We start from the raw sequence: 61,876 nt of genomic DNA, 5'->3' as shown, positions 1-61,876 counted from the left end.
CATATGGGATGCTGAGATCGAACCCAGGTCGGCTGCACTCAAGGTAAAGTCCCTACTTGCTGTGCTACTTGCTGTGCTATCACTCCAGTCCCTGATACTTTTTTTTTTTTTAAAGCTTTAGTTCTTTTTTTCGGGGTGGGGGCGTCACACCTGGCAATGCACAGGGGTTACTCCTGGCTCTGCACTCAGGAATTACTCCTGGCGGTGCTCAGGGGACCATATGGGACACTGGGAATCCAACCCGGGTCGACCGCATGCAAGGAAAACACCCTACCTGCTGTGCTGTCGCTCCAGCTCCCTCCTGATACTTTCTTGAAAGAAAAATTGGTCTGCCTCATCATTTCCACTGATGAAATTGTGCATTCATCTACTTTTACCTGACAATACTGTTTAATACCCTAAACCTGGGGATCACTCAAATAGTTGAAAGGCTTTGAGGGGCCACCTGAGGCTTGTCATGTATTCTTTCCCTTTAAAAAAACTCTTTAGAAACTTAAAAACCATTGTCAGCATCAGGGTCCTATACTCAGGTTTATCAGGATGCCTTAGTTCACTTCAGGGCAGTTACCCTGATCTCAGCTCTTATTTTTGGCTTGTTGGGTCACATCTGGCGATGCTCATAGGTTGCTCTGCCCTCAGGAATTACCCGTTGGGGTGCTTGGGTGACCATATGGGATGCCGGAGATCAAACCTGGGTTGCTCACGTGTGCAAGGCAAACAAATGCCCTCCCTGCCGTACTATTGCTCTGGCCCCTCAACTCTACTTTAAATGGGCCCTAACTAGTCCTTTTGGAATTGACTGGAACAACCTGACTCACCCAGACTTTTCTACACCTCAGGGTATGAGGAACAACTTGACTCACCCAGACCTCTGCACACCTAAGGGTGTGAGCAAGAACCTGACTCACCCAGACCTCTGCACCCCACAGGGCATGAAGGCAGCAACGTGCTACCCCAGACAGGTGGGAAAGGCAAGTCCTGGCAACCCTCCCCTGGGGCTGGAGCTGCTCTTTGTTTTGGTTGTCACACCCAACCCTGATCAAGGCCTTACTCCTGGCTCTGTGCTCAGGTCACTCCAGCGGTGCTCAGGAGACCAACTGGGATGCTGGGGATCGAACTCAGGTTGGCCTCGTTCAAAGGCAAGTACCTTTACCCACTGTACCACCCTCACAAGCTGTGGGGAGTCTGTTGGCTTTTGCCTTCAGAAGCTTCCGCAGAGAGCGGCTGGCCGGCAGTGACCAGAGGCAAACACTAAGCAACACCAGGCGAGTCTCTTTAGCGGGTAGGCTGGTGACTAGCGCCCCTCTGGGCACAGTCCATCAGCCTGTATGTGTGTGCTCAGAGCTCGAAGCGCGTAGGAATCGTGCCAGGCCGGGGAGAATGCGGCCGGGGGAAGGGGCTCTCCCAGACAGCAGCCTCCCATCATCACAAAACGGCGCAGCAGATTCAGAGAAAAGCAAAATTTATTTGAATGAAAAGTCCTCTTGGCAGCTGGCTGCCCGCTCACTTCGCCGCATTCTTCTTCTGCAGCTGGAGCCTTTTCCACCGGCGCAGCACCACCCGGAACTTGTCGCTCTGCGTCTTCTCCTCGAACACCTTTTTCAGGAGAATCCGCATCACAGTCTCCGTCTCTGCGTCTTTATTCTCCTCGAGGACGAGGTCCAGTGCATCTCCCACTTTCACCTAGGAAAGGAGACGATACAAAGCCGATGGGCGGCAGGTTAGATCCAGCGAAACCTGAGCTGCATGTTTCTGAGGAACAGGGCAAGGAAAGAGGCTGCCCTGTCCAGCACTGGCCCGTGGCCACTGCGCCACCCAGAGAACTCGGCCCCCGAAGGGGCAGCATCACTGACAGAGGGTCCTGCTGGGTGCTATTGCTGCAGTGGACTGCAGGGGCCAAGGCCAAATCCACTGGGCAGCTCTGGAATAAGGGACGGCCACCCCAGGGGCCTGGCCAGCAACCTGGGAAGAAGGGCAAGTGACTGCAGGGCCATGCACTGGCTTCCATGAGAGCACGGGGCACATCTCACACTACCCAGCACTGCTTAGGCCTGCTCAGGATGGACAGTAAGCATCCTCCCCCATCCCCGCCCTGCTCCAAAATGTGAGCTACAGGCTCTTCTGGAGGTGCTAGGAGTCCACTGTGTGATGCCGGGATGGAAATGGGGCCGGCCAGGTGCAAGGCAAACATTCCAGCCCCTACAGGCCCGAGGGCCCTGACAGGAAGCGGTAACTAGCTTGGCTCTGGGCTGAGGAGCGGCACACAGCAGCAGCAGCAGGAAGAGGCTGCTCCCCTGTGTGTGTCTGCAGGGTGGACTCGCCCACATATGTGGGGTGGGCTGTAGTGCAGTGAGTATCAAGTCTACTTCCTTAGCTTTGTTGCTGCTGCTGTGGGTCCCGCCCAGCGGTGCTCAGGCATCACTCCTGGCGGGGCTGGGGGAACCATACACAATGCTGAGGACAGAAGCGTGGTCGGCCAAACGCAAGTGCCCGACCAGCTGTACCATTGCCCTGGCCCTTCGCCTTAGCTCTTAGCTGCGAGGGGGAGATGGCACAAAGGGCTGGGCTCCTGCACGGGCCAGAGCAGCACCAGGAACGACCCAAAATACAAAAGCATACCAACGCCGAGCAAGGCGAGGCTTGGGGGGCTCTGCCTGACCTTTCCTGGCATAACTTTATTAAAAATCTTTAACATTCACATTTTTAGCAAATACACACAGTACGCAGAGTGAAAAGCTACAAACAGCTGTACAGAGAAAAACAACTTATCTAATCGACACTGACACCCTGTGCTTGATGTTGGCCCCATAAGACCAGCATGATGGGGAGTGGGTCCCTTTGGGCCTATTTCTAGGCCAGAGGGTGGAGACAGGGGACTATATTCTCTCTCCCAGAAAGCCCCCTGCAGACTGGGTTTAGGAGGGCCCCATCCCCTGGTGACTCCACACCCACTCTGGGGAGGCCGTGATTAATGCCGAGTACCCCCAGTCCTGGCCAGGACCCCCTCCCCAATGAGCTGCGCTTAGATTAAGAGGCACAGCTCCCACAAGGCACCTGCTTCACCCCCCAGACCCCCCTCAACAGCCAGACCCTGGCCCCACGGGAGGGGAGGGGGGCTTTGTTCTCCCACAAGGCCTGTGGATTCTCATGTGGGGGGCAGCGCCAGACACAAAGCCACACTGGCTGGGATTAAGGGCGCTTCCAATTATCTCCATTTCAAATCTCCCCTCAGCTGTGGTTACCATGGTGACCAGGCCGCCAGTAACAGGGCCTCAAGTGTTCTGCAGGGGGCGGGGGCGCCTTTCCTCCTCCTTAGGAGAAATCTAGAAGCCACAGCTGAACATTGGGGCAGGAGGCGGCTACAAAACCAAGGCTGCAGTGACCAGTGTCTGAAAGCTGAGGGGGAGAGGAAGGGGCGCCCATGTCTGTGAGGGCAGCGGAGAGGGGGCTGGGCAAGGGCTCGGGGGATGCAAGGAAGAGAAGGCGCGGTCGGTCGGCTCTGCTCCGTCTCTGCACTCCCTGAGCGACCCACAGCGGGAAGCTCTCCAGGGGTGCTGGCACAGCACGGGGAGCCCCTGCCTGGTGCTTGCTAGGCTGCAAGGAGCAGCCCCACCCGGGGGAGTCAGGCCTCTGGCGCCAGGCCCGGTGCTCGCGTCGGGGAGCAACGGGCACTCAGCCACCCGCTCTCACCTTTGGGGGCAGCGGGGCCTCCAGTCACAGGGGCTAGTCCAGTTTGTCTGCTGAATTTGTGTGTGTGTGAAGATATCAAGCAAGTTTTATTGTATATTGCTTGGTGGGGGTCTCCCAAGCTGTGTGTGTATAAGAACCAAGCCTTGTTTTATATTTTTTTAATGGGGGTCTCCCACGCTGTGCTGAGGAGGTCCTGGGGCCCCATCCTGAGATTCAGCTAACCGGGACTCATCAGGGGTTCACTGTGAGAGCAGACAGGTGGCAGAAGTTGCTTGGGCCCTGGGGTGCCGGGGACTACCCAGGTCCCCCTGGCAGTGCCTCAGGGGCCTCCATCCTCCGGTGATGCCAGGGACCATGGCGTGCTAGAGGCTGAACCTGGGCAAAGCATGTACCGTAACCTCAGAGTCATCTCCCCGACCGCCGAACCCAGGTCTGCAACATATGTAGAAGGTGTGACCTCCACGACTGAGCCACATCCCTCCCCCAGTTGTGCTCTGAAGCAGGAAAGCGGCTTGACCAGACTATGTGGTCAAGCATATATCCTTAGGATAATTACGAGGACTCCATGCCTTGGTGGTCCCACACCCACACTGGGGAGGCCACCCTTGATGCCCAGGACCTACAGTTGGGCAGGGCTAGGGAGGGGGTACCAACCAAGGCCAGCGGGGACTGGGGGTGCCAGGCATTAAGAGCAGCCTCCCTGGGGTGGGGTGGGGTCACCAGGGGATGGATGGAGCCCTCCTAAGGATAATTTCCTTAGGATGTTTGCTCCTTAGCCACCCAGAGTTAATCATGCCTGTCAATGCCTTCTGAGTCTTCCGAACTTTTTTTTTTTTTTCTGGTTTTTGGATCACACCCGGCGATACACAGGGGTTACTCCTGGCTCTTCACTCAGGAATTACCCCTGGCGGTGCTCAGGGGACCATATGGGATGCTGGGATTAGTACCTGGGTCGGCCACGTGCAAGGCAAACGCCCTACCCGCTGTGCTATTGCGCCAGCCCCCTTCCGAACTTTTTAAAGGATCTTTGTTTTTTATCGTCTCATGTTAATTTTTACCATTATTAGGTCTTTTCCAATGATGAAAGTGATGCACTCATAAAAATTCAGGGCTGGAGATTTGGTTCAACTCTTCACTTCTGAATTAAATTTTCTTGTATGTGTGATGCTCTGGGTTCAAGTCCAGCCCTGGGTTGGATACCCAGCAAAACATTTGCATTAAAAAAAAATGAAGGGGCTGGAGTGATAGTACAGCGAGCAGGACATTTGCCTCATGCAGATAACCGGGGTTCAATTCCTGGCATCCCATATGGTCCCTTGAGCACTGAGCAGAGAGCCAGGAGTGACCTCTGAGCATTGCTGGGTGTTACCCCCCTCTAAAACCCAGAACAAAACAAAACAAAAAAATAAATAAACTGGGCCAGGGGTAGCACAGCAGCTAAGGCACTTGCCTAGCACATGGCCAACCTGGGTTTGATTCCTGGCACTCCAGATGGTTCCTGCATTCCAGGCGTGATTCCTGAGTGCGGAACCAGGAATATGTTCAGAGCACAGCTGGATGTGGTCCCCAAAACAAAAATAGGAAGCATGATCCCTATTATATTCATGTGATCCATTAAAAAAATTTAAAAAAAAAAGAATTCTTTTCTCCAACCCTCGGAACTGACCCACCGCCTCATGCATATAAGGTATGTATTCTACAACTAAGCCACATCCTGCCCCCCAAGAGTTGGTGTGTGTATATATATTCATACACACATATATATACATATATGTATGTGTATATGTGACTTTTTACAACAACACTGGATTCTAGACTATACTGCTTTGAAGTGGCTTCCTTCATTTAAGAACAGCAGGGCCATGGAGCTGATAGGGGTAAGAGAGGCTGGGCTGGAGAGAGCTCAACAGTGAACACACACTGCAGGTCCCATCCCTGGCACCACGGTCCCCTAAGCACTGCCGGTGGCGACCTCTGAACACGCTGGCCCTGACCCAAAGTAACATATAAGGTGACTTGTGACAGCTCTCCTCCATGAAGCTGTGCACCTGGGCACTGCAGGAGGGGTCAACTGAAGGGGCAGTACTGCTGGGTGTGGACCCCGGGTCCCCTGACCATTGCTGAGGAGCCCCCACCCCCAAAATTTGTTTTTTGGAGGGCCAAACTTGGTAGTACTCAGGCAGGGATCACTCCTGGCAGGGTTTGGGGAAATGCACACGGTGCCAACTCGCCACGTGGAAGGCAAGTACCCTGTCAGTTTAGGTTTCTGGCACTCCACCCCCAAATTTTTTAAGAACATGCGCGCAGCTGACCGGGTTCAATTCCTGGCACCACATATGAGCCCCTTGAGCACCGCTGGGTGTGAGAAAATGGCATGTGGTAAAACTGGCTGGCTCTTAGGGAAGTTTCTCTCTCTCTCTCTCTCTCTCTCTCAGACACACACACACACACACACACACACACACACACACACACACACACACACACACACACACACACACACACACACACACACACACACACACACACACACACGCCGAGAGGACGCTGGTGGCACAGGAGCCGAATTCGGGTGGGGCAGCATCTCTCTCGGCACAGGGTTCACATCTTACCGTTCTGCTCTTCTTCCATAACTTTTCTCCATTCAGCCTGAGATCACCTTTGTAGAAAGCATCTTCCACTTTGCTTTAAAAAAAAAAAAGCAGCATGTTTTAGAAAAAATATTCACAAAACCATTTTATAAATCTGAGGAAACACTTGTCTTCACCGCTTATTTCTCTGCCAGTGCCCACGCTTTCCGCAGCATCTCCACAGCGGCTGCGGGGACAGAAAGAGACCCCTGGCTCCAGGGCCCAGCTTCTCTCCTCTGCTCCTCTGCAGCTGCAGTGCTGAGGACTCTGAGGCAGGGCTCCTGAACCCTTCCCACTAGCAACCCTTTTTGCCCAAGAACTTTTTGGGCGCACCAGAGCACATGAAATAAAGAGTACAAATCTTATTCTTTCCAAACTTTGTAGTACCAACATCCCAGTAGGCGCACACCAGATCGGATGAGAATGTGATGTAGAAGCCGACTCATCATCGCAAGTAACAAAAACATTAACATAGAAGGCTTAACTTGCAACAGCTTAGTAAACCCTCGGACAAGGACTTACTGTCCCCATGGTGCGATGAAGCAATTTTTACAAATTTTCTTCTACCGAAATATTTTTCTATCATTCTGTTAGTCATTTAGTGGTAACAAGCAGTATCAAATAAGTTACTGTGGGCCTGGTATGGGGGGAAGCTTGGGTGGTTGGGAAAATGAGACAATGGTGGAGGGAAGGTGACAGTGGTGTTGAGATGGGTGTTGGAATACTGAATGCCTGTAACGAATCATGAACAATAAACCATGATGTTTAAATAAAGGTGTGTGTACGTGTGTGAAATGAATACAAATCAAACATTCAGTAGACCATAAATTTCAGACCAATTTTTGGTGGTCCCCCACTCCCACCTTTAGTTATGTGACCTCATAAGGGATCACAGACTGTGGCTTAAGCACTGAGGGTCCAGGGGCAGACCTACCTCTAGCATTCCTTGAACCCCGCATGGAGCTTTCGGGAGGGGGTTAGCACAAATCCCATTCAGAGGAGCCTGGAAGGGACTTCAAGACCCGACTCCCCCAGGCAGCAACTTCCCACAACAGTTTTAAGTATTTTTGTTTTGTCTTGGGGTCTCACCTGGCTATACTCAGGTGTTACTCCTGGCTCTGCACTCAGGAGTTACTCCTGGCGGTGCTCGGGGGAACATATGGGATGCCAGGGATGGAACCTGGGTCAGTCGCATAAAAGACAAATGCCCTTTCTGCTGTGCTATCGATCCAGCCTCAACAAAGTAAAGACACTGCCTGCCTCACCCCAGCCTGTCAGCCACTGAACCAGCACCGGGGGTGGCCAGGGAGAAACCCTCTGCTGGTCATATATATTCGTTGGAGAAGGTACCAGTCCAGCAGAAGAGGTAAACACAATATGTGCTCAATCTGATGCCAGGTGACTCACATCCGGAATGAGATGGAGGCTGACGAATGGTAGCAGGGCTAGAGCACAGCTTTGTATGCGGGAGGTCTCAGTTCCACGCCCCAAGCCAGTAGTATGACGACAATACCATCATCAGCTACTACACTGGGAGAGGGAGAAGACATGGGAGCTTACCAGATTTTAAAGAACATTAAACAAATCCTAACCAGGTGCCTGTGGACTTGGAGTGATCTTTATGAATGTATAGGATTGAATTAGGGGACAAAGGCACACCACATAAGGAAATCTTTCTGAATTTATTAATTGTAACACAACTTTTACTTTGCATGCAGTTTATCACACTATGAGTACTAGAGGAATGAACTATGGGGTAATTATCACTTCCCCTCTATTTTTGGTATCTGATTTCTATCTGGCAGTGGCCAGGGGACCATAAAGGTGCCGGGGATCAAAGCACATGCACTAACGTTTTGAGCTTTTCCTTGCCTGAGGGCCACCATTTTTTTGGTTTTTGGGCCATATCCGACAGTGCTCAGGTATCACTTCTGACAGGCTCAGGAGACCAGATGGGGAACCAAAGATCAAATCCAGGCTGGGGGCATACAAGGCCAATGTCCTACATGATGTATTATATAACTCCGAGCTCTGAAGACCACTAAAACCACTATTACAGAATTAATCCAGCAGAAAGTAAAGAATGTTACAGAGATCTTGAAACATTAGACTTTATCTCCATGAACTATATATATATGAATAGTTATTTCTAGTATTGAGTTAGGCACTTTGTGTGTGTTTTGGGAACATCACTGTCACTGTCATCCCACTGCTCATTGATTTGCTTGAGTGGGCACCAGTAACGTCTTCATTTGAGACTCGTTGTTACTGTTTTTTGGCATATCAAATACGCCACGGGTAGCTTGCCAGGCTCTGCTGTGCGGGCAAGATACTCTTGGTAGCTTGCCAGGCTCTCCGAGAGGGGCGGAGGAATCGAACCCGGGCTGGCTGCGTGCAAGGCAAATGCCATACCCACTGTGCTATCATTTTGGGAACATACCCAGCAATTTCAGGAGTTACTCCTGGACATTGAGGGACCAACTAGGTGATGTTGGGGATAGTACCTGGGCTGGCCATATGCAAGGTAAGCACCCTACCCACTGTACCATCTCTCTGGCTCTTGAGTCAGGAACTTTTTTTTTTCTTTTTGGGATACACCCGGCAATGCTCAGGTAATATTCCTGGCTCTTCATTCATGAATTACTCCTGGCAGTGCTCAGGGGACCATATGGGATGCTGGAGATTAAACCCGGGCCGGCCGCATGCAGGGCAAAAGCCCTACCCATCTTTAATGGCTGTGCAATGTCTCCAGCCCTGAGATAGGCACTTAAATAAAAAAAAAATTATTGCCAATCATTGTTATTTGGGGGGCAGGGGGGTGATACACGTGGCAGTGCTTTAGGTTAATGCTGTGCTAGATGGGTCCATGTGGTCAACTGGGCCTCCTGTATACAAAGTTTAGCCCACTGAACCACCTCTCTGGCCCATTAAAACTTGTATAGAAAGTCAGGATAGTGGAGTCTTAGAAACCATCTTCAGAGCACGTGCTCACAAATGAAGAACTAAGGCAGCACTGATGTTAACTTGCTCAAGGATCCACAGAAGTCCCTGCAGCTTATTCTCAACCATGTTCTTTTGCTTCTTCTCTTTCTAAAGGGAACCATTTCACACTGTAGGACCCTAGTAAACCCTTGTGCACTTTATTAATTGGCTTTGGGGCCGTACCTGGCACTGCTCAGGGTATACTCCTGGCTCTGTGGCTCAGGGATTCCTGTGGCCCAGGAACCTTTGGTGAGGTTCAGGAGACCACATAGGGTTGGCCATATGCAAGGCAAGTGCTCTACCCACTGTACTATCTGCCCCCGTCACGTGCTTTATATTTGCCACATCCAGATCAAACATGGCAAATTCCTTTTCTTCCCAATTCCCTAAATCAATGGTCTGGGTAAGACTCAAGCATGTCTTCAAATCAAAGGGGCAGGGCACATGGGGTCTGAAGGCTGTCACTTCTGCGGGTTTTCTCACGGACTGGCAGATTTCTGGGACACCCCTATGGTTCTTCCAGTATCTGCGGGTTGCCCTTTACCACAAAAGGGCCTGAGTGACTGCAAATGCTACCCAGAGATAACCTAGCAAGTGACCCACTCACTGCAAGGTGGGTTAGTTTATTCCACAACACACATCACACTTACTTTCTCCCGACATCCAGGCCTGTCTTCAGGATCACGTCGTACCGGAAGGACTGCACGGTCTTCTCCAGGTCTTTGTAGTCTCTGGGCATGCTGGGGTCATCCTCCAACTCCTCTCCCGGCACACTCAGCTCACGGTCAACCTCCTCATCGGAGTCCTCTTCCTCTTCGACTTTTTGCTGAGTCTTTTTAGCGGACTTTTTAGAACTAACACTGCTTTTGAGTCTTAGGGAGAGTGGAAAGATACTTTGTGGAGAAACGAAAAGTCCCGGCAGTCTCAGTGAGAAAATATTCTGAAGAAATGTCTTATGATTTGAGGCCGTGGACTTGGTACTAGAGAAGTAGAAGTATCGCTTCCAGGAGGTGTGGGGCGTGTGTGCGCAAGGTGTCCCCCGAAGTGTCGCCCAGAGTCTGAGCCAGGCATCTGGTTTTCTTAAAAGACTTGCAGGCAACCTGACACTTGGCACGGCCATGGCGCCTATAACCTGTAAGAGAGAAGAATTCAGTTTTACTTCACCAGTCCAGAGGACTGGGTCCTTGCAGCTTAAACCACATACCCCAGGAACTTTTTTTCTTTTCTTTTTTTTTTTTTTTGCTTTTGGCTCACACCAAGTGATGCTCAGGGGTTACTCCTGGCTCTGCACTCAGAAATTACCCCTGGTGGTGAGATGGCAGGGATCGAACCCAGGCTAGCTGCGTGCAGGGCAAACGCCCTCCCTGCTGTATTATCACTCAGGCCCTCCAGGAATATTTCCTATCTAGGACAGTAAATCCTCACTGAATACGCTCTTGAAAACTCCAACTTCAAAGGACAAAGGTCCAACCAAGGCAGGTTCTTGAACAGCTGATCATACTTTTTTCACTCTTATAATGATAAAGTGATGCTTCCAAAGACATGGTTCCATATCAGTGCTCCAGGAAAGACCAGATCCATCTGTCTGTATCAAGGGCCACGAACTGTGGCCTGGTGAGTCATCCTGGTGAGATTATGTACGATGAAATCCGTGTGCTTCCCTCGTGGCGGCAACAAGGGCAGACCTGGATACTTGTGCAGTACAAAAGCATTACTTCTCTTCTTCCCCAAATAAACCAGGGAACCGTGCGCTACTGAAAAAAGATGAACAACAGTTCCAACGATTTACTTTATTTCAGTTTGTTTTTTTGAGTCACACTCAGCGGTGCTCAGAAGCTGCTCCTGACATGTTGCTTGGGGTGGGTGGGGGACAGGCATGTGGGGCTGAGAATGGAACCTGGGGCTCCAGAATGCAAAGCATGTGCGTCAGCCCCTTTAACTATCTCTCTCCTTGGCCTATTGACTTATTTCACTCTTCCAATTTTCTGCTAGCCAAAGTCTGATGCAAGGTGTGCTTACACTCTACCACTATACCACACCCCTCTCAATGACTTATTTTTGCTTGAGGGCCACACCTGCCAGTGCCGCGTGTGCCCAAGAGTACAAGCATCCACCAGGGCCATGCCAGTGGTGCAGGGGTCTGGAAGAGACCTGGGGCTTCCCGTGCCAGGCATGCAGAGTAGCCCTCAGAACTATCTCCCTGGGCCTCCTGGAAGTGGCTTTGGAGACTAGGACTTGGTGATTCCAGGAGATGCCATATGTCCGGTCAACTTGCACTTCAAGTCTGTGAATGACTGACTTCGGGCCAAAGTTGTACTTGGGAACTGATTTCTTTTGATGAAAATGATTTTCATGGTTTTCCCTTCTTCCTAGTTTTCATTCACTACAAGGATGACAAGAGCAATTATCTTTTGTTTGTTTGTTTGGTTTCGTGGTGGTGCCAGAAGTAGCAAGGCAAGTGCTCCTGGATAGGCACAACCCCAGCCAAGAACAATTAATGTCTGCTCAAAAACAGATGGGGCTGGAGAGAGAGTGCAGGAGTTAAGGTGCTGGCCTTGTCTGTGGTGGCCGATCCCGGTTCTATCCCTGGCATCATGAGGGTTAAGCTGCAGCGCATCTTCAGGCGGCCAGGACTGAGCAGACTTGGGAGATGCAAACAGTTACTTCCAATTGATACCTGCTGACACTTTCTTGACTTTGCTTCTTTTTAAAGCCATGGTGCTTGCCGGGGCTGCGCATCAGGCTGCAGTATAGACACACTCCAAAGGTGCTCACAAGGGTCTGGAATCCTGTGGCTCTTCTGAGGTGCACATACTAGGGATGGTGGGGGCCAGGGGTGGTGGAAGGGCTCCAACACTGCTCAGGCATCTTTTTAATTTTTATTTAATTTTTTTGTTTTCGGGGTCACACCCAGTGATGCTCAGGGGTTACTCCTGGCTCTGCATTCAGGAATTACTCCCAGATGGTGCTTGGGGGACCATATGGAATGCTGGGGATTGAACCTGGGTTGGCTATGTGCAAGGGAAACCCCCTACCCACTGTACTATCCCTAGACCCCTTTAATTTTACTTTCTTAGTTTTGGGGCCACATCTGGCGGTGCTCAGGGGACCACATGAGGTTCAGGCATCTTTTTAGTTATGGTGCTAGAACAAAAAGTTGTGAGCTTTTCCCTGGTGGGCTTTTTTTTTTTCTTTTGGTGGCACCAGGGACTGAACCCAGATCCTCCAGGTACAAGACTTGTCCTCTGCCCTTTTCTGTGGAGTTTGCACACACACACACACACACACACACACACACACACACACACACACACACACATACACACACCCATGCGCACCTGGCTGCAGTGTGGCTGGAAATGGTGTCAGGGATCGAAGACCGCTGAGACACTGGGCTCAGGTGCCAGGATCAAGCTCGGGGCATGGGGGGCCCTGGGGGACTTTCACTTGTGACCCTGTGCTTGTTAAGGTCGACCCTTTAGCCACAGCATTGTTCCTCCAGAACCCACGGACTGATTCTCAACGCAACTACAATTTGAAATGAAACGCTACGCTGCCACAGGATACTCAAAGACACTGACGAGAAGCCAGGAGTAGCTCAGTGGCTGAAGTCCCATGGATTAGAGAAAGCACCAACAGGCTGAGTACAGACCCAGGTTCAGTCCCCAGCACCGCTGGTTCCTCTGGCAACGCCAGGAACAACTCCCCTGGCACCTGCTGGGGAGAAGTAATCCCTACCCACCAAGGACTGCCATGTGTGGCCCAATAAACAAATACAAAGCCCCCGGTGGGTGCTGCCCACATAAGCACAATCCTGAGCTTCTCAGCTGCCTGTAACCCCTGACATGGGAACAATGTCTGTGCAGTCCCCACAACTGAAGAGCCAAGTGGGCAGGAATGCAAGCTCCCCGCGGCACAGCCCAGACGCCAGACGCACGCCGCCTCCAGGGAGGTCCACGGTGGAGCCCCACCTACAGGGAGCAGAAGGCTTACTAGAAATGCCACAAGGGCTGGGCCATGTGGCTCAGCAGGGGAGTTCGAGCCTAGTTTGGAGAGGCCTGGAGTCCCAGTCCCAGCACCCACGGGTGGGGCCCAACAGTGTCCCCCTCCCCACAAATAGCAAGAAATCATTTTAACACCTGTCCTGTGTAATTTAAAAGCGTCATTGAATTCTCATTTATACAAAGAAATATACATTTTATGTAAGTGGAGATCGGGCTGGAGCGATAGCACAGCAGGTAGGGCGTTTTGCCTTGCACGTGGCTGTGGCAGCCCCGGGTTCAATTCCTTCGCCCCCTCTCAGAGAGCCGGAGCCGGGCAAGCTACCAAGAGTATCCCGCCCGCACGGCAGAGCCTGGCAAGCTCCCTGTGGCGTATTCAATATGCCAAATACAGTAACAAGTCTCACAGTGGAGATGTTACTGGTGCCCGCTCGAGCAAATCAATGAGCAGCAGGATGACAGTGAAAGTGATGTAAGTGGGGATTAAGGAAGAAAAACGACATCCTTCAGTAGTTTCCAGATTTCAGAGATCACTACAATAAAATAAATAAATAAAAGTTTAATTTTGTTCTGGGGCCACCTGGTGGTGCTCCAGGGCTATTCCTGGTTTAGTGTTTGGGGGATCATGCAGTACTGGAGATCAGACCAGGACAAAGTTATCCAATGGAGGCTGCTTTTTATTTTGCCAAGATACTCCTTTATTTTGCAAAGTAAGACTTTTTCTATTAGTAACTTTTTTTTTAAGTTTTCATGATTATATACACATATAACATACGTTATATATATGTATATATATATATACATATATGAAATAAAACAAAATAATCCACATTTCCTACCACTACACTATTTCTTGGGCCAAATATTTCATGGTAGAAAATTTTTTAAAAAAAGGAAATGCAAATCACCCATATTTGACCTTTTGCGTTTTGGTTTTAGGTCATACCCAGTAGTGCTAGGGACAGGGGGAGGATCTAATCCCAGCCTCCCTCATGTAAAGCATGTGCTCCGGCCCTTTGAACCATCTCCTCTCCAACCCACGTCTTTTTAATGTTCACCTTTTACTCTGGGCTCATCACCGTCTCACATGTTAATCTACTTATTCCATCTGATAAGCCAATCTCAGCTACACCCAGACACAAAACATTCAAACCCAGGCTCCCTAGTGATTAAGTCCAGGCACTATGCAGAAGTGTCTATCCATCCGTGGCACAGTACCAGCATTTCCTCCTGGATCCACAACGGGCACCTTAAACTTAACTGGTCCCCAAACAACAACAGCTATATCTCCACCCCTAGCTCTATGGCACCACACTGGGAAGAACGCCTCTTCCCATCTCAGTTAATACAAACCTCATTGAGAAAGAAAACCACTTACTGTGCACCCTTGAGCTTCTCGTTCCTCACTCCCACATCCACTATGCCAGGAAACCACTTTGGCTTTCAATTCACAACTTGTCTCACCCACAGATTCCCACAGGCTTAGACGCCTATCACTGAGCACCTGAGCTGCAAAAGACTGTCTACATCTGCTCTCTGTAGTACTGAAAAATGATTTTGTTCACAAAAGAAAAATTATAGCAGTACCCTGCCTCTCAGTTCTCCTATGCGATCTCTCTCTCTCTCTCTCTCTCTCTCTCTCTCTCTCTCTCTCTCTCTCTCTCTCTCTCCTCTCTCTCTCACAAGTGGGGTCCACCTGCAGCCTCATGACTATTCTTTTCGATGGGACAAGTTGTCCCTATACCACATCAGGCACATTCCTGGGTAGGGCGCCTCCTGCCACCTGCACCTAAGGACACTTAGCCGACACCTCCATGAACAGGGCATTTTCTTCAGCTCCCGGCTCCAATGTCACCTCCACAAGCCCTGCCCCACCCATAATCCCACAATAAGCTGTTTATCACCCATCACTCTAGTTGATTAGGATTATCTTTTCCACCTGCTAGGGAGAATAAAGATGCTGCAAGGGTAGGGACTGTCCCTGGAGTCCCAAGTGCCCAGAACAGTGCTTTATAAAGCCATTTTATAAAATGCTTAATTAAACAGAAGGCAATGAACATAAGATTCGGACAACTGAAGCGTTTTTCGCATGGATCCGAAAAAGCACACGCGCACACACGCCCACGCGCCGGGTGGGCAAGAGCCTAGTAGAGAGTGCTCCCAAACCCTCGTGCCTCCAAGCTAGCTAGACCCAAAGAGCAAGGGAGTGGTGGTGGTGGGGGGGGTGGTCCAAAGAAAGCCTGACCTAAGGTCGGGAAAGTGGCCCAGGAGCAGTGTCCTTCGCCCAGATCTCCTCTTGGCTCTTGGGCCAAGGCAGGCAGTGTGGACAGGAGGGGGAATGAGCACGGCAGGGAGTTTCAGGCCAAGTCTTCGGGACGGCGGTATCATCTCTGAACTCACCGACAGCAGTTAGGAAAACACATACACAAACACAAACACACACACCCACACCCACACACACCCCAAATAATTCCGGGGTACAGAGGCCAAAGCCGTCCGTCCTTGACCTGCCGGGGATGTGCGCTCCCCACGTTATCGATTCCGTTCACACGGTGGCCGCCAGCCCGGCAAGAGCTTTTAGGTGGATCCCAACGAAAAAAAAAGTCTTCTCCCGTTCTCCCGACGGTCCTCGAGGATGGGGGTTCGGGTCCCCACTGCCCCCTCCCCGTCAGCGGCGCAGCCCTCCCGCCGCGGGCGGCGCACCTTCCCGGGTCTCCAAGGTCAGGCGAGGCTGGACAGCACAGGGGTGCTCCGGCCCCCGGGCGGCGTTCGGAGCCGGGACCTGAGTGGCGGGTGCGCGGGCTGGGTCCCCGCACGGTGCCCCGCAGCGCCCCCGGGTCCACCCCCGAGTCCACCCTCGAGGCTAACCGGGGCCTGCCCCGGCCTGGGTGACTCACGCAGAGACGCGACCGGGCAGAAGGGCATCGCCGCGCTCCTTAGCGCATAAACGCGCTTACGCTTCCTCCCCGCCCCACCCCAGCAACAGAGGGGCCGCGCGGCCTGCCCGGGGGGCGCTCTGAGCCCGGCGAGGCTGCAATTACCTGCACGTCGGGGCCGCTCCTCCCTTAGTCCTCCCGCCACCCTGTCGCCGCGCCTCCGCCCCGCCGCAGCCGCCGCCGCCGCCGGCCCCCCGGCGTCCGGAGCCCCGCCCCTTCCGGGGGCTGGCCTCCCGAGAGTGGGTTGTGAGGGCGCAGCAGCAGCGCAGCGGCCCCTGCTGGTCGGGGCGGCTCGGAGGACTCCGCGGGAGGACCGAGGGGCCGCAGGCGACCCCTGAACACGCCGCTGAACCCAGAAGTGAGCGCCCTGTGATACCCACTCAAGCGCTCGTAGACCAGTGGACGTTGGACTGCCTTGAGGTCATCCAGCCTTGTGCATTGCGTTCCCAGTTGTGAAAGTCTGCAGAAAACACCCGCCAGAATTTACTAAAAATTTAACTAAAATTTACTAGTTAATTTAACTAAAATTTACTAAAAAATTAAATAAAGAGTTCTCAACATCTTTTCCAGACTTACCTGATATAAAGATCAATTGAGTTCTGTCTTGAAGTTAGGTCACTTTTATAAGATTATACTATAATATTACTACTATTATACTATTATAGTTCTATTATTATATACACTACATTATATATGTTACTATATGTACTAAGGACTGGAGCTATAGCACAGCGGGTAGGGCGTTTGCCTTGCACGTGGCTGATCCCGGTTCGGTTCCTCCATCCCCCTCGGAGAGCCCGGCAAGCCACAGAGACTATCCCACTTGTAGAGCAAAGCTTGGCAAGCTACCCGTGGCGTATTCGATATGCCAAAAACAGTAACAAGTCTCATAATTGATTTTCATTATGACTCAAATTTGTGAACCTTACATTGTTATCACCATTATAACCCTCTTAAAAAAATAAAGGTGATAAGATAATGACAATAGTAAGCAATGAAGCAAGTGGCCCCAAATATCAAACAGCAAAAGAAAAGTTTTGGTCCTAAAATATGTACTTAAGTATCAAAGATTATATTGGAGGATACAGAAGTTCTTTAAAAGAGTGATTTTTGTTTATTTTTTTCCTCACCTGAGCTAAAGGGATAAACCAAAATGATAGCATGCTAGTAAAATGAAGAGGAATCATTTGGCCAGAAGTACATGGTTTGAAATATTCTGAAAGGTAACTTTTCATGTTTTCTGTAATTATGTTCAAGTTCTGAATCTGCAATTTGTTCTTAGCATTCATGAATACCTCTTTCCCCTTCCTTCCTTCCTTCCTTCCTTCCTTCCTTCCTTCCTTCCTTCCTTCCTTCCTTCCTTCCTTCCTTCCTTCCTTCCTTCCTTCCTTCCTTTCCTCCTTCTTTCCTTCCTCCCCCTTCTTTCCATCCATCCTTCCTTTTTTTTTTTTTTCATTTTGGAGCACACCCAGCGATACTCAGGGATTACTCCTTGCTCTGTACTCAGGAATTACTCCTGTTGATGCTTGGGGGACCATATGAGATAACGAGACCCAACTTGGACTGGCTGTGTGCAAGATTAATGCCCCTCCTGATGTTCTATTGCTCTGACCCTTCCACCATTTTTGCTATCAATAATTTCTAAGATGCCAATTGAAGTGCATACCATGTAGTACGTCAGAATCTTTAGGGAAATTGTTATTGCAACAAAAAGGAAAAAAACAAAAAAGGATTAGATTGACTTATGTGTTATATTATTGGGGAGGGGCTTTCAAACAGTGTTTAGGGAATCCTAGAGACCACTCCCAGTGATGGTTGGTCAACCATTTCAGTTGTTGAACCGTTGGCTCAGCGACATAATGATGCTTAGATCCAGTAGTTCGGGGGCCAGCAGGGCCAATCCAGAGGTGCTGAGCAGGTCAAGAGGTACCAGGGATCAAATTCAAGTCCTTGCCCAGGCCAGCCTAACCCCCTGATCCCTGGGCTGTGTCCCAGCCTATGTATATATAAATGTTTTCACTTATTTTGACATAAAAATTGTTTATGCTCCCTTTCCGGCCCCGTGCGAGATCGACCCCGGAGGCAACTGAACCACTTTGGACACGAGCGGCGCCCCCAAAATGCCTCCAAACTGTGTGCTCAGAGATTCTGGCCCAGGCGCTGCCAGTGGGGTATGGTCTTTTCTCTCTCAACTCTTTCTTTTTGAACGCAGCGAGGCAATAGCCGGTTTTTAGACTATGCAGGAAGCCCGGGAAAGCCGATGGGGCGGGACTTCCGGATCCGCCCTGTGCCGGCCGACATTTAAGCACAGAGCCATGTGGGGACGCTCCTTTCCAGCCCCACGCGAGATCGACCCCGGAGGCAACTGAACCACTTTGGACACGAGCGGCGCCCCCAAAATGCCTCCAAACTGTGTGCTCGGAGCTTCTGGCCCAGGCGCTGCCAGCGACTGATGCAATTACCAAAAGAATTTTCCCTGGACTTCATATAGAAATCCAAAACCGCGCAGCTGCAATCAAGAGACCTAATATCTCTTGATTGTCAGCAACGTATAAATGTTCCTTTTTGGCAGGGCTTACCGTGGGGGGAAACTCCAAACAATAGTACTGAGTTTTTTGTTGAAGGGTAAAAGATTGTAGCGATAGAATTTTAGGCAGAATTTTCCCTGGACTTTATATAGAAACCCAAAACCACGCGGCCGTGGCAGCCTAATATCATCTAATCATCAGCAATATGAAATCGTTCCTTTGTAATGGGTTGGACTTTGGGGGGACCATAATAGGGTTAAAGTTTGTAGCGATGTGTAATTTCTGGCTGTACTTTCCCTGGACTTTATACAGAAATTCAAAGCCGCGAGGCCGCTGCTATGGCCGCGCAACCTATTGTCATTTAATCATCACCAATATGAAATGGTTCCTTTTTAACGGGTCGGACTTTGGTGGGAAATTCTAACAAGAATAGTAAGTCTTTTGCTGAAATATTGAAGGCTACCAAAGTGGTAGCCATCTCTATAGACTGAACTAAGCCATATCCCCATGCCGGCTGAGAAGAAATATCCTTCTTTCTCGGGAAGAAACGTGGCGTGGCGTTAACCATAGTATGATGTCCATTAAGCTGACACGGACCTGGTGGCGTGGGAATGGGATACAAGGGAATAAATTATTATGTACTTGGAACAGCGGGACGCTGGTGGAATCTCGAGCCGGGGCCGATACCAGCACACTTCTTTTGGTTCCAGAAACTGCTTGCAGACATTCTACCAGACTATCAACTAAGCCAGAGCCCCACGCCGGCTGATGACGGGAAATAACCATCTTTTTTGGTTTGTTTTCCCTTTGTCAGGCAGCGTGGTGATTACTAAACAGGCGTGAACTCGGTGGCGCGGGACGAGGGGGGAAAAAATAGAAAAGTTATGTAACAAACAGCGGGACTTAATATCTCTGCATTCTCAGCAATGGAGAGCCATCAAAGGCTTCCTTGACAGTGGGACTGTCTTTTCTTTTTTGGGGGGAAACCCTAGCAACAATAGTGAATTATGTGTTGAAACATGGAATGTAACCAAGATAAAGCATAAACGAAGTGAAACTTATCATTTACAAGGGCGGGGACTAGGGGGCGGGAGGGGGCAGGAGGTATAATGGGGTGGTTGGTGATGGAATATGGGCACGGGTGAAGGGAAGGGTGCTTGAGTATTGTATAACTGACATACTCCTGAGAACTATGTAACCCTCCACATGGTGATTCAATAAAATTTATTTTATTTATTTATTTTTAAAAGTTTTAATTTTAAAAGTTTTATATAATTAAAAAGAAAATTTTCACAGTTGCAAAAAAATTGTTTATGCTGTAAGGTATGCATAATTGATCTAAAATGAAAGGATTACTGTAGTCCAGCTTATTTAAATGTCATCTTTTTTTTTTTTTTTTTTTTTTTTTGCTTATTGTGTCACACCTGACGATGCACAGGGGTTACTCCTGGCTCTGCACTCAGGAATTACTCCTGGTGGTGCCCGGGGGACCATATAGGATGCTGGGAATCACTCTGGCTGCGTGCAAGGCCAACAACTACCCTCTGTGCTATCACTCCAGCCGCTAAGTGTTATCTTTTATAGTAACTGTTTTCTGTTTGTGGTGAGAGCATCTGAAATCTACTCTATTTCTCAATTTCCAGCATTCCCACAGTGTTCCTGGGGCTAGGGATGGCTCCACCACAGTTGTGCCTGCCATGCAAGCAGGAGGCAGAGAATTTGCTTCCTGCTGCTGCCTGCATGTGCTGAGCACAATCTTGGAGACTCTTCTACCTGGAACCCCAGACAGGGGCTGGCATACGGACAGCTGTGTGCAAAAGCTCCACAACTCAGAGTGTATGGCTTGCAGTGTGTGAACCCCGCAACCAGAGACACAGTCCTTTGAGAGCACCATGACCAAGCCTGTCTGTGAGCACAGTATAACTGGGTCAGGGGGTGTGATTCAGCAATAGAGCAGTTGTTTTTTTTGTGTATGAGACCCTGGGTTCAATCCCTGGGACTGCAAAAAAGGAAAAGGAAAAAGTACAGTGCTCTGAACTGTATACACTGGAAAAATAGTGTTGTGTGCTGCCATTATATCTCTGACTTATTCATCCCAGATAACTACAGCTTTGGTCTTTGACCAACATCTCCCAAACACTCCCTCCCTGCCCCCTCACCCCTTTCCTGCCATAAAAAAAAAACCCAAAATCACAACAACAACCAAAACACCCCACAACTCCACTCTAGTTGTCCGTTTCTATGAATCACTTTTTAACATTCCTCATGTAAGTGAGAATGCAGTTGTTTTCCCCCCTTGTGTCTGTTTTACTTCACTTACATGATGCCTTCCAAATTTATCCTGGAGGTTACTGTTGAAAATAGTAGATACATCCTGTGCGTATGTTCAGTTGAATAACGTGAAATTTCTGGGTTTTGATCTTTTTGTTGTTTTAGGGAGTGGCAGATCAGACCCAGAGCAGAAACCCTGGAAGCAAGTGCTCTGCTATTGAGTCCCATCCCCAGCCTTTCATTCTGGACCATTTTTAACCTACAAAAGTAGCAGTTTTATAGGGATCTGCCATGTATTATTAGAGTTTGAGTCTAAGCAAATCATCTGGCCCAGATCATGAAGTTCCCTTTTCTGGTAAGGGAAAAAAAATACGAAGAAAGCTAAAAAGCCTCTCTAAGTAGTTGTGTTAGAGGTTGGCCATCCTTAATATTAATACTACTAACATAATGTTGAACTTTTTGTATGGGGGCACAGCCAGCAGTTTTCAGAGGCTACTCCTGGCATGGTGCTCAGGAGTCATCCCTGTACTCAGAGGATCATGTGGGGCCTGGGGCTGAACTGGGGTGAGCTGCATCAAGGTAAGTCCTTTTACCTCTGTACTATTTCTTCAGCCCCATAACACTGTACTTTAGTGAATCACTGCAGTATAATGAAGAGATATGCCTTTTTTTTTTTTACTCTGCTTTTAAAGGCATAGGTTGGCAGTGTTTCAAATGTTTGGCACTATTTAAAATATACTTTGTCTTTCCAGCAGGGTAAATGATGATATAGGGATGGGAGAGAGTCCAGAAAGATTCAGTATTACGGAGAGCCAAATTCAATACATACATTCACTCTACACCAGTTCTGATGGTCATTTGAGAAATGGAATACTGCTGTTTGAAATATTTCAAACTCAGATGTTCCAGAGTGCAAACTAATAATGCGGACGGCAGCCATCTGTCCCCCAACCAGCTTTATTGTCTCACCACAGTTCTCGTCCCCTGGCATCATGGGGTGCAGCATCTGGCCTTTCCGTGCTTCCCTTTCATATGTGCGCTGCAACTGAGCAGGCATTATGGGGAATTGCAGATCTGATTTTTCCTATAATGAGTAAATGCTTTCCCTATCTTCCATTTACATAATGCCTGAATTCTGCCCCCCCCCTTTTTTTGTGCAGTGCCTCAGGGAACAACTACTGGTTCTGTGGTAGGGGTGGCTTCCAGCAGTGTGGGGGTCCAACCCAGGCCTCCTGCATGCAAATCATATGCTTCACCCCTTTGAACTGCCAATCCTGGCTCTTTAATTTCTTTTTATACTCTGGGAATCAAGGCCCAGAATATTTGTTTGGTTGGCTGTTTTTCTTTTTTTTTTTTGCTTTTTGGGTCACACCCGGCGATGCACAGGGGTTACTCCTGGCTCTGCACTCAGGAATCACCCCTGGAGGTGCTCAGGGGACCATATGGGATGCTGGGAATCGAACCCGGGTCGGCCGTGTGCAAGGCAAACGCCCTACCCGCTGTGCTATTGCTCCAGCCCCTGGTTGGCTGGTTTTTGGTCCACACTGAGTTGTGCTCAGGTCTTCCTCCTGGCTCTGTGCTCAGGGACCACTCCCGGCAAGACTCTGAGGACTATATGAGATGCTAGAAATGGAATCTGGGTTGGCCATGTGCAAGGCAAACACCTTATCTACTGTATTTCAGCTGTAATCTAGAATTTTTGTTGGTTGGTTTTGGGGTCATACATGGCTGAACCTAGGGCTCATTCCCGACTGCACTCAGGCATCACTTTTGGTGGGCTCAAGGGACCATAACGGGGTGCTGGAGAGCAAACCTGGGTTGGCCATGTGTAAGGTGAGCACCCTACTGTACACCCACTGTACTATTGCTTGGGCATGAAAACCCAGGATTTTAGTTTGTTTGTTTGTTTTGGAGCCTTATTTGGTGATGCTCAGGTTACTTCTGACTCTGTGCTCAGGAATTACTCTTAGAAGTGCTCTGGGAACCATATGGGATGCCAGGTATTGAACTAGAGTCAACCACATACAAGTTAAGGACCCTATCTGCTATACTCTTTCTGGCCCAGACCCAGAATTTTGTTATTGTTTTGTTATGTTTGCTTTTTGGGTCACACTCAGCCTTGCACAGGGGTTACTCCTGGCTCTGCACTAAGGAATTACTCCTGGCGGTGTTCAGGGGACCATATGGGATGCTGGGAATCAACCTGGGTCGGCCACGTGCAAGGCAAACGCCCTACCCTCAGTGCTATCACTCCAGCCTCAAGACCCAGAATTTTGAATATTGATTAAAAAGTGGGATATACTCCAATACTTTGAGGACAGTCAGAAAACAGGGCTTAGAAAGACTGATGATCAACATAACATTCACAAATTTGGCCACTGGTGGAAACAAAGCAATGAACAATTTGGTTTCTAAGTGTGTGTTATCTCATAAATATATCACATTGAATAAGTTTCTTAAGCCATACCTCAGTTTTTGAATCTGTGAAATGGTTACAATAATAGTGCCTACCTCAAGGAATTGTTAGGATAAAAAGTAAGGACAAAAAGTACATACCAAAATAATTTAAAAAATGAGAATTATTAGGATAAACATGCTCTGTGTATAGGATCAACATATTTAGAAAATAAAATTATAGAATGCTCACTTAAACTTCAATTCCAGAGGGACCCAAAACACCGTTTTTTTGGGGGGTATTCTTTTTTTTTTTTTTTTTTTTTTGCTTTTTGGGTCACACCCGGCAGTACACAAGGGTTATTCCTGGCTCGCTCTACACTCAGGAATTACTCCTGGCGATGCTCGGGGGACCATATGGGATGCTGGGAATTGAACCCAGGTCGGCCACATGCAAGGCAAATGCCCTACTTGCTGTGCTATCACTTCAGCCCCTTGGGGGGGGGGGTATTTTTTAATTTATTAGGGAGAGAGTGGGTCATACCCACTCAAGGGCTATTTTTTTGTTTGTTTTTGGGCCACACCTGGTGATGCTCAGAGTTATTCCTGGCTCTGCACTCAAGAATCACTCCTAGCAGCGCTCAGTGGACCATTTGGGATGCCGGGGATCAAACCCAGGTCTGCGCCAGGCAAGGCAAGCACTCCGCCTATTGTACTATCACTCTGGCCCCAGGGCTATTCTTGGCTCTGTGTTCAGGATGACTCCTGGCAATGTTATCATGGTGTTCACCAGGAATCACTCCTGGTGGTGCTCGGGGAACCATATGGGATGGAACCTGTGTTGGCCACATGCAAGGCAAATGCCCTACCTGCTGTCCTGTCTCTCTGGCTCTGCTTTTTCTTTATGTTAGGCCACACACCCAGAAGTGCTCAAGGACTGCTCACTGCTCAGGGGCCACTCATGGTGGTGCTCGGGGGACCATGCAGTGCTGGGGATCCAACCTAGGACTCCCACTTGCCAACCACATGCTTTGAGCTATCTCTCCAGCCCCTGTCTAGCTGGGAAATGTCTGAACTGAAAGCAGCTGAACTGTGAGACTGATGGCCAGTATTGAAGGTAGATAGCTCGGGGGTCAGGGGATGGGCAGTAATATACTTTGGGGAAATAATAAAACTTCAGAAGAGATTGATAGATCGCTGACCTTAGGGGACAAAGACAAAGAGACAGAGACAAGGAAACAGGAGAAGTTTATTGGGGTGTGATCCTGGACAGAACTCCCTGAACTTTGGGTGAGGCGGGGTAGAGCCACGCCCTGGGAGAGACTAAGGGGGCTTTTACGTTGTCTGGCGGGGGGAGGGGGAAGGGAGAGAGGAACAAAGACCAGTGGAACTGGTATGCTTGGTCTGACCTGTTATCTGGAGGGGATGCACATGAGGAAGCATGGAATGCAATCTGGTGGCTTCCTGTCGCCATGTGGGCCATAAATCCTGTCTTGTGCACTGGGGGCAGGGTGATCTTTGATTCTGGGAATGTCACTATTTCATACGCTGGCAACTGTTGCATAACATTGGTTTGTCCTTGCTCCTCCGCAGGACTCCCATCACAGTGCTCCTGAAGCACACTCAATTCCATCAGGCACTCCTAATCCTATATTGCTTTTCTCTTTCTTTTATGTCCTTTGCATGGTTTAGCAATGTCCTTTTTGTATAAACACAGGAAGATAGTTGATGCTATGCTTTTGTAACATAGAAGTTAATTGACTCCAAATAATATTTACTCCGGGCACCCATCATTTTTACATGACTTAAACCTCAGTTGCCCATACTTTCTAACACCCCCAAAAGGAGAGTCCCAGCAAGGGACTTGGAGGGACCCAGGGCAAGCTGTAAGCTACCCAGGCATCGAAAAGGGACAAGCTTAGAATAATTTTAAGAGTGTGGTCATGGAACAAACTCCGTCATGACCCAAAAAGAAGTAACTGAATAAGGACCCTGTTGGGGTTAGGAAAAACTAACCTGGCCTGTGGACTGTAGTCTGGTATATATAGCGAGATGTCCCTAGGAAGAGCCTCCTTTCAGCTTAACGTATCTCTTACTGTGTTCATACAAAATGACTAGAAATATTAGTATTCAACATTGTTTAAGGGCTGGAGCAATAGCACAGCAGGTAGGGCGTTTGCCTTGCACCCAGGCGACCCGGGTTCAATTCCTCTGTCCCTCTCAGAGAGCCAGCAAGCTACCGAGAGTATCCCGCCTGCACGGCAGAGCCTGGCAAGTTCCCTGTGGCATATTCAATATGCCAAAAACAGTAACAACAAGTCTCACAATGGAGACGTTACTGGTGCCCGCTCGAGCAAATAAATGAGCAATGGGATGACAGTGATACAGTGATACAGTGATTCTTGTTTAAATGGATTACTAGCTAAGGAAAGGAAAAAGCAAATATGCCTTTAGATGGGATCCCACTTTTGAGCAGATCTCCTAGTAATCTAGAGTGCTGAGCCCCCAGATGAGATTTTGTCCCTGAGTTAATCTCCTAGAAGAACTTCCCCTGAAGAAGGAGCTTTACATCTGTTTATTGTTATGATCATGTTTAACCCCACCTATGTGTACTCCCACCCTTCATGATTTCTATATAACTGCTGTAAGAGAGATGTGGGGGGAGAGGGAGTATGAAATACATGCTCACTAATTATCAACCAGCTTGGGGCCCTGTTTGTTCCTTCGTCCCCATTCCTTCATTTGTCTGTCACCACCCACTGGCCTGGGAAGGCAGTTCTTGGCCACGGAATGCTTGCATCTCGTGCCTACGCTCCTTGAATTCACAGGCCACCATTCAGTCCCTAGCAAACCTTACAGAGATTTCCTAGGCCAAAAGGCATGAAGAACATATCACTTTGACATACAAAGTCTAAACTCTATGGGGAGAAGGAATGGAGGCCACACGTAAGGGAAGTGCCTTAACCCTCTGTACTATCTCCCTGGCCCTAGCAAGTGTTTATCTTTATCAAAATCTGAATCCAGGTTCTTATTTGCACCAATCACATCCCAGGTGCTCAGTAACTGCCTGGGTCAGTGATAGTGCAAATAGACACTGTTCCCATCACTGTCTATTGGATGTGATGATCTAAAGTGATCTCCTTGCGTGTCAAAAGTAGACTATAGATAAAACATGATGGCCATTTAATATTTGCATTGCAGACCACAACACCCTAAAGGAGAGAGAGAGTAAAAGGGAATGTGCCTGCCACAGAGGCGGAGGGTGGGGTGGGGGAGAGGGGATTGGTGGGGGGTGGGAGGGATACTGGGAACATTGGTAGTAGAGAATGGGCACTGGTGGAGGGATGGGTACTTGATCATTGTATGACTGAAATGTAAGAATGAAAGTTTGTAAGTCTGTAACTGTATCTCACGGTGATTCATTAAAAAATAAAAAATTTAAAAAAAAGTGATCTCTTGTTGGGTTTTAATAGCTCCAGGACAGACTACAGCAATCTTCATACACTTTCCTCTTCTGTTGGTGGGAAGGTGCATGGTGGTGGGATTGGTGTTTGAATATTATCTGTAATGAACTATTGTGAACAACTATAAAAATAGAATTATTATTTTTTTTTTTTAAAAAAAAGGACTCCAAGAGGGACTGGAGTGATAGAATAGTGGGTAGGGCGTTTGCCTTACATGCGGCCGACCCGGGTTGGATTCCCAGCATCCCATATGGTCCCCTGAGCACCGCCAGGAGTAACTCCTGAGTGCAAAGCCAGAAGTAACCCCTGAGCATCGCCGGGTGTGACCCAAAAGACAAAAAAATAAAAAAAAAAATAAAATAAAATAAAGGACTCTGAGAAAGCATTGAATTCCTGAAGGAAAGCCCAGATTGTCAGATACCCCACAAGCCCCAAGCCCCTGCCAGGTGTGTCCCCTGCTGTCTCAGCTGGCACTTGCTCAGGCACTTCTAGGACTCCTCAGTGACAAAACTGGCACCCTAAACCAAGCCGAGGCTTCTCAGACCCCCAGCTCCTAGCCTGCGCCTCCTTCTTCTTCTTGGGGGTTGTTCCAGGGACAGACCAGAAATATAAAACGTAAAATTAAGTGATCTCTTGTCATCACATAATGCATTACACATGCCCTAGGCCCTTTAGATGGTTCACTTGCTTCCGGTGTCCCAAAGATATTGCCCACAATGACACTGAGTTAAGGGGAAAGTAAGAGGGTCTCGAGTGATAGCACATTGAGTAGGGTATTTGCCTTGTATACAGATGACCCAGGTTCGATCCCTGACACCTCATATGGTCTTCCAAGTAGCATCAGAAGTAGTGAGTCAGGAATAACCCCTGAACATCATCAGGTGTGGTCCCAAAACCATAATGAAAGACACACTGAGAGGGCTGACGTGATAACAATAGACTGAGCACAAGCTTAGCATGCAGGAGGCCTAGGTTTGAGTTCTGGCACCACAGGGTCACCCTGCACAGCCAGAAGTGACTTCTGAGCACAGAGCTGGGAGTACCCCCTGATCAATGTCAGAGACAACCCCCAACTAAAAACAAACAAGCAAGGGCCAGAGAAAGCACAGGGGTTACGGTACTTGCCTTGTATGCAAATGACACATTCAAGCTCTGGCACCACATACGGTCCCCAAGCTCTGCTGAGTGTCATCACTGAGCACAGAACCAGGAGTAGTCTCTGAGCACCTCTGAGTATGGCCAAACTCCACCTGCAGTAAATAGAAGCAGGACCCCAGGTCTGTGCTTCATTTAACAAACAAAAGTACCCCTAAAACCCGAATTACAGAGATCTTCTAGCTAGGTGCCTACATGTCTGTTGTTAATCGTTCATTAAGAATGCCCAAGCACATTTGTACATTCCTTTGGTGTGTGTTTATTCCCTTCTACTGTTTTCCAGGAATAGTATAGGTACTGGGACACAGCACGACCACAGGAAGCAACAGTCAGAGCAGAGAAACAAAGGAACAGATCTCAGTGCAGTGCTTCAGAGCATGTAATGACACAGAGTGTCTGATGGCGGCCAAAAGAGGAAATAAACTTGCTGGGCCTGAGAGAATTAGATGAATCTGAACAGATAAGGTGACCTGTGAGCCGAGGCTTGAGAGGCGGGAGGGCGGGATTTGCTAACGGGTGGAAGGCACTGCAGGCAGCACGAACAGGGTGTGCAAAGGCATGGAGGCACCGAGGGCCAGTGACAAGTGCAAGAGGCTGGGGGAGAAGGAGGAAGCGAGGTGGTTCATTAGGGCCAGCCAGGTGAGCACAGGCAGTGTGCAACACACTAACCAGGTTCAGGTTCTGCTCTTTGCCCCTCCCCTCGCCTTCCCTGCGCTGGTACCATTGGGCTTGAGTGTGGTGCTCGCACTCTGGTCCACCGGCCCACACGTCATGCAGGAGGCTGGGCGTCACAGTGTGTGAGTGGTGCTGCTTATTCCCATGTCGGTGGGGTGCCGTCCCCTCTTTAGCTCACACACAACTGGCTGCAGCCAATGGAGATTAGAGGTCACCGTCTCTTCTGTGGCACTAAGACTGGGGGGGGGTGAGAATGAGCAGGGAGCAGCTTGGTAAATACCACACTTGGTAAATACGGATGGTGGCAGTACCTTGCACGCTTGCTTTTCTTGTCTCTTAACACATCGCTGCTTTCCTGCTCATCCTCCACGTGTGACTGATTTCTCTTCTCATTTCCCTGGCTTTGAAGGCTGACAAAAAACTCACCTCACTCTCCCAGCTATTTAGGGGCTGGTTGGTAGGGTCCTTTTGGCCACAGTTAAAGTATCTTCTTCAATTTATCTGCTTTCTTTCTCCTGTGGAGTTGTTCTGGTTCCTTTGTGATAGATGAGCTTTCTGCATAAACCTTTCCAAAGGAGGTCTCTGATCTATCTGGGCCTGCCCCAGTGGCATCCTATCCTAAGCCAGCCTTACTAAATGGATGCTTTTCACCAACAGCTTCGTCTCTGTAAGGGCATATCTGATTTCTGAGTGACTGCCGGGATTTCAGTGGAGTCAATGTGTCAGGCTGATGTGTTCTTAATGCTGATGGATTAATACCAGGCCCCTAATTCATCTTGGGGCACAACCAAAAGGGGCTAGCATACAAATGGAGGCATGTTCCAAGCGTCTACGCATGTAAAAGCTATAAATCAAACTAACAACTGTTAAATGAAATATGCTTTCTCCTCATGCATGGCTAACTATGCCTTCATAATGACACAAGTAAAGCATGCTTAAAGTGATGGATTTGATATGACAGAGAGTCAGTGAAATATGACTAAGTCTAATTATCATTGCACGTGTCTGAGTATTCTGCTGATAGGTTCCTGATGTTTAGGTGAGACACACGAAAAGAGACAGAGGGACTGGTGATATGAGTCAGCAGTGAGGACAGACCTCACATGTGTGAGGCCCTGCATTCAGTGCCTGGCACGACACACAGAAATGATAGGATGGAACCAGAGCGATAGCACAGTGGGTAAGGCTCTTGTCTTGCATGTGGCCAACCCGAGTTCTATTCCCAGCATCCCAAATGGTCCCCTGAGTACCGCCAAAAGTGATCCCTGAGCATAGAGCCAGGAGTAAGCTCTGACCACCACTAGGTGTGCCCTAGCACCCTGCCCCCGCTTACTGGAAAATAAAAAAAAAAAAAGTTAAACATAAAACCAATTCTTTTGAGATTGAATTCTCTGTGTGCACATCCTATTACTTATGCAAGTGAAGTCTGATTACCCCAGACTTCTCAGCTGTGTTGTGGGGAAATAATACTGGGGCTCCGGTAGGGTGGCCACTGGCCAGTAGCTGCTGAGCACTTGAAATGTGTCTGGTCTTTGAGGTGTTCTGGGAGAGAAACATGCGCACTTTGCATCAAGGTGAGTAGATTTCAATACAACTCTCCATGCCCTGCTATCTTGTTGTTCACACCCTGCAGACTCCAAACCCCTTGATTGTTAAGGAGCTGTACTTGCTTCTAACAAAAGACAGCAAAGGTGATGCAATGCACTTCATGGTTATGGGACGCAGGTTGTAATGTCCTTCTGGTTAGCTGACCAGGATTCTTCGTGTACTGGTTTTGAGGAAGAAGCCACCATGTGAGGAGACTCTGGTGGTGGGGAGGAACTGAGGGCAACTTCCAGTGGCCAGCCAGGAGAAAGGTGATGTCCTTTGTCTGAGAGCCAACAATGAACAAACTCCTGGACTCAAGAAAGTGTATAGGGTTAAGGTAGATGCCGTGCATGTGACTTTGGCCATGACAATGGTTCAAATCCTGGTTGTGGAAATGGTCCCCCCAAACACTACTAGGAACACAGGGCAGGAGTAAGCCCTGAACAGCACTGACTGGGCATGGCTTCCCCCATGAGAGAGAGAGAGAAAAAGAGAGAGAGACAGAGGGAGGGAGGGAGGGAGAGGGAGAGGGAGAGAGAGAAACAGGCAGAGACAGAGAAAGAGACAGAGGCAGAGAGAGAAAGAGACAGAAACAGAGAGAGAGAGAATAGAATCTGTTAACAATCAGTGAGCTTGGAAATATCTCCTTCCCAGCTGAGCCTCATATGATACAACAGACAACGGGCCATGCTGACACCTTGATGACAGCCTGTGAAAGAGCTTGAAGTAGAGGATGCATTAAGTCATGCCTAGGATCCTGGCACAAAGGAACTAGGAGATAATAAATGTGCATACTTGGAGCCAGGAGATGCTCAAACAACAGAGTGCAGGCATTGTATGTGGGAACAGTGGCCCGAGTCCCAGCCCCTCACACCCCCCCAGCATCTGCAGGAGAAGTCCTTGCATGCTCAGAATCACCTTAAGCTCTGTGGGGGAAAGACCCAAACTCTCCAGCAACAAATAAGCTCTTGTATGTTGCTTAGGTGTAAAGTAGTTTATTATGCTGGAATAGGCCATTATAACACAGTATCAAAAAAGAATGTAAGCTAGTTCATCAGTGATTAATATTGAGTCCATGCTGTAAAGATACTCTTTGTGAATATTGGATTATATGGAATATTTTAACAAAAATTATTTTGCTATCTTTGGAAGGGGTGGGACTTCTTGGGGCAAAACCCAGCAGTATTCAGGAACACTCCCGGCTCTGTGCTCAGGTTGCTCACAGTGTGAAGGGTGACCATGAGTGCTGGGGAGCAAGACCAGAGTTTATTACCTGCCGGGCAAGTGCCTGAACCCCTATATTACCTCTCCAGTTTGTTTTTTTTCCTTTTAGGGTAGCTATTGGGAACTTTATACTTGAAGATTTGCGGCCCATATTATTTTTATGTTGGACAGCACTAGCAGAAAACTCCAAGAAGACAGTTTAATGTAGCGGACACTGCTCAGCAAGCTTAAAGGAGTCGATCATGACATCCTCAGCATCGTTCTGGCACTTACTGGGGGCATGCTATAAAGACCAAAGGTGATCACGTCTGAAAATTAACTACTCACCTTGTTGGAACATAGAGGGGACCTGTGTACTTTTGCCCAAAGGGGAGCTCTTTTAGCCTTCTCTCTCTCTCTCTCTCTCTCTCTCTCTCTCTCTCTCTCTCTCTCTCTCTCTCTCTCTCTGTGTGTGTGTGTGTGAGGTGAGGGGGTACAGAGGGTGAGAGAGCTCATGTTATTAATGGAACCCAGGGTCTCACAAAAAGCCAGCATTCTACCACTGAGCTGCACTTCTAGCTTCTCACTCTCTCACTTCGGGATGCTGTCTCTCAGGTTTAATTTGTTTCAAACGCACAGCAATTAAATGGTGAAAAACCATCACAACTTAAGCTTGATATTTTGAGTCTTTTTTTTTCAATAGCAGCTACACATTCAGGGAATAATTGCTAATTACGTCGAATTATTTGTTTATGTATTGTGTCATGTGTGTATATATACACACACATGTATATATCTTCTAATGATAAATGCACCACAATTTAGTTATACTTTTTTATGGCTAATTAACAAAGCCATAATACTGAGACTAGGAATTCTGAACTCTAGGAGACACTTTTAAACCATACCCCCTCTGGAGAGTCAGCTGCAGCTTCCCCCCCACCCCCCTCCTGCCCCTGCCTCTCCTCCCCACCATCTCCCTCTCCCCGCCCCACCAACCACACATCAGTGAGGAACTCTGTTCCCTTGGAATTGCTGTTGTCTAGAGTTACTGATGCTAATATAGGTTGTTGTATGGGGACAGAAAACAGTGCTGAGAATAACCGGAAAGTCATAGAGAGCCCCGGGCTCCACAGGGGTAAATAATAGTTATTATTATTAGTAACTTTATTATTAGTAGTAACTTTTATTCATTACTATTGGCTTTTATTTTCTGGGTCAAACCCAGCTGTACTCAGGGCTTCTTTCTGGCTCTGCACTCAGGGATTAGTCCTGGATGGGGTCAGGGGACCATCTGTAATGCCAGGGATTGAACTTGGGTTGCCTGTGCATAAGGCGAACACACTACCCACTGTACTGTCACTCCAGTTCCAGTATTTGTCCCTTTAACAGAGAAAGAACTGTAAGAAAGAGTGAGGATTAGCATTGAGCATGGCTGTACCATGTATAATATTATTGCTTTCTATTTCTAGGGCTAGAGACCATGCCAGCTTCCTTCCACAATTCCACCAAGACCCTCCTGCATGTCCTCTCCCAGCACCCTCAGATCACAGCTCTATTGATCACACATTGGGGTTGTTTCCACTGGGGATTGTCTCATCCCCTGCTTTGTTTCTTTCTGCTTAGCTCATGAGTGAGATGATTGGGTATTTGTTTTTCTCTTCCTGACTCACTTCACTTAGCAGAACTTCTTCCCATGCCATTTCATTTTCAGCAGACTGCAAAATTTCATCTTTACTCATAGCTGAGTAATATTGTCTTGTGTATTTAGAACACAGAGTATTTATTTACTCATCTGAGGAGTAAATAAAGTTGGGTACTTGGGTTGTTTCCAGATTTTTGTCTACTGTGAGTAGTGTTGCGATGGTCATTTAGCATGCAGGTATATATCTCCATGGGTTAAAGTTTTAGTGACTAGGTAAAATTTATGAACCATTAAAAGGAGAATTATAAGTGGCTAGTTTAAATCTCACTGATAGGGAAAAGCCAAATGAAAAAAAATTTAGACTGGAGAAAGTACATATGTAGGGCGCTTACCTTGCACTCAGCTGACCTGGGTCCCATCCCATTTGGTCTCTTGAACATTGTCAGGAATGATCCTGGTGGGGCCAGAGTGATAGTACAGTGGGTAGAGCATTTACCTTGCATGTGGCTGACACAGGTTCAATCCCCGGCATTCCATTTGGTTCCCCGAGTAATACCAGGTTCCCGAGTGCAGAGCAGGGAGTAAGCCCTGAGCACTGCCGGGTGTGACCCAAAAGAAAAAAAAAAGGGAATGATTCCTGAACACAGAGCCAAGAGTATGTCCTGTGTCTTGAGTACTGCTGGGTATACCACCTCCTTTCCCCTCAGAAAAATGAAAGAAAACAAAATTCAGGAGGATATTATGGGTTAAGTCACTTTACTTGCACACAGACAACACTGTTAGACCCTAGGCACCCTGAGCCCCACCAGGAATGAACCCTGAGTTCAGAGTAAGTCCTAAGCACTGCTAGGTGTGCTCAGAAACCAAAACCAAATGCCCACCCCAACCAAAAAACAAGATCCACCTGCCCAACCAAAAAATGATGGTCGTTCTCACATTTAGGAAAAAATTGTGTGAATTAGGGCCATCTGACACACCATTGGCAGTTCATGTTAAGACCCAAACTTCCATGTTTAACAAGGCGTAAGCAAATAACCAAAACAAGAAACAAAGTATGTTACCTGTGAGTATCTCCAAGATTATCTATAGTAGGAGCAACTGTCTGATTAGAAATAATATTGTAGAGTAATTATGAAGATTGTCTTTGAAGAATGTGTAATGACAAAGAAAAATACAGTGAAACCTGCCCAAACCATATCCTGACATAACACAGATTCACTGCAGGGCCATTGGCTCTCACCACTGCCCAGAGGTGGCTGGAACTTCTCTGGGGTATGGAGAATGTAGAGCGCAGGCTGGGGAGGGAAACAGCCTGCATTTCTTCTTGGCAAGCAGAGGATTAGAGAGTTCTACCCCCCTATTCTCCAAGCTCTCAAAGGTTCCAGGAATTGCCACTATCCTCTCCTGAGCCCAGAATAATACCATCAACATGTGGATCCAGGCCCTCCTGATGCCCTAAACAGAAGCCAGGATTTGGGTGATTTGGATCTTGCAAGTTCTGACTGCTGCCCCCATAGGTCACCCAGTGATTTAATTCATGGTGGAGACATGTGACTGGAAACTTTGTGATGAGCCTTTTTCCCTGGGGGCTGAAGAGAGCATTGGGTGTTACAGGGCTTGCAACACCACCAGGAGTGATCCCTGAACACAGCACCAAGAGTAAGCCTTGACCACTTCTGAGGGTACCACCTCCTTCCCAACCCCCATACTTTCCCTCTTTTTTTTTTTTTAAATTTTATTGAATCACCATGTGGAGGGTTACATAGTTCTCAGGATTATGTCGGTTATACAATTCTCAAACACCCTTCCCTTCACCAGTGCCCATCCTCCATCACCAACCCCCCTAGTATACCTGCCGCCCCCTCCCACCTCCCCAGTCCCCACCCTTGTACTTGATAAGTTTCACTTCATTTATGCCTTATCTCGATTACATTCCATGTTTCAACACACAACTCACTACCGTTGTTGGGGTTTCCCCCAAAAAAGAAAAGCAGTCCTATTGCCAAGGAGGCATTTGATAGTTCTCCACTGCTAAGAATATAGAGATATTAAGTCCCGCTGTTTGTTACATAACTTTTCTTTTTCCCCCTTGCCCCGCGCCACCGAGTTCACGCCTGTTTAGTAATCGCCACGCTGCCTGACAAGGGAAAAAAAAAAAACGAAAAAAACGAAAAGGATGATTATTTCCCGTCATCAGCAGACGTGGGGCTCTGGCTTAGTTGATAGACTAGTAGAGTGTCTGGAAGCAGTTTCTGGAACCGAAGGTCTTGCGCTGGTATCGGCTCCGGCTCGAGATTCCACCAGCGTCCCACTGTTCCATGTACATAATTTTTCCCCTTATATCCCATTCCCACGCCACCAGGTCTGTTTGCTTAATGGACATCACACTGTAGTTGACGACACGCCGCGTTTCTTCCCGAGAAAGAAGAAAATTTCTTCTCAGCTGGCGTGGGGATATAGCTTAGTTTAGTCTAGAGAGATGGCTACCGTTTTGATTGCCTTCAATATTTCAGCAACAGACTTACTATTCTTGTTAGGATCTCCCACAAAAGTCCGACCCATTAAAAGCGAACCATTACATATTGCTGATGCTAAGATGACATTAGGTCGCCGCGGCCGCGCAGTTTTGGATTTCTGTATAAAGTCCAGGGAAAGTACAACTAGAAATAACATCACTACAAACTTTTACCCTTTTATGGTGCTCATAAGATGGAGAAGTCCTGCGCTGTGCTCAGGAGGGAGGAGTTGAGAGAGAGAGACAGGTTAAAAGAATTGGGGGATGCCCGGGTCCCACTGTTTCAGCGCACCGTGGGGTCTCTGGTCCCATGCCGGAATTAGTTCAGTGGGCTGCCTGGAGTCCAAGGGCGCTCCCTTGGGCTCTTCCATCATGTTCGCTCCGCAGCCGGATCCAAAGGGAAGCACACGTGGGGGAGGTGGGTTTAAATATCTATCTGCTGTGGGCGGGGGTCGCCGCCCCCGCCCCCTGGGGTCTCCCGCAAGCGCGCGAAAGCATCCTGTTTCAGCTGGATCGCCGGCTCCATTTTGCGCTCAGGAAAGCCGCGGATCCTGCGCTGTGCTCAGGAGGGAGGAGTTGAGAGAGAGAGACAGGTTAAAAGAATTGGGGGATGCCCGGGTCCCACTGTTTCAGCGCACCGTGGGGTCTCTGGTCCCATGCCGGAATTAGTTCAGTGGGCTGCCTGGAGTCCAAGGGCGCTCCCTTGGGCTCTTCCATCATGTTCGCTCCGCAGCCGGATCCAAAGGGGACTTTCCCTCTTTTTCTATTGAATGAAGAATGCAAAACAGAAAGCTTCATGTATAGACCAAAGACAGAGCACAGTGGGCAGAGCACTTGCCTTGCATAAGCCCACCCTAGTTTGATCCCTGGCTTCCCAAACAGTTCCCCCAGCCCACCAGGAATTGTCCCTGAGCATAGAGCCAGGACTAAACCCTGAATACTATCAGATGTGGCCCCCAAACAACACTTCACCCCACAAAAGAAAACTTCACGTACACTTGCTTCTCATTCAGTAAAAGTTAACCAAATTCTAGACACTTCTTTTTTGAGGGTGGGATGGGGGGTTGAGCCACACTTGAGTGCAAAGCAACCTCCTTACCTCCTCTACCATCTTCTCATCTTTAAACATCTTTAAAAGTTTTTTAAAAATTTTAAATTATTATTATTATTTTTATTAGTGATTCACCATGAGGTATAGTTACAAACCTATGAACTTTATTGTTTGCATTTCAGTCATACAATGATCGTTTACCCATTCCTCCACCAGTGCCCATTCTCCCCCACCAATGTTTCCAATATCCCTCCCACCACCCCCACCCCATCCCCCACCACCCCACCCCGCCTCTATGGCAGGGCATTCCCTTTTGTTCTTTCTCTCCTTTTGGTTGTTGTGGTTTGTAATAGAAGTATTGAGTGGCCATTGTGTGTGGTCTATAGTCTACTTTTGGCATGCATCTTTCAACCCGAATGGGTCCTCCCAACATCCTTTACTTGGTGTTCCCTTCTCTATCTGAGCTACCTTTCCCCCCAGCATGTGAGGCTAGTTTCCAAGCTGTGGGGCAGACCTCCTGGTCCTTATCTCTACTACTCTTGGGTGTTAGTCTCCCATTCTGTTACTTTATATTCCACAGATGAGTGCAATCTTTCTATGTCTGTCCCTCTCTTTCTGATTCATTTAACTTAACGATACTTTCCATGTTGGTCCACTTATATGCAAATTTCATGACATGTTTTATAACAGCTATGTAGTATTCCATTGTGTAGATGTACCAAAGTTTCTTTAACCAGTTATCTGTTCTTGGGCACTCAGGTTTTTTCCAGATTTTGGCTATTTTAAACAGTGCAGCAATGAATATACAAGTGCAGATGTCATTTCTACTATACTTTTTTTTTTGCCTCTCTGGGATATATTCCCAGGAGTGGTATTGCTGGGTCAAATGGGAGCTCAATTTCTAATTTTTTGAGAATAGTTCATACTGTTTTTCAAAAGGGCTGAACCAGTCAGCATTCCACCATCAGTGAAGGAGAGTCCCTTTCTCTCCACATTCACGCCAACACTGGCTGCTTTTGTTCTTTTGGATGTGGGCCAGTCTCTGTGGTGTGAGACGTTATCTCATTGTTGTTTTGATCTAATGCCCAACAATTTTTAAATATACAGATATATTTTAAAAGAAAGTATTAAACCATTTATTATTTACGGTTACTGGGATCTAGGCAGTTTTATTATTCTAATCAAACTTTTCTATTTTCTCCCTAAAGGATGTGTATTAGATGTATGGCTCTTAAAAACTAAAATATGTTGTGTCCAGAGCGATACTACAGTGGATAGGGTGTTTGCCTGTTCAATCATTAGCATCCTATATGGCCCCTGAGCAACACCAGAAGTAATTCCGAGTGTAGAGGCAGGAGTAACCCCTGAGATTCACCAAGTGTGACTTAAAAGGCCTATATATATTTTTTTTTTAAATGAAAAAGTAGATGGGACTCTTTTTTGGGGGGTTTGTTTTGTTTTGGGGCCCCACCTGGTGATGCTCAGGGGTTACTCCTGGCTCTTCACTCAGGAATCATTCCTGGTGTGCTCGGAAGATCATATGGGATGCCAAGAATCAAACCTGGGTTGTCCATGTACAAGGCAAGCACTTTACCAACTGTACTATTGCTCCAGCAATAAAAGACCTTTAAGAGGAGGTCAGGGAGATGGCTTGGAGGACAGGAGAGCATGCTTTGTGTCTGTGTGTGAAGGAGCCTGGGGATCCATCCCTGGACACAGAGGGTCCCCAGAACACTGCTAGAGGCATGCACCATCCTCACCTCATGGATTTTAAGAGGAACTTAACAAAAATCCCAGTGCTCTCTAATAATAAATTTGACTTCTAATAGAGCATTATTTCCATCTGGCTAACTAAATTCATCTGGTCCTATTTTAATGGGTGGCTATTACAGAATGCGTTCCTTCAAGTGACATCTTGAAATTATATTGGATGAGATGTAAGCAGCATCTGCTTTAAATATAGTTGAGTGGAGCATCGAAAACCCGTGTTAACAGATTCAGAAAGGATTTTACAAAGTCTGAAAATGTGGTCTCTATTTCAGGCTCAATGTAACATTTCATTAAATATACCATTGTGTTACATGTTGTAACATTTTTCGAGCTTACAACAATACTTAATCCAATTTTTCCTGGTCACTTAGCATTTTAGCAATCTTTTGTAGTATAAACCTAACATAAACGGAAATCCTGGAGAAAGGAAAGGAACATGGGAAATGGGAAATAGCCTGAAAATCACACAGATCTGAAAAAATGTGAGGTCCACTCCCATTTGTCCATTTTATTATTTCCAAGCAGAGGATTTAGAGGAAGAAAAATTTTCTCTGTCCCTCAAAGATTCTTTTGCTTGGTCTAATAATTGAGTTAACACATGACACATTAACTGGAGAAAAACAAAATTTGCTCATATCGATGGGGAGCACGGGGAGGCAGTTGAGTAAACTTCAGATTTTCTGCCAACCAGAGCCAAGGAGTGGGATAGAGAGCTTGGGCTTCAAAGCGTGTGTGTGTGTGTGTGTGTGTGTGTGTGTGTGTGTATGTGTGCACGTGGGTAGGGGGCTGGAACTGTAATTCACGTTGGGGTAAATGTGCAGGTATGGTGATTCGATGTTGGCTCATTCATACAGATAGGACAAAATTTTAATGTTGGTAATACCTCTTATTGAGGGCAAGCCCATTGCATGAATTCGTCTAGGTAGGGTGGGGGATGTAACTCAATGGTAGAAAATGAGTCTAGAATATGAGAGGCCCTGGGCTGATACGAGGTAACACACACACACACACACACACACACACACACACACACAGAGTGGGGAGTAAGGATGTTACACGAGTGGTAGAGTTTATGCTTTATGTGAAAGGTTCAAGGGCTTTTATGGTAGGGGAGTACTGAGCCACACCTGGTTCTGAGGATGCTTGGGGGACCATACACAGTGCCAGGATAGAACCAGGATCAGCTTTATGATCCCTGTACTATCCAGTTTGACTCCATCCCTAAAACTGCTTGCCATACCTGCGTCCCTTCCTCCCCTAAGTACTGCTAAGTACTGCCAGTGTGTGTGTATACCCCATGTGACCCCAGCAACTCATAGCACTGTCAGTGAGTTTCCACCCTCCCCTTTCCTCCAACAACAACAAAATTCTCCAAGGTATTTAATGGAAAAGTGTAAGGTTTCTCTTGAGCCTGCAGGCTTTCCTCCGTTGCTTTCAGTTCAAAATAATCTGCATGTCCAAGTGGTCCATCTTGGGGGAGCCCTGTTCTCAACCCACCGGAGCCATTTAGGGGCCACATGAAAGGGCAAAGATCACCCCTTCAAGGCGAGAGCATCTCTCCTGTGAGGTGGAGTGTGCTTTCATTGGCCCTAGGATTTCATGGACTGCCTCTGCTCAAGAGAACAAGGGGGTGCTACAAAAGATGTTTTATCACCCAGTTCAACCTTTCTCTGAGGGAGACTGAGCCCAACCGCCTGCCCTTCTCCCTGCTCTGTAACTCAGGGTGCCAGAAGGTGGCGAGAACAGATGAGTGAAGTGATGCTCGGCCCAGTGAGTCCTCATTAAGGCTTTTGTACAGCTCAGTTCTTTATTTTCCTGCATTTTTGCTGAGAGCTTTTCTGCGTGTGCCCTCTGGGCTTGTGAGAACTGGTCAGGGGATAGATAAACTGGGAGGAGGGGGTGGAGGATGATGACACATTCTGTCCTAGCACTGTGAATGATGGAATAAGACAGGGGGCATTTCTGGGCCCCCTAAGCCCCTGAACGTAAACTGCATGGAAAACTGGATTGTCATACACTCACTCTGTCTGAAGCCAGGGAAGGAAGGCCACAGCATATATTCATGTATTCATTTATTTCTATTTGATATTAATTGAATTAGACTTATTGGGGCCAAACTCATCGGCGTTCAGGGGTTTCTTTGAGCTCTGCGCTTGGGGGTCACTCTAGCTCATGCAATACTGGGGGCTGAACCTGAGTTGACCACATGCAGGGCAAGCATCTGAACCTCTGAACTCTCCCTCGCAAGACCCTATTGACTTATTTAAGTGGTTTTTACTTATCCATTGGTGAGTGAGTAATGGCACAAAATTCAGAGTACCACCACTCTGTTATGAAAATGTGTCTGGGTGCTGGCCAGCCAGTCCTCCTCAATGGCAAACACCACTATTCACTTCTTGTGAATGCCTTCTGGAGATATTCTTTCTTTGCGTAGTTTCCTTTCCTTTTCTTTCTTTCCTTTTCTTTTCTGCTGGGGCAGTGGTGTTTGAACCATCAGAGGGAGTGCTCAGGGGAATTTCTAGCTCAGTGTTTGGGGAGAAACCATGAGAGATGAAACCCAGGATACCGCATGTAAAGCATGTTCTCTTCTAGCGCTTTGAACCACCCCTCTTGCCCCGCTCTCCTTATTTTACTATTCTCACAAAGAATTCTGTATCTTACCATGTTTCCCCAAGTCTTAACTTGGAGAATTTTTTTTGGGGGGTGCACACCTTGCCATGCTCATGGGTTACTCCTGGCTCTGCACTCAGGAATTATTCCTGGTGGAGCTCAGGGATGCTGGGGTGCTCATGGGATTTTGGGGATCAAACCTGGGCCATCCACATGCAAGGCAAGCACTCTACCCGCTGTACTATCACTCCGGCCCCTCTTGGAGATATTTTTTGTATTATATATTATGCTCTTTTATAATACTTCCATAGTGTGTGTGTGTGTGTGTGTGTGTGTGTGTGTGTGTGTGTTTGCAGTGCTGGGGTTCAAACCCAGGTCTCATGCAAATAAGTTGTGACTTGGCCAGACACCATCATGTTTTAGATATTATAATTTTCTTCCTGTTTTATTTAATTAATTAATTTATTAATTTGGGCCATACCCAACAGTGCTGAGGGCTTAGTCCTGGCTTTGTGCTCAGGGATCACTTCTGGCAAGGTTGGTGGGGGTGCTTCTGGGGTGCCAAGGATCAAATCTGGATTGACATGGCAAGTGTCCAAGCATATGCATTTTTTTTTTTTTTTTTGCTTTTTGGGTCACACCCAGTGATGCTCAAGCAAAAAAAAAAAAAAATGCATATGCTTGGACACTCCTGGCTCTGCACTCAGGAATTACTCCTAGTGGTGCTTGGAGGACACATGGGATGCTGGGAATTGAACCCAGGTCAGCCGCGTGCAAGGCAAATGTCCTACCCGCTGTGCTATCATTCCAGCACCGCATATGCATTTTAAATATTGATAGGTGTCAAATTCCTTTACACCATCTCTCAGCAACTTTGAGGATGGAGCCTGTTTTATCACCTCACAATTAACATTCTGGAGACAAAAGATGAAAAATCTGGTCAAAGAAATCATCTTCCAGAATGCAGCTAAATTTGCATTCAAAAATAGTCAAAATTGTTTTCTTCAAAAATATTTTTAAATTGAAGCTTAAGATTTAAGAGAATTTCCTTGAGAGATTCAAGAGCAGGGCGGAGGGTGGGGTGAAGGCAGTAATAGCCCAAGAATCTCTTCATGGTTTATTAATTTTCACCAGGGTTAAACAGTTCAGGGCTTTAAAAAAGAGCACAAAGAATTCTATTTTTTGACAGTTCGGATGGAGAGATCCCTAGAACCAGCAGGGGGCAGCACGCTCCCACACAGAGTCTGATGGGTGACTCAGTTGTCTGCAACTAGCTTCCTCCCTAGCGTGGGATATAGGGGCTATTCAGGTGGTTCCCAGGACCACGAAAGGTCTCCTGAGCATTGCCTGGAGGGATCTCTGAGTACAGAGCTAGGAGAAAGCACTAAGCACCACTGCATGCGACCCTCAAACTCAAGACTCACAAAACAAAGAAATAGAATGAGATTGTAGAAGAAAAATCAAACGAAGCATTTGATTATCCCAGCCATAATTTCTTCTAGGCAGCACAGAAGGGATATCCTTAATGGGATTCATGGTGTATTTTATATCTATTTGGCTGAGAAATGCTTAAAATGTCAAATAATATCTTCTATTCCCCTAGCTATAGGATTTAAGAATTGACCTTAAAAAGAAAATGACCCTGGGGCTGGAGAGATAGTACAGCAGGTCAGGGGCTTGCTTTACACGTAGCTGATCCTGGGTTGAATCCCTGACACCCCATCTGGCCCCCTGAGCACCACTGGGGGTTACTCCTGAGTGAAGATCCAGGAGTAAATACTGAGATCGCCAGGTGTGGCCACCAAATCCAAACAAACATAACAAAAAAGAAAATCAACCCACGTGTTTATTTATTTATTTATTAATTTTATTGAATCACTGTGAGATCGATCCTTACAAAGCTGTTCATGATTAGGTTTCAGTCATACAGTGCTCCAGCACCCATCCTTCCACCAGATCGATTTCCCATCACCAGGTCCCCAATTTCCCTCCCATCACTCCCACCCCATCTCCAGTCTGCCTCTATGGCAGGCACTTCTCTCTCTCTGAACCCACTTTCGTGATAATAGTCCATTCAACCAGTGCTGATTAAGAGTCATGTGCAGAAAAGAAAAAAATTTAGGTGCAGAGGATCCGGAGTGGAACAGCCCAGCACTTCTGCCTTGTGTTGGAAAAGCTGAAGATAACTGAGAGCTGGGCACGACCACTTGCTTCCTGGCCTTAGGGGAGGTACCAGATCCGGTTCTGTGGACGTGTTACTGACTTGACCTCTCTCTGGCTCGCAAATGAAGATGAGGGCAGGGGAGGTGGTGCACAGCAAGAGAGCACTTGCTTGCATGTATGAGGCCCTGGTTTTGAGCCCTGGCACCACAACCCCAAGACCCAAGCCAAGACAACACTGAAATCCCAGAAATGAAAACAAGCTTAAGGTCATCTGCTTATTGACTCCATTGATCCTACATATCAGGTGCTCGGGGATAAAAAAAGTCATGCTGGAGAGATAGACAGAGGTTAAGACATGTGCCTTGCCCTTTCACGTGGCTGACCCCACTTTGATCCTTGGCTCCACATCAGGTCCCCTGAGCCCTGCCAGAAGCGGTCACTGAGCATAGTGCCAAGAGTAAGCTCTGAGCACAGCCCACCCACCCTCCAAAGAGCACACACTACTGAAATGAGAGATTTTAAAAACTTCCAATAAAGAATATGTTCATTTTCTCTTTCTCCCTTCCCCCATCTTTCTACATAATGAAAACATGCATGTATAATATATAGAAAATGACATAGAGAAGTATACATAGAAGTCAGTATTTATACAAGTAGCAGCTTGGTGAATAATAGTAGCAGTTTAGTGAATTTTTACTGTACTCCAGGCTGCATTACCTTAGTTAAAGTTCATACCTCTGAGGGCTGGAGAGATGCACCCAGCAGACTTTAGTTCCATTCCTGGCACCACATGGTCCCCTGAGTACTACTCGGAGTGACCCCTGAGCACAGAGCTGGGAGTAGCCCTGAGCACCACAGGTGTGGCCTCAAAACAAAACAAAACAAAACAAACAAAACTCATAGCTCTGGGAGGTAGGTACTACTATTAGTCATTTCCAGATGCGGAAGTCAAGGTGTAGGGGCTGGGGAAACCGAAACCAGAGAGTAGCAGGATTCAGTCTGGTTTTAACTCCAAAGGCCATGACGAGTGGTATCGGCCTACCATTACGTGGCCATTAGTTCTCACAGTTCTTCTCTTACTAACTGTACTCACAAAAGCAGTAGCGTTTTAGTAGTGGGGAAGGCAGTCTCGGTCTTGTGCTACCTCATGAAAACATATTAAAACTTAAAAACTATGGCTTGCCACACAATGATGGAGTGAATCAGCTTCAAGATTATTCCATAAAAATAATTCCCTTACAAAAATAGAAACGAGAAACTGACCACATGACAGGAAAAATTCTACAATGACCGGTGTAATTTAGTATTTAGCTTAGCAGCATTAGCTTTGGGAAGAACAAACAAATAACTATGAAAAACTAGAAACAGGAGATTATAAGCAGGAAGAAGAAGCTACAAACGGGAACAGTTGCAGAGGGCAGGTGTCTAGCACCACATTTGCCATCCAGCAGAGCGGGTGAAGAATTAGCGAAGAGGCCTTCTCTAGGGGGCGCTAAACCTCCAGGTTGCAGATGCCCCAAGTCAGGGTGACACTCCTCTGGGATGCCAGGGCACTGCCTGGCAGATGGGAAGGCTTGCTCTGTGAATTAGTTGTTCATTAGCTAGCGAAGAGGAGGCTTGCAAATGCTAGTCTCAAGGGCCTTTCCAAATTGGCATGCTATGGAATTCATAGTTCTTTCCTGAACCACACCTCAGCAGAGAATGAACCTGCACTTCTGACCAGTCTTGGGAAGAACAAATTTCCTGCTCTAACACGTGATACACAGACTCTAATTCTCATGAAAAGGGTTGGCTCTATGAATTTTTTTTTTTTTTTTGCCACAAGTAAAGTTGATGTTAGGGCCAGAGAGACAGCGGAATGGGCTGAGTGCATGGTTTGTGTGCAGAAGGCCCAGCTTCAACTCTGGAACTGTATGTCCCTGAGCTAGGATTAGTGTTCCCCTTACCCCCCTGCACATCAGGAGGTGCCCCCTGCCTCCAGCCTCACCTCCCTCTCCAAAAGTGACATAGGACTGGAGCAATAGTACAGAGGCTGACCCGGGTTTGATTCCTCACAGTCCATATGGTCTCCTGAGCACTGCCGGGAGTAATTCCTGAGTGCAGAGCCAGGAGTAACCCTTAAGCATGGCTGGGTGTGACACCTTCCCCAAACGAAAATGAAATCCAAAAGTGTCATAATTTGAATTTGGACAAGGCAGTCTGGCTCAGAGTCTATTTCTTTCATTCTTTGGCTTTAGGGTACATCAGGCAGCCCTCAGAGATCACTCCTGGTGGTGCTCTAGGTATCCTATGTGGTGTTAGGAATTGAAACTTCAGGCAAGACAAACGGTCTAAACCCTGAACTATCTTTCTGACCCTAGGACCTATGTGTTTCCCACCCCTTCCTTCTTTCTCTTCCTTTTCCTCTCCCCTTCCTTCCTCACAACCCCTTTCCTTCTGTGCCTGCGACTGAGCCCGGGGGGGGGGGTGTCTCCATGGCTAAGCATGTGCTCCTCTATGGGGCTCCATCCCTGACCCCCCAGCCTATATTCTCTTTCGTTTTGTTTTTTAAGCACATCTGGCGGTGCCCCAGACTTACTCCTGGCTTTGTGCCCAGGGATCACTCCTGGCAAGCTTGGGGGGAATGTGTGTAGTACTGTGGATAAGTTGGTGGCACGGGCAAGGCTCTGCCTGCTGTCCTACCATTCTGTCTGCAAGAGTCTGTCTTTATGCACCCCTCAGTCTATCATCAAAGTTCTAAAGGAGCAGGGACAGAAGAAGGGAACAGGGGAAAAAAATAAACAATATTCTGCAGAACGTCCTGTGGTGCTGTGGTGGAGGGCACACCCCTGAACTATACAGTCCATGGGCGCCTGCAAGAGGACCGAGACTGAACACCAAGAGGTTATTTCTATACCCTGTGGCTACTCTGTGGCAACACTGTTGAGCAGGAAAGCCCACTGGCGCGGGACAGAAATGCTGGTGTGCCCAAGCACATCGACATCGGAAAGTTACTGAGGTTACAGGGCTGAGCACTAAGGCACAGGTCGGCGCAGTCACACACCACTCCGGGCTCCTTGTCACTCCGCTGGCATAAAACTTGCGTTTACACAAACGTTCTGCAGAGTAACATGAAAAACAAACCCACATACACCCCGTTTATGTTTTTTGTTAGAAATTTGCAAACAAACAAAACCCCCACCAAAACAAAACACACACAAGAGTTACCCCTAAAAAAACAAATTAAGTCTGGCCATGGAACATTAAACCCAAACTATCCCAGCCATTAATCCGTCAAAAGATTTCGACTTTTGCTCCAAGGCCGAAAGTTTTCGCAATGGAAAGGTTGGGAAACCGATTCCGCTAAGATCTGCAGGAGGAGGACGAATGTCTGAGCCCATGGCAGTCCTGGGAAAGCTGGTGCCCGAGAGCTGCCTCTGCTCTTCAGAACACGAAAGACAAGCACGCACTTGGCAGCGGAGACCGAAGGAGCGTGTTCCTGGGGGGTGGGATTCCAGGAGGGCAGCGAATTCTAGCGGGCGCGCCAAGGTGTTCCGGATCCCGGGAAACCCGGCACCCGGGCGCAGGGCGGCGAGGGGAGGGCCGGCGGGGCCTTTCCCGCGACGAGGGGGTGTCCTCTGGGTGGGCTTTCTCCTTCTCGCCCCTCCTGGGAGGAAAGCCCGGGGCTTGGCAACCCGGCGTCCGCGCTCAGGGGGAGGAGGGGGGCGGCGGCTCCCCGATTCCCTAGAGGATCCCCAGGCGGGATCCGGGATGCCCCCAGTGAGCGCCACACGGCCGGGGAGCACGCGAGGAGCTCAGCACCCCTGGCGAGGAGCCGGGGGGCCGGCGCGGGCGCGACGCCGAGCCCCCGACTCGCTCCGAGCCCGGAGCGGCGGGCGAGCCCCGCGGGCCGGTGCTGGAAGGGATGGCGCGCGGCGGCGGCGGCGGCGCCCCGTTCCCAGCGCCAGTCGCGGGGTTCACACAAAGCCCAGACCGTCCCCCCCGCCCCCCATCGGATGGGGCGGGGATTTGAGCCCAGCCCAGCCGACGGGAGCCCCCCGCCCGCGGCCTCGGCGCCCCTGCAGCCCGCGGTGGGTCTGGCCTGGGCCCGGCGGCTCCGGAGGCTCTGACTTTTCTTGGGGGGTTGGTGGTGGGGTGCCCGTGGAGGAGGCGGGCGGGGGGCGGGGGTAACATGGCAGGTTGCGGGAAACAAAGGAAACTTGGCCTGGGTCCCGAGAGCGGGCTGTGTGGCTGGCGAGGTCGCTCGGAACCCCGGGTGGGAGTTGCGGGGCGCCGGGGCCAGCCCGCACACAGCAGCGCGCCCGGGGACACACAAAGAACCGCGCCCCCCGCCGGCGGCGCCCCGCCACCCACCTGCCGAGCGGCGGCCTCCCGGGGGTCTCGCAGCCCTCGGCTGCCCAGGCGGCCGCGGAGGGAGGGGGCGCCCGGGAGCCCGGAGGGCGCGGGGGAGGCGGGGAAGCGGCGGGCGGGCGCTCGTGGGGGGCGGGCGCGGCGGCGGAGGGGGGCGGGTGGGCGGTGCCACGTCGCGGCTATTGTGGCGGTCCGGGTATATAAGGTCCCGCCCGCCGGCCGTGCTCCCCACCTTGCCTGCGCTTGCTCCGAGCCCGCGCCTCTCCACGCACCCGGCATCCTGCGAGACGCGCCGCGCACCGACGGAGCGGACATGGGCAGAGCGATGGTGACCAGACTGGGACTGGGGCTGCTACTGCTGGCTCTTCTCCTCCCCACGCAGGTGAGGCCCCGGGCGCCCCGGGAGAACTCGGCGGGCAGAAAGCCACCTTCCAGGGACTGGTTTGAGCGCCCCCCCCTCCAACCCTCGCCCCCCACCCCATCCCGGACATCGCGGTCTGGGACGCAAGTAGAGGCTCAAGCTGCAGCCCGTCTGCGGGCCCCGGGGATTCTACTTTCCGTTCCCTTGAGGGCTGCTCCCCATCCCGTGCACAGTTGCAGAGAACAATGCAGCTCCGTGCGTGGGTGGTGGGTTGCGAGGCCCCTGCCCCACCCCACGCCCGGCGCAGCCACCCCCTCACCTCCCTTCCCAGGCGCTCTGGCTTGCGCCACCAGCTCGCCATCCGGAGGTGCAAGGCACTAACGGGCCAAGGTGCTCTCCCCACCTCCGGAATCGCCCCAGACCTAGAGTCTCCTGGCAGAGCCGGTCCCAGGAGACTTGCAGGGCGCTGTTCCGTCCCAGCGCACCACACAAAGAGAGCCGGGTGGTCGCCGCTCGCGTACACCCGCCACTCGGTGCTGGTTCTGGGATCCAGAGCAAGACCCGGCAATCGGGCGCCGCTGACTCGGTTCGGAAGGCTTCCAGGCTTCAGGAGCCAGGGCTGGGACCCGTTCCTGACCCTGTCTACCTCCCCCTACCCCACCCTGTGGGCGCCCCTTTCCTTGTCCATCTCCTGTCACCTCGGAACACAGCTTTATATCAGACTGGCTCTCCCCGCTTAGCTCCGGCAGCGACATCTGTGTCCCGAGTCCCCTCCTGGCTTTGTCCCGGGAACCAGCCTCGCCCCGGCGGAGGTCTGGGGGGAAGGGGCGGGGGCGTGCGGCGGGCGCGTGGCGGCGGCGGCAGGGAAGGAAGCCCGGGGATTGAGCTGGGGGGCAGGTTGAGGCAGGCTAGAGCAGGGGGGCCGAGGAAAGGGGTCCTTTCTCAGCCGAAGTTCATGCTGGGTGGGTGGGGAGGGGAGGCGAGGTGGCGCGCCCTGGGGGGATGGGGCGCTCCCCTAACATCTGGAGCTTTTACACGGAGGATCTCCTGCGTCCAGAAAGTTGGGTCCTTGGGATCTTGTTCCCTAGACGCCGGACGCACCTGAGCGCGGGTGGCGTGGGAGCGCCGCGCTCGGCGTTGGCCTGCGGGCCGGGTAACTGTATCCTATTGTCTTGCGGGGCGGCTGCGCTCCCCAGCTTTCCACAGCCCGGTGGGGGAGGGGCGCGGCCGCTCCGCGTTCCCTCCAGCCCGACTCTGGCTCTTCACAGGGGACGCGGGGGGGGGGTTCCCCAATACTTTTAGTGAGGAAATAGTTCGTGGCATGACAATCTAATACAATAGCATTCATTTGTTTCATCGGCGTGGGCAACTTTTAGATGGAGGCGTTGGGCCCCTAGTTAAAAAAAAAGAAAAGTCACCCTATTCTACGCAAATGTACAATAAAGTACTAGCCTGGGACTCCAGGCCAGGATTCGATGCTGAAGCAACGGGCAGTTTTCCGTAGCATGTGCTTTAAAGCGCAATTACCGAGTCCTGTCGGGCAAGCTCAATCTTGTACATAGTAGGTGCCCATGAATTTTGACTTCATCAAGAAGCTTATTTTAATTAATTAACTAGTTAATTAATTAATCAGCCACACCTAGCGGTGTTCAGAGCTTACTCCTGGGTCTGTGCTCAGGAGGTGACTCCTGATGGTGCTCCGGGGACCATCTGCAGTGCAAGGGATTAGAACTGGGGTCCGCAGGGAGTAAGGCAAGTGCTGAGCTCCGGTACCATCTCTCTGTCTCTCTGGCCCTGGATATTTATTTTTTTTAAATTTCTAGTTAGAATGTGGACATTTCTTTGGTCGGTTTGTTTCGTGTGATCTTAGGGATTTTGCCATTAAAGTTACTAGTTCTGATGTGGCACAGTTGTTGTTTTTTTTTTTTTTTTAAATCTTTGCCTTAATGAGGCGGCCCAGTGTTCCGTGTGGCCAGACCTGCTCGGTGCCTCTTCCCCTGTAATCAGAACCCCTGGAAGAGCTCCCCACAGTGAGAGCTGAAATCTCCCATCTGCCTTTGTTCAGTGACAAAGGAGAGAGTATCACGTGCCCACCGGACTGCATTCTGTGACTGGAAAAATCAGTGCACTGAATGATGCCACTCAGGCCCCGGGGACACTGGGGGAATATTGGTTCCTGGCCACAGCACTTAGCTAAGTGACCAGACAGTGAGGCTCCTGCTGGTGAGAACTTTTCAGCCAAACCTTCTTGAAATCCTACTGACTCCAGTGAAGTGATTTGTCTTAAGGCAAAGGGTCATCATGTTTTTCAACTTAAGTGTTGAGGGCCTGAGAGAGAGGGCTAGAGTGCAGGAAGCCCCAGTGGATCCCTCCCCATGCTGGTTATACACTTTGCATGCGAAGTGGGGGCAAAATAAATAAACAAAACCCCAAGACAAATTCTAAGGTTGTTTTCGAAGAGGTAAGATACCCTAAGTCCCCATAAATTAGGACTAAGGCAGGGGCTGGAGATATAATACACCAGGTGCACGCAGCCATCCCACGTTTGATAACTGGCATCCATAAAGTACCCCCAATACTACCAGAAATAATTCCTGAGTGCAGCCAGGAGAAAGCTCTGAGCATCACCTGGTGACCTCCCAACCCCCCCCCCCCAAAAAAAAATAAGGATATAATAAGTCTGTGAAAGTTTTCTTGCAAATCCAGGATAGATGGTGTCTTTTTTTTTTTGCTTTGGGATCACACCCTGTAGTGCTCAGGGCTTGCTCCTGGCTCTGTGTTTAGCGATCATTCCTGGTGGGGCTTGTGGTGTCAGGGATTGAGCCAGATTGGCTGAATGCAAGCAAGTGCTGTACCTGCCCTACTATCATTTCAGCCCATGTAGATAGTCTTCATTTTAGTGTGGTGAGCCTCAAATTTAAGTCTTATAAAAGTACAAACCATACAACTTTAAGCTAGCCCTTAGAGGTTGGGCTGTAGGCATGTGTAGAACATTCCTCTCATGCTTTTGAGGCCCACGATTAGATCCCTGGTATCACAACACAAAATTAAAAATACACTAACTCCCCATGGCTCCCTTCCTTCAGTGAAAACCTCCCCTTTCTGGATCAATAGAAACCTCTTTGTAGTGCCAGTGAGTCCACCTAGTCATAGAGACTATCTTTAGTCCCTGATCCCTTTGTTAAGAAATAAAAAATTCTCATTATTTTTGCACTATCTAACTTTTGGGAGACAGTTTTAGTTTTAACAGTGACTCTTTGCAGGCATTACACACCTTCAGATGACATGGAAACTAAAAATGATTGCTGGGTCTAAGGGAAAATTTTAGACTTAAATAATATGATTAAGAGAAATCCAAGTATATACCCTCTGTATTCATTGTTTATTATGTGTATGTGGAGGCCTCTGTGACACATGGAAATCAGTGATACTTTCTGTGTGTTTTAGATTTATTCACAGGCTACAAGTTCCTCAGTTCCATCAGTGGCTACAACTAACTCCACTCTGAGTACCCCGGCTGCTGCAGCTTCAACTTCAACTTCAACTTCATCTTCAGCTTCAGCTTCAACTTCAACTTCAACTTCAACTTCAACTTCAGCTTCAGCTTCAGCTTCAGTTTCTACTACTTCTACTAAGGCCACCAATGGGAGTGACAGTGTCCTGCAGTCAATCTCATGTCTCTTCATCATCTTATTCTCCCTTCTACACCTCTACTGTTAAGAGACTCAGGCCAAGAAACATCTATACTTTTCCATCTTAAACGACATCTAGATGTCCACTGCAGCAAGGGAAATCCAGGTCTTCACTGAATCTGCTAACTTTACTCCTTATTTTGTTGATATGGAAAATGTTGAGGATGCCAAATTTGATTCGAAGAGCATGTGAGGGTTTGACTAAATGGTGAATGCCAATACTAAATCTGCTGAAGTGTCATGTAGAAGATGAAGAAAGTCAACATCTAGAATGAGATGTGATTTCCTTAAATGTGGCCTCAGGAATGTATACACATAAAACCCAATCTTGAAAATAAGAATAGATTTTATCTCACCTAGAGATACAGGGTGGGATGTAGAACTAAGATTCAGTTTTCATTTGGTTTACTAAATTTTTATTGCCATTAACAGTTCCACTAAAAAAAGTAACTTCTAAGGTTCTATTTATTTGTACATGAGAAGGAACTTGCAAGAGTTACTGTAAATTCTCAATTTAATATACTAATTCAATGCTGATAAATTTTAGATAGAAAGTTTTACATTGTTAAGCTATCACATCACTTTGTCTTGGGACCTGAATGCTTTCCTCTGCAGCTTTGGATTTGACATTGCACTCGACTTTTGTATGTAGTAATGATAAGTTTTTGGGCAATGATGATTTGAAATCTACCCCCAAATCCATGAATAAATGAGTAAATTTTGCTTCTGTACTTTAGTCATCTATTCCTGTTCAACAAGAGCACCAGATTCATTTAGCTAGAGTGATTCCAAGGAACAAGGGTATTGACCTCAACTAATGATTAATGCATATGTCAAATATTTTTTGATGGTAGAAAAACTGATTTGAAGATGAAATGGATACATCTTGAAATTAAAGCAAATATGTGAAGCAGCCAAAATTGTCAATCAGGTATTTGGGAAGTGAAGTCAAGAAGTAACTTGCATTAAATTCAGAAAAACTTTTATACTGATAATGTAAATACTTTTTTTTTTTTTAAAAACTGAATCAGAATAGCTACATTTGGAACACTTTCTGTAATCAGTTAATATTTTTAGATAGTTAGAACCTGGTCCTAAACCCAAAGTCAGCTTGGTTCTGAAAAGTAACTCTTTTTAGGGTTGCCTCAATGCACAGAAATCTTTTTAAAAATAGACAGTCCCTAAGTCTTTTGTTCGCATGGTCACACACTGATGCTTAGATGTCCCAGTATCTTGATGGCTGCAGTAGTCTTGATGACCAAAGTCCTTCTTTTTCCATCTTTAGAAATCTACATGGGATCAACCCTGTTTAATAAATCTCAAGCTACTGTGTGTGTGAATGAACATTCCCTTTTTTTTTCAAACCTGAATGCTGTACATCTATTTTGGATTGTATATTGTGTTTGTGTATTTATGCTTTGATTCATAGTAACTTCTTATGTTATGGAATTGATTTGCATTGAACACAAACTGCAAATAAAAAAAATAACTGAAAAGAGTTGGTTGAATTTTTTTTTTTTATGCCAGGAGTGCTTTAGGATTGTTGAGTTAAACCATCAGGGATATGCCTCAGTATCTTCCCATTAACCAGAACATTGCAGTGAAGCTATATTGCATTTTCAACTCATATTACATTTTGACTTCAGGAAGCTGTTATCTTTAAGGATCACCCCTAGTTTCCCAGCACCTGTTTATTGGATGACAGCCATAGACCAAGCTAATGAAAATGGGATGCTAAACTTTGTGGACAAGGTTTTCTACTTTAGCAAAGAAAGAGTATGCCTATAGTGACAAATGTTTATAATTAATGTATTGACAATTGGTGGTGTGAGAATAGACACTACTGTTCTCACAAGGTGGTAGAAGCCATCAGATGAGTAGGTTTGCGAGTTCATGGACATGTGAATGGAGATGGGGAAGATATAGAGAAAAATATCTGATCAAGAGAGTGTGTGCTAAGTTCCCAAGTCTTTTCATTATAGCTCTATTTTCTTATCTATTATGAGGTTTACAAATCAACAGTTTTCTGAAATTGTCCCTTCCATCTACTCATTTCAGGCCCCTAAGTTCCTTTAACATTCCTGGATTCATAGTTTATAGCATCATCCTTGTAGTTCAGAAGACCCCAGAAAAGGCAGCCTGAAATTTTGGAACAAGTGAAAACCACAGACTATGGATGAAATATCTTTTTCCAGGAACCTCAGTTTTCAGTTCAGCCTTTCAGAGAAGGGCCGAATCAGACCCAACTTGATTATCTAGGGGAGGTGTTCTTAGAGTCAATTGGACTACAGACAATAATACTTAGAAATCATGAAGAACTAAGAGTTAAATCCTATTTAAGAACTTTTTAGAATTGAGGAATACAGACAACCAAGTACAGAGGTCCAAGGTGTCCCGAAGAAAATAGACTCAACTAAGAAAAGTAGAAAATCCTGAACACCAGACCCAAGTTTCATTTTCCTTAGTCAACAAGTCTTAGGGAAATCTCAGTGGAGACAAAGGTACAGTTTGGGAGAGAGAAGGTGATAAGAATTGGCAGGGCCTGTGAGCATCTGGGCTACTTCTTTACTGAACTGTCTTGTATCTTCGGGGCCTGCTCAGGTTGGTGTGATGATACCACTTTCACTTGACAGTGGACACCATTTCTTAAAAAAATTTTTATTAAAATACTGTGATTTGGGGGCTGGAGCTATAGCACAGTGGGTAGGGCATTTGCCTTGCACGTGGCCGACCTGGGTTCAATTCCCAGCATCCCATATGGTCCCCTGAGCACCACCAGGAGTGGTTCCTGAGTGCAGAGCCAGGAGTAACCCCTGTGCATTGCCAGGTGTGACCCAAAAAGAAAAAAAAAACACTGTGATTTTGCCAGGTTGTTCATAATACAGTTGTTTCTGGCATTCAGTGTTTCAACACCAATTCCACCACTGGTGCAACCTTCCCTCCACCATGTACCCAGTTTCTCACCCAACCCCCAAGTCTGCAGGTACAAACAAATTTATATTGCTTGGGACTGAAGTGATGGCACAGCAGGTAGGGTGTTTGTCTTGTACACGGCCAACCTGGGTTCAATTCCTCTGCCCCTCTCAGAGAGCCCGGCAAGCTACCGAGAGTATCCCACCCGCATGACAGAGCCTGGCAAGATACCTGTGGTGTATTCGATATGCCAAAAACAATAACAACAAGTCTCACAATGGAGACATTACTGGTGCCCCCTGGAGCAAATCGATGAACAATGGGATGACAGTGCTACAGTGCTACAGTTACAACACAAAGGCACGTATAGTTATAAAAAATAAATCGGTAAAAGTCAATTTGTAATAATTGTTCTATCTCACAGTGGTGTTAGTAAAGTCATTCTCTAAGGATCAACTGTGTTGATGCTTGTTGAGTCTTCTATGTTATTGTTTTTGCTCATTGAACTTGGTGGTCTTCTATGGCACTTTCCCATCAGATTTGCTGTGGGCTGATAGTACTCTGAAATTTGGAGGTATCACATGGCTGCTTGGTCCAGGATCTATGGAGCTGGAACAATTTAATGGCTTCGTGGCTTGATGAGGTTCAGTTGTGGAGCTGGGCCATTTCTATGTCAAGGGTGTTGAGTGTGCCACGGGGGATGGGGGAGGGGATGTGCCTTCAGGCAGAAAGGGGAATCTGCCCATCCCCATTAGTTATGGAGCTGGGCCATTTTTTTCTTTCTGTTTTATGTATGTATGTATGTATGTATGTATTTCTTTAATTATTTATTTGTTTATTTTTGCTTGTTGGGTCACACCTGGCAATGCACAGGGGTTACTCCTGGCTCTGCACTCAGGAATTACTCTTGGCGGTGCTCAGGGGACCATATAGGATGCTGGGAATCAAACCCGGGTCAACCGTGTGCAAGACAAACGCCCTACCTGCTGCGCTATTGCTCCAGCTCCTTTATTTTTGTTTTTGGGTCACACCCAGCAGTGTTTAGGGCTTACTCCCGGTGCTTGCAGGATGATATGGAATGCTTGAGATTGAACCTGGGTCGACTGTGAGCAAAGGAATCTCTCCAGTCTCAAAGATCTGGGTGTTCTTCTGTCAATGGTATCAGGTGTCGGCTGCTGTGCCTTGAGGCAAAAAGTGGGGACTCTGCCTGCTTCGACTCTGAGAAGGCCCCAGAGTTGTCAACCCAGAAAGGTCTACCTGGGGAGATTAAGCAGTCTGATGTTCTTTTGGAGGTTAGTTGTGAAGCTGGGCCATTTCTCTGCGGGAAGATGTGGAAATCATTTTGGCATTACACACCCAACTTTATGGTTTGGTGGGTTAGACAACACCCAGCTTACAATGGGCAGCCCAGGTTGCTTGGTGGTTTATGGCAAAACATTTAGTCTCTATAAAACCTAGGCAAAAGTCTGTTTCTCCAGGAATAGTTGCTGTCTGCAAAGGATGGCAGGACTTTGCTCAGAAATCCTAAAAGGAATCATTATACCAACCCAACCAATTCTTGATCTATTATAAATTTATGGAAAAAACAATCCCAAGTGTGGGTATATCTTAAAGCAAGAAATACTTTTGGAGGAGGAAATAGAATCATTTTTCAACTATTCTTTGAAAATATTTTAAAATTAATCTGGGATATTTTGTTTATCAGAAAAAATGCTAAAAATTGTACTTTGGGGTTACACCTTAGAGACATTTAATAATCATATAACATGAGTAAATAGGTAATAACATATAATATATATCATATAACATATGGCTAAATAGATAATAACATACAAAATGTGGCTAAGTTAATATATAAGTGTATCTCTTGAACTGTTTTACCCATAGCAAATAAAAAGCAAATGATTTGGAGGTCAACAGATAGTTGAAGATGACTTATAGTTGAGATGAGAGCAAGCTATTTAGAACAGAACCTTCTAAATGCACACACCCAATCCCGCCACTGTCCTTAAAATAGAACTCAAATATTTAGGTAGCTGAGAAGTATGTGTTTTTCATTTCTCATAGACCTCATTTTGGGTTAGCTTGGTTATTTTTGAATTTCTTCCTTAGTATATATTTTTTTCTAATTTGGTAAGATGCACTTTTTCAAACAACGAAATCACCATCTCCATTTACTTCTCAGTTTCTCTTCAAATTGCACCTATGTTCTAAGTTGAATGCATTTTCCAGCCTGCAGATAGGATAGGGTGACTGACTCGTGTGATTCTGGGCACAGAGTCATGAGTAAGCTCTGAGCAATGCTGCATGTGCCCTGCCCTATCCCCCCACCCCCACCCCAACTAAAACCACCCAAACCAAACCCTCTCAAAACCAAAGCACCTGTATTTTATCTTACTTTTGGTTTTTGGGCTATACACAGTGGTGCTTGGTGGTTACTCCCAAATTGGTGCTTGGGAGTCATTCCTGGAAGTGCTTGGGGACCCACATAGTGCCAGGGGTGGAACCCAGGCTTCCCACAAGCAAAGCATGCACTCCAGCCTTTTAATCCATCTCTCCAACCTCTGATCTCAGTGCATTTTAAAATAACTTTGAGGAATTTTCCGTATTTATGACCTTGCAAAAACTTGTCTCTATGAGCCCCAAGGATCTGAAGTGGCTTGACTGTCATGCCTCCTAGCAACTGGCAGGTGCTAAAGTCTACAGGAACTAACCATGTCCTATGCTGAACTTATGAACTCCCCTCCAGAGATCTGCTGCTTCCCCTTCAAAGCACCACCAGCCTAGTCTATCTCAGATAAGCCTGAGAGTTGCCTTCCTCTTCTCTGCTCATTGCCAATCATCCAGCAAATTACAACACTTGTAGCTCCGAAAGGCCTGGGCACCACCTCTGCCCATGCTGTCACCAAACTGTCCCCTGAGTTGCATTATCTATGGGAGCTCTGTCTCTCACTGACCCCGTCTCTCTACCCTGTGGCTGTTTTCTAAAATGCAGATTAGATTCATTGGGCCCTCACTTACCAAACCTGACTTTGACTCTTTGATTTTTGGCTTGTGAGGAGTCAGACCCGGCAATGCAGGGGAATCCTATGGTGCTGGGCATTGAGTTGGGGCTCCTGCAGGCGTGGCATGTGCTCCAACCCTTTGAACCACGTTCCCCTTTACCTACAGAAGATAAAACAGAAACCACCATCCATATTTTGTAAGAATTTCCACAACCTGGTCCCAACTCGAGTGTCTGGTCCGGTTTCTCGTCACACTGGATTGCTTCTCATCCTCTGGTTCTCCCTTGGCTTTTCGTGCCTGCATGGTTTTGCAAGCACTCACTTTTCCAACTCCAAGTGTTAGTGAAAGGCTTGGAGGCTAGAGTTAGGTTGCCTCAGTGGGGTACCCAGCCCAGCGGGGACTAGATGATAACTCTTACACAATTATGTAAAATTCTCCAGGGCCTAGGATTCTTGGCTGGAAAAGGATAGTACTTATCTCCTAAGTACTTCTGAGAACTTCTGAGATAAGTACTTGATAGTGCTTATCTCATTAGGCTATTGGGAGAATTTTTTTTTCTTTTTGGGTCACACCCAGCGATGCTCAGGTCATTACTCCTGGCTCTGCACTCAGGAATTACTCCTGGAGGTGCCTGGAGGACCTTATGGGATTCTGGGGATCGAACCCGGACCCGCTTCGTGCAAGGCAAATGCCCTACCCGCTGTACTATCAATCCAGCCCCGCTTTTGGGAGAATTAAATGAAGTGAAACAAAAAGTTTGAGGACAGAGTCTGACATAGGGTACACATTAGACAAACATGGTCTAAACCTGCCTGCTTGCCTGCCTTTGTCTCTCTCTCATGCTCCTTCCTTCCTTCCTTCCTTCCTTCCTTCCTTCCTTCCTTCCTTCCTTCCTTCCTTCCTTCCTTCCTTCCTTCCTTCCTTCCTTCCTTCCTTCCTTCCTTCCTTCCTTCCCTCCCTCCCTCCCTCCCTTCCTTCCCTCCCTCCCTCCCTCCCTCCCTCCCTCCCTTCCTTCCTTCCTTCCTTCCTTCCTTCCTTCCTTCCTTCCTTCCTTCCTTCCTTCCTTCCTTCCTTCCTTCCTTCCTTCCTTCCTTCCTTCCTTCCTTCCTTCCTTCCTTCCTTCCTTCCTTCCTATGCCATATTTGCATCTGTAATTGAGAGACAATGTTCAATGTTGAGTAAGTAAAAACCTGCAACCTAACTTAGTCCAGAGTGACTGGGGTAGGGCAGAACAGACCTACTATATTAGGTCATGGAGATGTGTGGGGAGAAGGTAGTTGTACTGTTTCTTAATAAGGCAGCTCTATTTCCATCTGATAGGCCTTTTGCTTATCTGTACCACAGAGGTTCTCAACCCTGCTTAAGGACGTGAGAAGCTTTTTTTAAAAAAGAAAAATAAAAGATCCGACCCTTCAACTGCTAAGAAGGTTCTAATTGAATGGGTCTAGGTGGAGTTCAGACATCAACTGCTTTCAAAAGCACCCCCCTCCCCGCTCATCCCAGGAGATTGATGGCCTGTACTGCAAATCATAACACCCAAAAGCAGAGAGAGAGAGAGAGAGTAAGAGGGAATGTGCCTGTCACAGAGAGGGGGGCGATGAGGGTGGTGGTGGCAGGAGGGATACTGGGAACATTGGTGGTGGAGAATGAGCATTGGTGGAGGGATGGGTACTCGATTATTCTATGACTGAAACACAATCATGAAAGTTTGTAAATCTGTAACTCTCTCATGTGATCCATTAAAAATTATTTTTTTAAAAAAAGAAGTGCAGGGTTTCTTTTTGTGAAGGGGCCACTCTTCACTCGGGCTGTGGCTGGGTTCAAGAGTCTAACATGGTGCAGATCCTTCAGATCCTTGTTTTGAGCAGGGCTGTTCACTGACATCAGGGGACATGGACAGCACTTTCCTCTAGAATAGCGTTTCTCTACTGGGAACCATGTGCCAGCCCCCTTCCCCCCACCCCATCCCTACCCTTTCAGTGGGACCCTAGGATAGTCCAGAAAGAACACAGGGGAAAATGTGTAAATGGGGCAACCAGAGCATAAGACTGGGGGGCCAACCAGAGGACAGTTGGGGTAGAGGGTAAGTGGGGGGAAAGTGGGGGGGACTATAGGAAGGAAGCAAGATCAGAAGTGGGTCACAAAATGGTTGAAAAATCCTGCTTTACTCCATTATTTGTATTTCAACACAATTCAAAAAGATGTAGACTCACGCAGAGTTTTCTGGAACTAGTGCTTGAGAAATCCATCAGTAAATCCTAGTCTTGGGTCTAAAATCTTGTGACCTGGCCCCTGTATGGCACTCCAGTCTTCTAGAGGATTTGAACTCCCCACCCTCCCCGCACCCACCCCCCCACCCCCCACCAGTGCTGAGGATCAAATTTGGGCATATGAGGTTGAGAAACTCTGAGGCACATCTCTGGCCCAAAGGGATTGAACTTCTGGGAGATACTTTCCAGATTTAAAATACTAAAATCAGGGTTGGAGTGAAGTACAGTGGGTAGGGGGTTTGCCTTGCACGCGGGTAACCTGGGTTCACTCCCCAGCATACCATCTGGTCCTTTCAGGAGTAACTTCTTTTGGGGTCAAAAAGCAAGTGAACAAACAAACAAGCACCCCCCCAAAAAAAACCAAAAAGACAAAAACCAAAGCAAAAAGGAAACTCACACACACAAAAATACCAACCAATCAAAAAACTAATATTATACCCAATTAGAAAATATCTATGAGGGGGCTGGAGGGGAAGTAGAGCAGGCATGGTCCTTCCCTTATAGGCAGCTGACCCAAATTCAATTCCAAGCATCCCACACATAGTCCCCTGAGCACTTCCAGAAGTGACACCTTAGCAAAGAGCCAGGAGTAAATCCTGAGCATCACTGGATGTGGCCCCCAAACAAAACAAAGGCTCCCAAAGTTCCTTCTTTCTCTTTCTCTCTCTTTCTTTCTTTCATGTGCTTTTGTAAACTTGCTCTTTCATCCTTGAAAATTGAACTCAGTACTCCATGCTGAGATTATGGATATGAATGGAATTCATAGTTATTACTCTAGGACATCTTGGGCATTTATCACATTGATTTGTTCTATTCTTTGGTTGTCTTTTTGCATCCTACTGTATTTTATGATGACTCGAAAAAGGCATATCTTAATGATAGATTAGCACAGTCTAAATTGGCAACTGCTGTTCATCTTAGATGAGATTGCGACAATGTTAAACTGTTTGATGGGTGGGGCTTGAGAAATATCACCAGTGACACAACCCTTGTGGAGACTGTTTGAATGCAATCAGGAAACAATTTCCCCTTGTCACTTCATAATAGCACTGTGTTCATCAGCATTCACTTGGTTTTGTATTTCCTTATTACTTGATTAGTTACTTGTTCTCTGTCATATTCCAGTTTATTTAAAAAAAAAGGATTTTGAATCAGAGAAGTAGGTACTATATATCAGGTTATACATTGTTAAGGAATTTGAGGTAGAGAACAAATATGAGTATATGAGGGGAGTCCATGATTTAATAAAATTCCAGACTGTTTTGGCCTAGCCAATGGTAAGAAAGAGCGATGATAAGAAATGGAAGTTAATTTAGTTGTGTGTTGTTGTTGTTTTGCTTTTGGGGCCACACCTGGTGATACACAGGGGTACTCCTGGCTTTGCACTCAGGGATTACTCCTGGCTGTGCTCAAGGGACCATATGGGATGCTGGGAATTGAACCTGGGTCGGCTGCGTGCAAGGTAAATGCCCTATGCACTGTGCTATTGCTCTAGCCCTTAGTTGTGTGTATTTTAATTTTAATTTAATTTATTTTTTTTTTGCTTTTTGGGTCACACCTGGCGATGTACAGGGGTTACTCATGGCTCTGCACTCAAAAACTACCCCTGGCTGTGCTCAGGGGACCATATGGGATGCTGGAAATCGAACCCGGGTCGGCTGCGTGCAAGGCAAATGCCCTACCCCCTGGGCTATCACTCCAGCCCCTTGTTGCGTGTATTTTATTTTATTTTAATTTATTTTTGTGTGTTTGTATTTTAAAATATATGGTTAGCTGAAAGTGTGGAGAGCTGAAGAAAAGTTTTCATATCTTCTTTTTTCTTTTACTTTTGTAGGTCACATCTGGCAGTGCTCAGGGCTTACTCCTGGCTCTGTGCTCAGGGATCACTGCTGGTGGCTCTTGAACCATATGCGGTTCTGGGGATTGAGCAATCCCCAGCAAGATGCAAGTAGATCATTCTAGCCCTTGAGTACTATCTCTCCAGTCCACTCTTGTATGGGTTTGTATGAAGGGG

General features: G+C 47.7%; 2 protein-coding genes across 3 annotated transcripts; one reads left to right on the top strand and one right to left on the bottom strand.

Moving 5' to 3' along the window:
* Positions 1 to 1,445: 1,445 nt before the first annotated feature.
* MTRES1 (mitochondrial transcription rescue factor 1) lies at positions 1,446 to 16,451 on the bottom strand. 2 transcript variants are annotated; one of them, XM_004605762.3, is made up of 4 exons: positions 16,345 to 16,451; positions 9,953 to 10,434; positions 6,303 to 6,375; positions 1,446 to 1,683 (listed from the first exon to the last, which is right to left on the bottom strand). In XM_004605762.3, the coding sequence occupies exons 2-4, from the start codon at positions 10,420 to 10,422 to the stop codon at positions 1,504 to 1,506; spliced, it is 723 nt and encodes a 240-aa protein (XP_004605819.2). In that variant the 5' UTR covers positions 10,423 to 10,434; positions 16,345 to 16,451; the 3' UTR covers positions 1,446 to 1,503. The 2 variants fall into 2 exon arrangements, with proteins under 2 accessions (XP_004605819.2, XP_054993132.1); XM_055137157.1 differs by lacking the exon at positions 16,345 to 16,451 and adding an exon at positions 16,007 to 16,223.
* Positions 16,452 to 47,299: 30,848 nt separating this feature from the next.
* On the top strand, positions 47,300 to 53,171 carry CD24 (CD24 molecule). Its single transcript, XM_012932081.2, has 3 exons — positions 47,300 to 47,340; positions 47,826 to 48,002; positions 51,429 to 53,171. The coding sequence occupies exons 2-3, from the start codon at positions 47,934 to 47,936 to the stop codon at positions 51,699 to 51,701; spliced, it is 342 nt and encodes a 113-aa protein (XP_012787535.1). The 5' UTR covers positions 47,300 to 47,340; positions 47,826 to 47,933; the 3' UTR covers positions 51,702 to 53,171.
* Positions 53,172 to 61,876: the final 8,705 nt, after the last annotated feature.

The sequence above is a fragment of the Sorex araneus genome, chromosome 4 (assembly GCF_027595985.1).
Source record: "Sorex araneus isolate mSorAra2 chromosome 4, mSorAra2.pri, whole genome shotgun sequence".
Lineage (NCBI taxonomy): Eukaryota > Metazoa > Chordata > Mammalia > Eulipotyphla > Soricidae > Sorex > Sorex araneus.
This window is presented reverse-complemented; position numbering and strand designations above follow the sequence as displayed.

Bases quoted from the DNA above. Each gene is read 5' to 3' on its own strand.
- MTRES1 (XM_004605762.3), bottom strand. From the start codon at position 10,422: ATGGCCGTGCCAAGTGTCAGGTTGCCTGCAAGTCTTTTAAGAAAACCA. The intron at 6,376-9,952 runs GTAAGTGTGATG...TTTTTTTTAAAG, and splicing joins GGCCTGGATGTCGGGAGAAA to CAAAGTGGAAGATGCTTTCT. The intron at 1,684-6,302 runs GTAAGATGTGAA...CTCCTTTCCTAG, and splicing joins TATGGAAGAAGAGCAGAACG to GTGAAAGTGGGAGATGCACT.
- CD24 (XM_012932081.2), top strand. From the start codon at position 47,934: ATGGGCAGAGCGATGGTGACCAGACTGGGACTGGGGCTGCTACTGCTG. The intron at 48,003-51,428 runs GTGAGGCCCCGG...TGTGTGTTTTAG, and splicing joins CTCTTCTCCTCCCCACGCAG to ATTTATTCACAGGCTACAAG.